This window comes from Bidens hawaiensis, unplaced genomic scaffold (genome assembly GCF_021521415.1).
Source record: "Bidens hawaiensis isolate Kalapana, Puna unplaced genomic scaffold, B.hawaiensis_p1.1 tig00005079_1, whole genome shotgun sequence".
NCBI lineage: Eukaryota > Viridiplantae > Streptophyta > Magnoliopsida > Asterales > Asteraceae > Bidens > Bidens hawaiensis.
The window spans coordinates 948,245-1,020,333 of NW_027491323.1; the positions used below are offsets into that span (position 1 = coordinate 948,245).

At 37.1% G+C, this 72,089-nt stretch overlaps 1 protein-coding gene across 1 annotated transcript; it reads right to left on the reverse strand.

Moving 5' to 3' along the window:
- Positions 1-42,111: 42,111 nt before the first annotated feature.
- On the reverse strand, positions 42,112-53,680 carry LOC143628860 (inositol-phosphate phosphatase-like). The gene is made up of 12 exons (XM_077098326.1): positions 53,550-53,680; positions 47,145-47,208; positions 47,010-47,060; positions 46,719-46,799; positions 46,530-46,633; positions 46,372-46,456; positions 46,237-46,291; positions 46,093-46,136; positions 43,191-43,264; positions 43,009-43,104; positions 42,642-42,698; positions 42,112-42,208 (listed from the first exon to the last, which is right to left on the reverse strand). Exons 1-12 carry the CDS (start codon positions 53,678-53,680, stop codon positions 42,112-42,114), a joined length of 939 nt encoding a protein of 312 aa, XP_076954441.1.
- Between the last annotated feature and the right edge of the window lie 18,409 nt (positions 53,681-72,089).

Here is a 72,089-nt window from a genome sequence, read left to right on the forward strand (position 1 = left end):
GACACACTTTGACATCCTCCTACACCCTGAAGACTTCAGACCAGAAACTGTGGCTGTTGCAAAAAGAGCTCAAGAAGAATACAGACAAGAACAGTGGAATAAAAGCCAACTTCTGATCAAGGACATGCCTGAGCCAACTGTAAGTGAAGTACTTGATGAAGATGCAGCTAGAACATAATCAATAACAGAAGATGTTTATGGAGGAACTGTCTGACACTTCAGAATCAGTTGATGAGGAGATTATTCTAGAAGGACTAGAGGTTGAATCACATCAACCTATCACTCCCACTCAATCTAAATCAAATTTGAAAAGGAAAGACACATTTGAAATTGAAACACCAAAGCCCAAAAGACAAAAATCTATAAAGAAGATGGTGTATAACATAAGGATAACCAAGCTTGAAGAAAGGAGAAGAGCTCAATCCACACGAAATGATGAACCAATGATTGAGGCTCTTCATAACCTTGAAGAAGTAATTGACTTAAATGAAGATGAGGAAGGGTTGAAAGAAACTGAGAAAGAAATTGAAGATAAAGATTATCTGATCAGCTTGGGATATGATCCACTATATCTCCAAAGACTATCAAAAGAAGATATAGCAAAAGAAGCTGAGGGGTGGAGAATAAGGAAAACGAAAAGAGAATTGCTGATGAAGGCTGGTCACAAGCCTATATTCCTTAATCTGCAGCCATTTGATAAGATTGACAGAATGTACAAAGGGGCACTAGTAGATGATATATCTGACTATGTGAAGAAGGTGTCCAAGAAGAGGGAGAGGGAAGAAAATGAGTTAAAGGAATTTAACAGCAGTAAGAAAAGGACTGAGAAGAAAGCAAGGGATGAAACAGAATATGAATCATTGAAGGCAAAACACAATGATATAAAATTTCTCCAACTGTACGGATACAGTTACAACTTCTTAATAAATCTCTCTCATGAAGAACTGAAAAGAAAAATTCAACTTGTAAAAGCCTCTCATAAAGACAAAAAAAGTCAGGAAGAATATCAAAGAGAACAAGAGCTAAAATTGAGATTGGCGAGAGAAAGAGAGGAGGCTAAGAAGAAGGAAGAAGAGGCAAAGAAGTGGTGTGAAGACCCTAAGAGGGTAGATATGTTAAAAAGGATTGTGATGGAGAAGGGAGTGACAGAAGAACAATTTCAGAACATGCTTCTTGAACAATTAATGGAAATATATAATAGAGAGAAGAAACTGTATATTGAAACACAGAGAAAATTGCAGGAAGATAAGAGGAGAGATGAAGAAGAAGTACATGCTGAAATGATAAGTGCTCTCCACAAGAAGGGAGTACAAATATCAAGGTTGTTGGTGCAAACAGAAGAAACAATTAAAAGATGGTATGTAGAAGATGGGCTCGATAAAACAAAGACAACTCAGATAGGGAGCTCGAGCAGAACCCCAAGGTTTGAGAGTGTGAGGCCTGTGCCGCCAAGGAACTTAAATTTGCCTACACATCTCTACTTCAACAAAAGATCAAAGACCTTAAGGGCTATAACTGAAGATAAGGAAGAACATCTTATCATCTTTAGGGATGATTTGAGAAATTTCACAAAGGAACAACTGACCAGGATGACTGAACTGACCTTGTATGACAATCAAATTAGAAGTCAGCCATCTGGTCAACAAAGGAATGATCTTTCTAAATTCTTAAAAGAACAGGCAGAAAGGGGATTCCCATTCCTGAAGAAAAAGAAAATAGAAATTAGAAGTCAGACAGAGAGGGAGAAGAGGAACAAGAGGATAAATGAAGTACACACATCTGAGCTCTCCCTCTTTGACTTGAAGAAACAAAGAACACAAGCAAGCAGCTCACACCACAAAAGGAAGACCTTGAAAGAGTGCTTGGCTATGAGAAAGGTTACGCACGAACCAAACTCAGAGGTACAAAAATTCGGGAGAATCACATACATAACATACAATCAACACGATGATTCCACTACCTTGAGAAATGAGTCTGGAATACCTATTGCGGTAATAAGACATGATGAAGATCTCAAATTCATGCATCCACAAGACTTACAAGATCTAATTAATGCAAGCTTTCCAAGTGATACCTCCGATTCCTCAGAGCTTGACATGCTCAAACAAAGGGCTGCCTATGTCAAGAGACTAAAGGAAAGATCTGATGCTAGGAGCAGAGGGAGAAGATAAAAGAATGGAGCAAATTGACGATTGTTTTTGTTTCTGTTTATCTTTGTAAACTTTTTAATTTTATTTTGTGTTTGATGAATGAAAACTTTAATTTGTAATGCCCAAGAGGCAGAATTCCTAATTATGTAATGAAATGACATGTTCTTGAATGATATATATTATATATCTGATACATGTGTAACTCTATGTAGGTATGTTTTGGTGCATCTGAGCTTGTTCCAATCTAGGGGGAGATTGTTGGGTCGGATTTTTGATAAAGAAGATTGGAATCTTCTCAACATCCTCAGAAAATGGCTAAGTATGGACTTCGAGCAAGCTTTGGCGATCGAGCATGGTTTTACTACTTCGAGCAAGGTCTTCAGAACCTTAAATGGTTGATTCTTCTAAGTGTTAAGGCTTCGAGTAAGCTACACTTTAACGAGCAAGAGTATTCTTCTATCGAGCATGGATTGCCAATCGAGCAAATAGCTTGATCATACAAGTTTTAACCAAGTGTTACGAGTACAGGATGATCGAGCACATGGTGACAAGCATGGATACAACAAGAAGATGTCAAGTGATCAAAGCAAGGACTTCGAGCACAGTTCAGTTCTCGAGCAAGATTTACATCCGAGTATGCTAAAGATTGCTGAATAAGTATAACTGAAGACATCAAGAAGAATGAGCTTGCTCGATGGACTAGTTTGAGCAAATCATGGACAAGTCAAGAAGAACGAAGCTTACTGGAGGAGAATATATTCTCCGAAAGAGAATATATTCTAAGTAAAATATGCTCGAAGATACTCATCGAGCATACCTAGCATAGTGAGTCTGCTAGAGCAAGATTCTTATCTTGCTCGAGGACTCAACACTTGTATTATTTTGTGTTTCATTATGTAATGATTAGGAACTTCTAGAAGGAATATCAGGGTCTATAATATAAGGTCCTATGTTTCCATTTAGAGCACGGTTTTTCACATGGCGCTATGTACGGAAAACATTTTAAAAGAATATTGTTTCCTCGTATAGCCGCCACCACCTGTGCCGTCACACGAAACCCTAGACATTCCTTACACTGTTTCATTAATGAGTTATTAAATACAGTGAATCTTTGTCTTGAAATCGTTCTTACTGATTATTCATTTACGTTTCGTGTTTATTTTTTATTCCTTCACTCCTTCGTTCCCACTTGTTGGATAGCCTGATTCCGCTGGGATATTCAACAGGCCTTTGGGTAAACAGAGTCGGTGTGTTCTTGTCAACCTTTCGATGTTTCACCCGACTCACAGTCCTGACAATTTCTTTGATGCTGGAAGTTCTGGTTCTGATTTTGGTAAAATTGATTCTGATTTACTTGGTTACCAGCTTGCTTTGGCATGTTGCACTATCTTGCAAAGTGTCCTGGTTGTTGACAGTTGTAGCAGATTGCTTTTGATTTGTCAAAACCTATTCTTTCGTTTGGTCCATTGAAGCTTGATCTTCCAGTTCTGTTGTATAATCTATTGCTTCTTACAGCCAACATGGCTGCCTGCCACTTTATGTCCATATCCTCCAAGTCATCAGCAACTATTTGTTCAAAATCTTCCTACACAATGCTTGTGTTTATCAGATTCTTGGCCACAAAGGCATGATATGACTCAGTAAACATGGAGAACAAAGCTTGGTAATCTGTTCCTTTATTTGTGTTGTTCTGCACAAATGTTGACTGACCACTTGCTGTTGAGGCCACATCATCTTCTATTAGCTGAACATTAAATCTTGGCTGACCACCACAAGTTGTATTTGTCTCAGATGGTTCTTCAACAATAGGCTGCTGGTTTTTGATTGAGAGATTTCCCATAGGAGCTACTAGAGCATTGTTCACTTGAAAACTTGGTTTATCTTCCCTAATCATGTGGTTTTCGATCATCTCATGTTCAGCAGCCTCTAGAAATGCAATTACATCATCCAACTTATAGTTGGGGAAACTTACCTTTTCCTTGATGAATTTGCTGGCTGTGTAGCACCCACTAGGCAAAGATGATAAAAGCTTCTTGTTCAGCTCGAAATCAGAGATCTGCAGGTCAGTTGTTCTTATGTCATTAACAATCACCATGAACCTTTGTAGGACTGATTATAGTCTTTCTCCATCTTTAAACTTGAACCTATCAAGCTGTTGCTTCAGTCTATCTTTCTTGGTATCTCTCAGTTCAGTATTTCCTTCAAACATATCAATAACTGCATCATACATTTCTTTAGCAGTTTTGTGATGGTTGATGGTTGTCAGTATCTCCCATGACAGACCTAACTTTAGCATAGACAGAGCCTTATCATCCCGTTTCTTCATTTTAAGCTCAACGGTGGCATTGTTGTTCGGAGCTGTTAAGGGAACATAGTTTCCATTAGTGATAGAAGTCTAAAGCTCTCGGTCGTTGTAGTTTACAGCTGCTTCGACGAGCACCTTTGATTTGATAAAATTTTCTTGTCCAAGAAATTTGGAATTTTGTTGGTAGAGACTTCTTGGTCTACCATTTCAGTAGATCTGGGTTTTGAAGTAGAAAAACAGAATAAAGCTTCAAGCTTTTTCACGAACCTTCTGTCCCGAGGCCTTCAGCGAGCTTCCAAAGCTCTGATACCACTTTTCAAGACCATGATTCGGGTGAAACCTTAGAAAAGGTTGACAAGGACGTAACGACTCTGTAACCCAAAGGCCTATTGAATATCCTGGCGGAATCAGGATATCTAACAAGTAGGAACGAAGGTGTGATATAGCGGACACGAAATGATAATAAATAGTCAATAAGAATACAATCAAAGACAAAGATTCACTGCATTTAATATATCATTTAATACACAGTGAAAGGAATGTCTAGGGTTTCGTGTATGACAGCGGCGGCAGCTGTACGAGGAAACAAATAGAATATTCTTTTTGGAATGTTTCTCGTATTGTGTGCGTCGTTATCCGTGCCCTAAATGGAAACCTAGGACTCTATTTATAGACCCTGACATTCCTTCTAGAAGTTCCTAATTATTACATAATGAAAGACAAAATAAATACAAGTGTTGAGTCCTCGAGCAAGATAACAGTCTTGCTCGAGTATACTCACTATGCTAGGTATGCTTAATGAATGTCCTCGAGCATACTTTACTTAGAATATCTTCAGTGAAGATATTCTCCTCCAGCAAGCTTCATTCCTCTTGACCAATCCTCGCTTTGCTCGAAATAATCCATCGAGCAAGCTCATTCTTCTTGATCTCTTCAGTCTTGTCCTTAGACTTATTCAGCAATCTTTAGCATGCTCGGATGTAAATCTTACTCGTGGAACTGAACTGTGCTCGAAATCCTTGCTTTGATCACATGACATCTTCTTATTGCATCTATGCTTGTCCCTATGTGCTCGACCATCATGTGCTCGTGACACTTGGTTAAAACTTATATGATCAAGCTGTTTGCTCGATTGGCAATCCATGCTCGATAGAAGAATACTCTTGCTCGTTGAAGTGTAGCTTGCTCGAAGCTTTAACACTTAGAAGAATTAACCATTTTAGGTTCTGAAGACCTTGATCGAGGTAGTAAAACCATGGTTGATCGTTTAGGCTTGCTTGAAGTCCACACTTAGCCGTTTTCTGAGGAGGTTGAGAAGATCCAATCTTCCTTATAGAAAATCCAACCCAACAATAAAGTTGTTAATCATATATTCATAGACTAGTTTGAGACCCGTGTATTACACGGTTAATTAATGAAAATTACAATATTTAAACGTTAAACAAAATACAATCAATAACACAAATATCATATACTGTTAATACAATTACAACTTTCATTAAAATTACAGGAATTACAAAACAAACATTATGCAAGTAGTTTACAAATAAGAAAAAATTTCCTTGTACCCTACATTTGTGGTTATATTGGTCAGATCACCTTGTTTATCAAGAATCAGAATCTTGAGCCCACACTTGCTTGTAACTCTTGACAAGGCGACGTATAGCTGTCCATGTGAGAACACGGGTTCTTTCAAGTACTAACCAACTATAGATAATGATTGACCTTGGCTTTTGTTTATGGTCATCGAAAACATACTGCAAGGGGAAACTGTCGTCTTTGAAATTTATATGCTATTTTGTTGTCTGCTGGAGTCAGTGGCGATCTATGGATCAAAACTGTATGTCTAATGTTAGTTTCAGAAATAATTTTCGCTTCAACTACACTAGTACCCAAAGATATAATATGTAGTCGAGTACCGCTACATAAGCCTTCTTTCTAGTTAAGATTTCTAAGGAGCATAACAGGAACACCAACTATTAATAAAAGTGAAATGATGGAGTTTTTCAAAAAAAAAAAAAACCTAATTTGATAAATATTTTTGAATCCCCTGGTTTTGGTAAATACTTTTTTCACACCCCCTGTTTTAATGAAAAACTCAATAATTTATTGATTTATATTTAGCATAATTAGTCGTTTTATCTAGAATATTCTAAAATAATTATTCAATTGTATAACAGTGACCTGACTAAATATAATTGAATTGATAAGGAATGTTTTGAAAGTTTAACTATTAATACAGTTAAATTAGGTGATAATTTAAGAAGTAGTTGCAAAACTTATTTGAATTATAATATATTTCCCTATAATTGAAAATTGTGAGAGTTGATAAGAGGTTGACAAGTGGTACATAGGAGTAGTTATTTATTAGGATAGTAAAATGCTAAAAAAGTTAAATTCATTTGCAAATTTAACAATTTTGTAACAGTCTGGTTGTAGTAGAACAGTGAAAAATGTGATAGTAATTCATATGTTATTGTTATATGAGAGTAGAATAGAATAGAAGACCCATAAAACAAAGGATAAAAACAGTGGATAATGATTTAAACCAAAATTTATATCAAAAGTGAAGTACAACTCTTTTAGTTTTGAAAATATGATGAACAAATAGTTTCAACTAAAATTTTTTTATTTTTAATAATAATGTAGTAACAAAAATTTAATAAAAAAAGTATTAATATTTAAGATAATACTTATAAACAATGGTGTCTGTGTCAATAAACTTGTTAATAAATGCATCAATGTCATAAACTTGAATCCATGTAAATCACCACCACAATTTTCGCTGGGTATAACAGATGACTTGAGAAAGAGATTGAGTTTTTTTGTCATTATTCATCTGCTTGTATTTAGTACTTGAATTCGTGTAAATAAACATGATTAATAATACTAATCTATTGTGATTAATGAATATTTTAGGAAGTTGTTACAATATTTATTTAATTTGGTATATCTCAATCTCTATAATTATTTGTGGCTTTCCAAATAATAAAATAATTCGGATTTATATATAATTAAGCTTGGTAAATAATTTGACCGGATTAAGCAAACGAATTTTTAGGGATAAACATCAAGTTAAAAGGCAAAAAAGTTAAATGTTAAAAAGAGAAAACAACCTATAAATCTTGTAAATGTTTAATATTAAAAAATATTATGTTTTAAATAATATGTTACCTCTAGGATTGTAGCTTTCCAAAATAAACATAAACGGATTTTTGGGAAATATGGTAAATATTTTGACCTGATTAACAAAATTTTAGTTTTGAATTTATGGCTTTTAATTTATTGTGTTAAATTTATCTTTTAAAATTTAGAGAAAAGTATGGTAGATAAGGACACAAAATTATAAGTTTTAACACATATATTGAAAATGAGTTAAAAATAGGAGAATGGATGAGAGAGTTACAAGTGTCACAAAGTAGTACTCTTTTATTAGAGTAGTAGATATTTAAAAGTAGAGCAACAAGTATTTGTATGAAGATATACTTGTGATTTGTTATTATGGGCGGATCAAGAAAATTTTCTTATGGAGGGAACAAAATAAATTGGGTACTATAAAGTGGGTCGGGGCCAACTGACCATGACGTACACCTTAGATTTGGGTTTTTGGATTAGAGGGGGTTCAACCAAGTAATATGATATTATTCAAATTTAACATGTTAGTATTTACACTCACAAATCAGGATATTTCTACCGGAGGGCCACACTAATTTTTGTTTAAGTTTATAAAACCAGCTATTATAAAGAATAGGATAATAAACAAAGATAAATATTTTTTTTTAATTTTCAATAAATTAGTAAACAATGTGAAATTCTAATGCAACTTTGCATACTTACACACTATCACATGTCACCGTCTTTCAAGCTAGCATTTACTAGAAAAAAAAATAAAAAAATTAGGCCTATTTTAAACTTTTACTGGGCTTTGAGCTTAAATTTACCAAAGTTAAAGTTAACAACTACGGTCCACTTTCCTCTTCATTTATCAATGGCAATTAACCTGTTCACATAAGCACCTACGCAACCATAGTTAACCAAGCTCCGGATCACCATCTTCGTTTTCATTTTCTTTCCCCCCCCCCCCCTCTCTCTCTCTCTCTCTCTCTCTCTCTTTGTTATCTCTATTAACTGGTGGAAACCAACTGATTTTTGTCTCATCGTATACTACCGCGCACCTAAAAACACGACACTCCGGCAGCCGGACGGTGGGCACCGGCCCACCGTCGTTAAGCCATAAATCCGCCCCTGTTACACCATGATACGTTAATACGTAATCTATATATTTGTTTGTAATGGATAAAAACAAAGAACATCTTGTTTAGAAATTTTTTTAGCATAACTTCTTTTACATGAAGACATATTATTATAACGATCTATGTTGTATAATTTTAGTATATGATATACATGTTAAGTTATCATTCTTTTATATAAATAGTGTTGAATAGAATAACTAAATCAAAGTTATGGTTTATTATCACTAACATGAAAAAGTATAAAGATTCTTAGATATGGAGGTTTATAGTGATTTTATATATGTATTTCCGAGGAAATATTGAAAAACCATGAAACTTGTTTAGTTTCAATCTATTCCCTAGAGTGAAGGTGATTATGAATTGATCGTTGTGATCATGGACATAATTGAGTAACCGTAATGATGGTCATGTTAATAATGAGATCTACCATCAGAGGTTTAAAAATATTTACGTAAATAATGAGATCGTCCACCAGAACTGACAAAGATATTGATCATATACGAGAACAAATTATGCAATAAATAAGTGAAATCACAAGATCACTTGAGCGGATGATACAATGTTCTCTCATAAATATATAAAAGCGTTTATGGAGAATAGATTGATTGCCTTTCATTGATAACAATAATCCCTTTATATAGGGAGAGAATACAATGATACCTATCTCTAATGAGGAAACATAATCACCCTATAATTACATAAGATAAATACCAATAATACAAATAATATATCTTCTAAATATATTCTAATAATATCGGCTAAGTCTCCCCCGCAGTTTGAACGGGCGTAGGACAGACGTTCAAGCTGGAACGAAAAAACTGAAACAATTGGCGTGACAAGCCCTTGGTGAAAATATCCGCATATTGCAATGGAGAGGGGACATGAAGAACGCGAATATCCCCAACATGAACTTTTTCCCGAACAAAGTGAATGTCAATTTCTATGTGCTTCGTTCGTTGATGTTGAACCGGGTTATCGGACATGTAAACAGCTGAAACGTTGTCGCAGTAGACCACCGTAGCCCGACGGAGCAGGAGATGTAATTCCAGCAACAAGTTGCGTAACCAAGTCGCCTCCGCAACCGCATTAGCAACACCCCTATATTCCGCCTCTGCACTAGAACGTGATATTGTAGGTTGGCGCTTGGAGGACCAAGAGATTAAATTATCCCCAAGGAAAACACAGTACCCACTAGTAGAACGACGGGAGTCTGGACAACCTCCCCAATCAGCATCTGAGTAAGCAACCAAAGAAGTGATGGTAGATTTACGTAATCGAATACCATAGTCAACAGTGCCTTGTAGATACCGCAAGATGCGTTTTAAGAACGCAAAATGGGGATCACGAGGTTCGTGCATAAACAAGCAAAGTTGCTGAACCGCATAAGAAATGTCGGGACGAGTAAACGTCAAATATTGTAAAGCGCCTGCAAGACTTCGATATAAAGTAGGATTAGCAAATAGTAACCCATCCGAAGCACTAAGCTTGGAAGACAAGTCAACAGGGGTGGTACATGGTTTACAAGAAGACATAGATGCACGAGAGAGAATGTCCTTCACATATTGCGATTGATCCAAGAAGAACCCGTCAGATTGTTGTGTGACCCTGATCCCCAAAAAATGAGATAGCGGACCCAAATCGGTCATCGAGAATTCCCGTGATAGCATACGAATGATATCCTGTAGTAGGTCATTGGTCGAGGCAGTTAACACAATATCATCAACATACAAAAGAAGATAGGCGGTTTGAGATCCCCTTGAAAAAATGAACAAAGAATTGTCGCACGTGCTGCTGAGAAAACCTTGCGATACTAAAAATGTGGCAAATCTGGTATACCAAGCCCGAGGCGCCTGTTTAAGTCCATAAAGAGACTTTTTCAACCTGCATACAAAATTAGGATAACGCCGATCCACAAATCCTGGTGGTTGATGCATAAAGACAGTCTCATTTAAGTTGCCATGCAAAAAGGCGTTCTTGACATCTAACTGATGTACTGGCCAAGAACGAGAGATAGCAATAGAGAGAACGGTGCGTATAGTTGCCGGTTTGACCACCGGACTGAAGGTATCGTCACAGTCAAGTCCCGCAGTTTGTGACTTACCATTAGCCACTAGCCGAGCTTTGTAACGCTCAAGGGACCCGTCAGATTTAAACTTATGGCGAAAAAGCCACAGGCACCGGATAACTGGCCGATCGGCCGGTCTAGGGACGAGTTCCCATGTCTCATTAACCTGTAAAGCACTAAACTCAGCCTGCATGGCAGACATCCAATTAGGGTCGGCAAAGGCTTTGGCATAAGAGGTGGGGACCGGGGAGATCGTGGTGGTAACAAAGGTACAGTGGGCTTTGGAGCGGGTGGTCATGGGGTGTGTGTTTGTAGGTTGGAGGGGTACGGTTGTGGTGGCAGGGGACGGCGTGGGGGTGGGGTTTGGATGGGACGGAGCGGTATTGGGCTGTTGTGAAGGTTTAGGACGACGAGCATATGTATATAGGACTGGGGGCTGCGGTGAGGGCTGCTGGGTGGGGCTGCTGTGGGGCTGCTGTGAGGGCTGAGTTTGTGGGTAGGCTGTGGGAGATGCTGGTGGACTGAAAATGAACCCGGGGGGTATGGCATCATCAAGGAATGAGTAGCGGGATGTTGGTGTAGAGATGGTGTAAGGGAATGTGTGCTCGTCAAAGGTGACATGACGGGAAATGTGGACCTTACCCGTGGTAGGGTCAAAACACCGATACCCACGGAAGTCAGATGGGTATCCGAGAAAAATGCACCGGACTGCCCGTGGGTGGAGTTTATGTGGTTGGTTTGCCGATGTGTTAGGGTAGCAAGCACAGCCGAACACTCGTAAGTGGTCGTAGGTAGGGTGGCGAAGGTATAAGGTGAATGTGGGAGTGTAAAAGTTTAGTCGTTTAGTTGGAAGTATATTGTGTAAATAAGCGGCGGTGTGAAGTGCTTCTACCCAAAATAAAGGTGGAAGATGGGCGTGAATGAGTAAGGAGCGTATGATGTCATTAAGTCGACGAATCATGCGTTCCGCACGGCCGTTTTGGGAAGAGGTTTGAGGGCAGGAGAAACGGAAGAGAAGACCGTGTTGGTGAGCAAAGTCTTTGAAGGCATGGTTATCGAATTCCCCCCCGAGATCACACTGAAAGGTTTTGATGTAGCGGTTAAACTGGGTGGCTATGAGGCGGTGAAATTTGGTAAATGTGGTAAAAGTTTCGGATTTATATTTTAAAGGGTACACCCACACGAAGTTGGAAAAATTGTCTATTAGGACCATGTAATATTTAAAGCCGGTTTTACTAATAATAGGAGATGTCCACAAATCACAATGTATGATATCAAAGGGAGCAAACGTAAAAGAAGTAGATTCATAAAAAGGTAAACGTTTACTATTGGCTAAATGACAAGAATTGCAAAAAGTAGAAAGCTTGTTCGAATTACATGGAAAATTAAAATTGCGAGACAAAATATCAAAAACTTGTTTGCCGGGGTGGCCAAGACGGTCATGCCAAGGCAAAGTAGCAGCGGTGATGAAGCAAGCTTGTGGTGGTAATGTTGGAGGAGTGACTGGATAGAGGTCGCCCGTACTATTGTGGCGGGAAAGGAGCCGCCCCGTTTTGAGATCCTTCAAGGAAAAACCAAAAGGATCAAATTCAATAGAAACATTGTTATCACGGGTGAATCGGCGGACAGACAATAAATTTTTAATGATATGTGGGCTATAAAGTAGGTCAGGTAGGATATAATTTCGGTTATGTATTGGTAGGTAACCAGTGCCGGAACCCGCAATTGGTAAGTACTGTCCGTTGCCGACTAATAGTTTAGTGTTAACAGGAAATAAGTCAGGGCGATGAATCATACCTTGGTTGTCAGTGACATGACGTTCAGCACCTGTATCCATGAAGGGAGTCGGGTCCGCGTATCCAAGATTAATGTTGTTCACGGCAGCACTTAAGTCAGATGGGCATAATGCATTGAAACCAGGAGGAGCTGCCATTTGTGGGCTGTAGGGTGTAGGACACGGGTACCCGGTGAAGTTGGCGGAGGGTGCCGGCTGAGGTGTATTGGGCCGCCAATTGGGCTGAGTCGGGTATGGGCAAGGTGGAGTATTCCACCAAGCCCACTGTGGGTAATATTGCTGGCCCGAAAAATTGTTAAAGGAATGAGTAGAACTGTTACCTCGGTAGCCTCTCCCGCGGGATCCTCTGCCACGATAAGGTTGATTGTTGCGTCCTCGACCACGACCACGGTACGGAGTTCCGGATTGTGGGGGCGGGATGTTGTCCCGAGGCTGTGGAGATGGATGTTGGGTATCAGCCGAGTGTTGAGGCTGAGGTGCTGCGGGGGTTAGAAGTACCGTGGACTGGTGTTGTCGTGCTGCCTGTCGAATGACTTCATCATTCAGCATAGCTACAGCCGTGTCCCAATCAACTGCTTGAGAGTTGATCAAGGAAGCGGTTGTTTCGAATTCCTTAGAGAGGCCACGAACAAGCTGTAGTACGAGACGATCTTCGGTTATTATCTGGTCTACATCAGCGAGTTGATTGGCAAGATTTTTGAGTTGCTTGCAATAATCATCAACGGAACTGCAAGCGGGAAGAGTGAGGTTAACAAACTGAGTTTCGAGGGCAGCAGCTTTGGCACGCTTGTTACTACGAAAAATCTTTTCGAGTTTCAGCCATGTTTGACGAGCCGAAGCTTCGGTGTCCAATATGCGGTGTTGATACTCATCTGAGACGCAGCTGTAAATCCATTGCGAGACCAGCGCGTCCAACTCTTTCCAGGCCGGGTAAGCAGGATCGGTGACAGCCGGAGGAGGGGTATCATCGAGATGATCGATCACCCTATAAGCAGTCGCATTAAACTTGAATAATTTGATCCAGGCTGAGTAGGTCACCTTATCGCCATCAAGGGTTCGAATTTTGGACTGAATATTGTTTACAGAATATGCAGGATGTAAAGAAGGGTTTGAGTTGGGAAGAATGAGGGGCCTATCTGGTTTAGACATGGCTGCCGAATGCTTTTGTTACAAAACTAGGGTTTTGTTGGAAGAAGAAAAGAGATAGGTATTCAGAACCGAGGCTCTGATACCATAAAAGCGTTTATGGAGAATAGATTGATTGCCTTTCATTGATAACAATAATCCCTTTATATAGGGAGAGAATACAATGATACCTATCTCTAATGAGGAAACATAATCACCCTATAATTACATAAGATAAATACCAATAATACAAATAATATATCTTCTAAATATATTCTAATAATATCGGCTAAGAATATAGTCATGTATCAAAGAAGCATGATACATATACAATCATAAACATAAAGTATATGGATCATGATTATTTTGGCATGGCCGGTTTGACCACACCGAGTCAATGATGTGAAATTTATTGAAGAACCAAAAGATTCTTCCTAATAATTATACATGTAATATTGCTCTCAATATGAATTATTTATTTACCAACCGAAAGATGGTGTGAATCCCTAAATGTTATGGAATTATATATTACATTGTTCCCAATGCAAGTAACTGCTATGTGAATGTATGTGAACCGTTGAATCATGGTGAGATGAAATCCTGACATAATAAGTATGAGAAAAGCTTCTAGAATGGGAAGTTAGCAGCAGTTGTTTGTTTTCAACTCATTCATCACGTCGCGCCTTCTCCGCCATACTCCCGGTGATTAGGGAAACGGCGAATTAAAGGTTAGGACACTATATATATTAACCACCACTCTTCGTTCACACCTTTTATTTACTTAAAAAAATGGCTTCCTCACTCTTTTCTTCTCGATCATTTGCCACGAGTTCCAGGCTCGAAAAGAGAGGTAAAATTCACCTTGCCTTTTACTCCTGGCTCTGATTGCTCCAGCGTCGCGGACTCCGCCTGTAACACCCCAACCCAGAAACAGGTTGACGTGCCACTATTAAAGATATCACATCAAAGCCACAATCCAAATTACAATAAATTAAAGCAACCTAAGTCATATTATTAAACCCAAAAATTGAATTAACTTTTAAAATCTTGAACCTCATTAGTCTCTCTCATCACTAACTTTCCCGAGTCCCGGATTACCTGTACACAAATAGGAAAAACACAACAAGGAAAATACGGCTGAGCCAAAAATTGCCCAGTAACGGAAAGAATAATAGTATAGGTAAGGACGGACAAAGGAAAAGAAAGTCTAAGAACTTTGATTTAAACTTGAAACCAACTTTTTACTGAGAAAAATACTAAACATAAACTGACGCATAATCCGATACTTGGTCGGAACAAAATCAAACACATACAGAAACATATCTGAACATATACACACATCAAACCACGTGACTACACATATCAAGAACTCAAAAGTCGTGTGAGAAGGAAACACACATGAGCCTAAACAGAACAGACTGGTACACAGCTAGCTAGTCCATGCACCAATGAAACGGTGAGCGTGGCGTACACCCATTGTTCCCTCTCCACACAACAAACGCAAACTTAGAGCTAAGATCGATCTATAAAACTCCAGGGGCCAAAGTACTACCAAAGTACTAGCTAGAGACGCCGTGAACTTTTATTACGCACTGTCTCGATAAGTGCATGCCGTTGACACCCATACGACATTTCAGACATGCTCGGGTGACAGAGTACAAAAGCTAATTTCATATAAATATGCAACAAAATGCTACTAATGGGACATGCAACAATGAGTACAAAATATATTATCTATTGCATGCTACAAAAATAAATATAAAACATACCAAATAAACCGATCTCAAACTGAAAAGTCCGTAATACAAAGTGACGGACATCGAATATAAAGTGGAATATAATTTATACTACGAGTTCACGAAAACAGAAACCGTACTACGAAGTGACGAAATATAATTAATACTATGAGTGAAAGAAAACAGAATCCATACCTTAGTTAACGATGAGCAAGCAAGTGAAGTCGAGTCACGCTAAGTTGTACTAACACCTACATTTTGATTTATTTTTTTAATCAAACTTACTAAACTTTATTGGTTGATCGATTTTTGTAACATTCGTTACTTTTCAAACCCGAAAACCTGACTCATTGTAAGACCCCGAATCCCGGGAATCCTATAGTTGGTAATCACATCCACAATTTCACAAAAATTTAAAACCAAATGATCCTTTGTATTTAAAACCAACTCAGAGTGAATAACAACGGAAAAAATTTAAGTAATAAAAATCCCAAACACGGGTACAGGTGACCAAAATCAAATGTAAATAAAATATTTGTTTTATTTGAATTCCTCGACCAGAAATGCCTTCAACCTCCCGAGTAGCATCCAGCACGTCCAAGCGATAGCATCCATTTCTTAACCTGAAAGTCAATCTAACATACACACAAAGTCATACTTTATTTCAAAGCTATAGTTATAAACAAGAGAGGATAATAATAAAATAAATAGTATAATTCACCAAATAATACATTCATCGTCGAACACACGTACACGGGCCTCTCCACCACGAGTCGAGACTCGAGTAATATATTTGACCCGGACGCGGTAAGACCTAAGCATGTGACACGAGCCTCTCCACCACGAGTCAAACCCGAGTAATATATTTGACTCGGTCACAGCTTACACATCCAAGCACGAGATACGAGCCTCTCCACCACGGGTACAACCCGAGTAATATATTTGACCCGATCTCGGCACACACATCCAAGCACGTGATACGGGCCTCTTCACCACGGGTACAACCCGAGTAATATATTTGACCCGATCACGGCTCAACATCCAACGGGACTCTTCACCACGAGATTTTAAAACCCGAGTAATATATTTGACCCGCCAAAATAATGATCACGTCACACGGGCCTCTCCACCACGGGTACAACACGAGTAATATATTTGACCCGGCCGTGAATCACCATGCACACACACATCAATAAGCCTACTCACATCATTCTTAGTCACGAGGAACTAAATATCATCACACAATCGTAGGCTATAAGGTAACACATCCTCATACATACATACATACCTCCATACATACATACATATATATATCTATTTATATATATATCATCCCATACGGGAACTAAGTAGATAGGTCTACTCATATTCAATTACTACCAAGTCTATTAACATCCTCGAGTCTAGACCATTAATAATGTATGTAACCTTAAAGGATACAAGACCATAAACGAGTTTAAAATATCCTAAAGCATATAAAATAATTCAAATATAACTTTCAAAGTGCACAATCACGAGTCAGACCATGTAAAACCATTCAAATCGTTGTAACGGGTAAAATCGTTTAAAATGGTATTTCGGTGTGTATGCTAGCCCAAAACGTAAAAAGAGTAAAAAGGGCATCATGAACTCACCTGAATCAACCGAACACCTGCAACGAGCTAGGAAATCCCTAAGTGCACAATCACAAGCAAGGGCCTGTATATTATACACAACGCGTTACTAAACTAGACCGCAAGGACACACTTGCCTAATGGGCCGCTCAAGCCCCAACAACTTGGCCCAAGGCCCAACAACTTGGCCCAAGGCCCAACACTTTGGCCCAAGGCCCAACAACTTGGCCCAAGGCCCAACACTTTACCTCAGCCCCTAAAAACCCTTCAAATAACCAAATCCACCCTACGATTATGGCCGGGGCTAACCATGATGCACAACTCACCCGCCGGTAATCAAATCAAGTCGAATGCGTGCGTAATAAAACTTAAAACCAATTGTCAAACGAATCAGCCCCAAATGGACTAAATTCCCATCTTAACCTTTTCTTACATCATAATTATGTCATTCGAGTTGATAGGGTTGCCGGTTCCTTTTTACAACTTTCAATTTAACATTTAAACGAAAATTCGCGCACCGCCGACTTGATTGACCAATCACCAACCAAAACAGCCCTGAGTATCAAAAATATAATTTTCCCACAGCCTTTAAACCCCCCTAGGGCTGTACAAACTGATTCGGTCGGTCATCCGATCGTTTAACGCATAAAACTCAACAATTGCCAATCCTACACCCGATAAACCTAAGTTTTCGAACTAAAATCGTTTGACCGACCTAAACACCTCCATTGGCCATGGGATTTTAGTATGATGTAAGTGACATGCCTAGTAAGATTTTGGTGCAAAAACCCTAATCAAAACAGCCCCAGAATTTCTCAATTGGACAGCCACCCTACAAGCCTACAACAAGTCGTTTAACGATCAATATGCGATGTATAAGGATGGTTTAAGGTGTAAAAGACTAGAGGGGACATGGGACTAACCTTGAATTAGTTTTTTACACCTTAAATGTTGGCTGGAAAAAGAAAATCGGATGGTTTGGGGAACCTGCTGCTGCCGATCGGACATACTAGGAGGGGCTAGGGTTTTGATTTTGATTATAATATAAAATGTTACATTCTGGCCCTTCCACTTTATTAAGAGTTGAACTTGCACGAAAAGTTAAGCAAGATACGTTTACGGGGTGGAAAGGAGCTCTCGGAAGAATGCCGGATCAAGCCCGAAGGTGCACGCAATCACTACAAGGCTAAATCTTTTATCGGAATTTACGGACGTTACACTCATTTTAAATTTCGGTTTTTGTTTAGTAATATATATATATATATATATATATATATATATATATATATATATATAATATTGATTTACATTGTACGTATTTATTTGTCATTGCTTACGAAGTTGAGTTCGTTAAACCGATCCGTTTGGTAGTTTCGATATAGTTTGTTACTTGTTCATCATTTATATTATATTCACGACAATTTACCATCATCGTTCGTTTGTTTTATACTACTTTCGATCAACTATTAAAACTCCGGGTTATAACGTTTAGTGAATCGCAAACTATTGGGTAGAATATGGAAATAATCCTAATTATATAAATACTTTTAACAAATTCATAACATTCAAAAGTTCAAGGTCCTCTTTGTAAATATAACTTAATAATTGTTTTAATATAACTTCAAAGTACAGGGGCCCTTAGTGTAAATTTATTATAATTTATAACAAAGTGCCCAACCCCTTAGCCCATCCCCCTCGTTTTACCGATGGGAGCTCCGGCCGCCGGAAAACGGCGCCGGCAGCCACGTAAATCACGTAATTCCCGGTCGTTAACTTGTTTAATGCATTGAAACGGCTTTATAACTTAATATTAATCACGTAGAAATCAACTAAAACGTATAATTTCGTTTAAACTCGTGTAATTCCATCCCGTAACAATCACCGGGAAATCGGCATAACTAATAAACACGAAATAACAATGGCCCGTTGCAATTATACCTATAAATATAGACCTAACCTCCTGCACAGCTCGCTCATTCCTCTCTCTCGCTCTCAAATTCTTTAAAATAACCATAATTCGAAGCTTAACGTTTCTGTTTCCGGCAAGGTGGTTCTCGGCCAAATCAGTATATCTACAGGTAATCGTAATATGCATAAGAATGGTTTTTAAACAACAATCAAAACCCCTCAACTTACTTCTTCGCACATGGAGCAGCTTCTTCAATTAAAACTCTATGGTTTCAATGAAGAAGATGATCCTTATGTTGTTATAGATAATTGTTTTCAAACATTAAATGAATGTCATTGATAGCTCAACCGGTTAAAACTTTATCTTGCTAAACACAATACCCGGGTTCGAAACACAGGTCAACCGTTTTATAGTTTTTTATTAATAATAATTAATATATCCTTTAAACTTATAGTATATTTAAACAATAAAAACCACACCTCTAACAAATATAACATGAAGACCCGGGTTAGACCACTATTTTATTTATTTATTTATTTATTTATATATCAACTTTATTAATTTGATAATTCTTTATTAACTAAATAAATAATTAAATATCAAAATAAATCAATTAAAATTATTCTTAAACTAAATAAATTTTTTATAAGTTATAATTTATCACTTCCAACTAAAAACCCAACTCCATATTTCGTTCAACCATTAAAATTAAATTATATTCCCGTTACTTTAATTCGTTAAAATTGAAGCTTATAAAATCTGTTATGTTAGATTTAATTCATTTAGATTTTAAAGCGTTAATATTAATTCGTCGTTAAACTTTAATTTATTAACTTTAATTCATTTGCTTTAATTTGTTATACTTAGATTCCATAGCTTTTGTTTTCGTTAAACTTTAACCCGTTAGAATTATAATTGGTTTTTAACTTGTTAGCATAAATATTCTTCGAGAACATGATCATCATTCAAATCCGTACATTGTAAAAACTATAATATTAAATTAATCCATGCCTTAAAATAATAAACGCGTCATCTTTAACTAAATAATTAAACCGTACAATTCCGTTAGTTAGTCTTTAAATTTTTGTATTTATTCTCATTTATAGTTCGAGAAGTTCAATCGTGTTGGATTCTTTAATGCATGTTCGGTTGCTTCGATTTCGTTAGCACGCTTTTTCTTTTTATTTCAAGTTGATCTTCAATTTCGAAGTGAGTTTTTCACCACCCCTTTTTAATGTTTTATTGTTTTGGGGTAGCATATGTATCCGCATTAAAATTCATGTATTGTTACTTCTATTACAAAACTACAATTCATATATGGACTTGTGTGTTACTTGTATTACTTGCACGAATATTACTTACACGTTGGGAAGCCTTATTAAGTATGATCATACGCCCCCCTTTGCATTCCGGTCCATTTGTATCGAGTGGAAAAGGGCTTCATTATCTGAGTACGTTTATTGTTATCATCTGGAAAGGACCTTACTTGCGCGATTACCCGAGTACGTTGGTTGTTACCAATTGGAAAGGACTTACTTGCTCGTTTATCACTTATCCATGAATTGTATGGTTTTTACGTACGTACTTAAACTGTGGAAACTCACTGGCTATTTATAGCTGACTTTATTTTGTACATATGTTATAGGTGTAAAGATACGAGGATGAAAGTTAGAAGACACATAGCATGCCTATAGGATATTCAAAGAACAACTTATCATTTGTTTATTTATTTGTTACAACTTGTATTATTTGATAAACTTGTGTTACATGAAGATTGAAACGAAATAATGATATTATGGTCACCTAATAGTGTCACGTGTGTTTGAGCAATCTGTACGTCACACTCAGGCGTTTCCGCTTTAGCCAGGGTGTTGCAATTTTCCAGCGACAAGGCTTTTATAAGCTCTACTATGTCATATTCTATGGCGTAAAGATTCTTCGTAAATCAATTGATCTAATACTAATATGTATAATAAGCACTCATCATTCAAGCTTATTTCCTTAATGCTTTATTAAGAATTAACAATAAATAATTGGTTTATGAATTAACAATAATAGAGTATGGTACTTGATGTGTATAAAACATTATTTCTAATTTGAAGCTTATCAAGAACAAAAAGATACATATACATATAGCTGTATGTATTAACATAAGTGTATGCATAATATAAAACTCTAATTTTTATCATCATATTCTTTATCTCAAACAATCAAACCTAAGTTTTTAGTTACAGCTTATACAATATTCATAGTACTCATAACATATTCATACAAGCCATGTTAAATCTTATGTTTGAATGTGTTGGGACTTATATTTTAGACCGACGCATCGAATTATTATTATTATGGGTGAAAAATAATTAATATTTTTGGTCTCAACCAAGGGTGGATGGCTTGAAGACCAAGTCATGCTAGACTAGTATAAATAAATGTATTTGTTAATTTGTCCAGCATGAATGTATTGTGTATTGTGTGAGATCTGGGGTTTTATCTCTTAGAGAGAGCCGCCGCCTCCAGGATGAGCTCTCCTGGAGGTGGCTGATTTTTATTGTATGTATGTGTGTATGTATGAGTGCTCTGTATGACAATCTTTTGACTAATGAAATCATACTACCACTTCTTTATTTGTGTTTCGATTACATATATTTGTTCATCCAGTCTATTGTTCATTGTAATCGATTCAGGCTCTCTTCCAAACACCACTCATCTGTCCAAAACACCTTTCAAGAGTGAATACAATTCGATCCTAGCTCAGATCCGAGCTCCACCGTTAATAACGACCATTATTCACGCTTCTGCACCTGGGCTCGGGTCTTGTCAGAATGCTACGTATATAAAACATACTCACAACTTATAATAATTATTATCATTAGCCTTGTTAACAAAGTTTCATATTACACTTTAGTCGCCGGAACACCAGATCACCGCAGCGCTAGTTAAAGATTTAAGCAAGGGATTGTTAGTATTACCTCAACCATCATACAGAACAAGTCGGTGGGTGGTAAAACACGTCATTGGCAAGCGGCGTAACTTAAGAACTCCGGCAGCAACCGTTAGCTGTGGCGGCGGTTTCACTCGGAAAACAAAAGAAACGACGAGGGCAGGGTGAATAGATGTCCCACCGTGACCGTGACTGCGCATGAAAACAAGACGTATTGCTAACTGATATCGAAACTTGAACGTAAACATGATCTTTAAAATAATGAAACAACTCGCGGCGGTACCTACTTGTGATCCGGAACTGATTTGGTGATGTCTATCAGGAAGAAAGTCCGACCTCTTGATGTGCGCTTGATGGTAAAACAGAGTTGCAGCGGAGGGTGAGATCGTAGCCGCGGTAGCTGCTACAGGAGGTGGTTCAAGTCAGAAAGAATTTGAGTCTTGAATTGTAAAGCCACACCTTTTTCCCGACCTCAAATGTTCGTTTCCGTATCTTAGCATCATGCACCCTCTTTAATTTCTCTTTATAATTCGAAGCACATTCATACGCCTCATCGCGGATTTTCTCCAATTCGTTCAACTTCAATTTCCTCAACTCACCGGCTTCATTGTAATCCATGTTAACATTCTTAATAGCCCATAATGCCCGGTGAGCTAACTCCATTGGCAAATGACAACCCTTCCCATACACCAACCGATAAGGAGTGGTACCAATCGGCGTCTTGTAAGCAGTTCGATACGCCCATAATACATCATCCAACTTAATCGACCAATATTTTCTATCGACCCGAACCGTATTCATTAAAAGTTTTAGAAGTGGTAAGGCGCTGCAATTCGGTGATTGACACCATAACGTTTTAACAATTTGTCAAATGCAAAGTTTTTGAAATGTGATCCACCATTGCTTATAATGACTCTTGGAATCCCAAATCTTGAGAAAATGTTGGATTGTACAAACTTGCATACCACGGAATGATCGTTGGTTCTAATTGCAATTGCTTCAACCCACTTTGACATATAGTCAACTGCAACAAGAATATATAAGTACCCATATGAGTCTGGAAACGGGCCCATAAAGTCTATGCGCCGTACATCAAAAATATCAACGACCAAAATGGGTTGTAAAGGCATTTCGTTTCTTTTTGATATACCCCGCATTCTTTGACAATTCAAGCAATGCCGAGCATATTCATTAGTATCTTTAAAAATCGTTGGCCAATAAAACCCTCACGTAAGTACCTCATACCCCGTTTTAGAGCCACTAAAATGGCTCCCACATGCCGACGAATGAGTGTGTTTTAAAATATCTTGCATTTCACTCTCGGGTACACATCTTCTAAGAATTTGATTTGCTCCAACTTTGAAAAGATCTGGTTCATCCCAAATGTATTGCTTGACTTGAGCCATGAATTGTTGTCTCTATTTCTTTGACCAGTATTCCGGAATCGCCCCCGTGGCCAAATAATTGACATAGTGAGCATACCACCGTGCACATTTTTTGTATATTATTTATATATTTGTTTACTTTGTGTTTCGGTTTTAGTATTTGTGTGGATGGGAGGAGGATGAAACACTTGTTAATAGTATTATGGGTCATTAAAAGAGGTGGCGTTTTTTGTTTATATTTTCTCAAAACCATACATTGGGGACAATATATCCCAAGTGTGGGGATGGGGAAATTTTTTGTTAAAAAAATAACAGAAATAAAAATAATATATATATATATATATATATATATATATATAAATTTGAAAGAAAACCGGAAAGTGGTAAGATGGCGGGGTTAAGTTTTGGTCCCTTTTCATGGTCATAATTCCCTTAAAGTCAAGTTTGCTTAGTTGTTTTAAAAATGAGGTTGAGTAGTATTTTAGTCAAGGTTAGCATGCTTTTAGTATGATAACCCGCATAACATGTCCATATTCACTTGAGTATTGGGAAAATGAAGAGCGGTGATGGATTGGTTATTATCCATTAGAACTTGTGCTAATCAATGCATTTCGAGACCTTAGCTTGGCATAAGTGCAAAAGTGATAGAGGCAATTAGGTTTAAGCCTCATTTGGATGAGCGTGAGTGTGGGTTTTGGTGGTTGGACCTCATACATTACACATATGAGCGTGGGCAATGAGAGGGGCAGGGGGTTGGTTCCCTTAGAAAACTTTATTAGACCTATTCTTTTTATTCGATAAACCCCGATGTTATTTTGCGAGACGGTCTAGCTTAGTAGGTATTTATTTGTATTTGTATTTGTTTTGATATTAATCGATAGAGAGTAGTTGATATCATGCTTGTTTGCAAGTTTAAGTTAAAAAAATGAAAAAAAATATATGAAAAAAAAAAAGAAAAAGTTGGGATTCAATGTCCAAAGTAGTGTGTATCGAGTTTGTGATGCAAGTTAGTAATGTATATAGTCGTTTACTTTATTGTTTATTTAGTTTTGACTTAATAAGCCGGATCGGATCTCCTGAGTCACTTTCAATATTCCCATTCCATACCTTTACACCTAGCCCCGTTATAACCCATTTTAAGACCTTTTGATTTGCATTTGTGTCAAAGCATGCATAGGTGGGGATTTGACATTGGTACAAGCATATGCGAGGAGAATTAGTTATGAATGAATATATGTGAACGATCACCGACAAGAGGGTTAACGTTTGATGGTGTGTTATGTGTGGGTAAAAACCAAAAGCATGTTAAGGTTGACTAGAATTCTATGTTTTAAATATAATATTAAGTGATACTAATGCAAACCTATAATAACGAGGGAATAGGGTATGACTTGGGATCTTGACTGAGCCGGGCTTGTTGGTATGTTTGGTGATTGTAGTTTGAAAGCAATTGTTGTTTGAAGCGTTGCTTGAGGGCATGCAACGGTTAAGTGTGAGGATGTGACGAGTCACTCGTCAGGAGGCTGTTAATCGAGTTAAAGGATGTAAGTATTTTTGTTAAACCAAATTAATTTTGTGGAATTAGTTGACTACTGTTACTCGTGTGATTGCAGGTTCGAGGAGGTAAAAGACGACATTACGAGAGCCTGGGCAAAAACGGCAAAGAAAGCGGAGCGGAAACGAGAAATATATGAAGAAAATAAAAAAATGAAAAAAACCCACTGTGGTCCACGGTGTTGACCGTGGGCCACGGTTAACCGGGAACAAAAGTATCAGAACCCACCGTACCGTAGGCTGAATCTGGACCGTGGAGTGGACCGTGGCCCACGGTCCAAGCTGTAATTGCCACTTTTCTTCTTCTTATTAAGCCGTTTTGGCTGGTCTTTGGACTTATCTTTCAATTGGGACTGATTATGGGAGAATTCTGGAGACAAAATCATTATCTTGGGTGTTGGTAATCATTATTTTATGCTTTTGATTCATGTGATTAAGACAAATAATGTTATGATGATCCATCAAACCATGAGTGGCTAACTCCATTGGTGATCATCTTGGATGTAAGGTTCATTGATACACTATGTCATGCTTGGATTTCTAGAATAATGACTTTGTAATGTTTGTGTGGTTATTATGGTGTTTGATTCATTAACTGTAAATTGTTGCTTGTATTTGATCATAACCTAAACCATACGTTCTTAGTGCCATAGGCAGGGTTGAATATTAGTTAATTGATTATCGGGTAACAACCTTGCGTTATATTAATCTAAGTACTTAGTTCCCTTTTATCACAAACATGAACTATGTCTATGTGGTTCTTTCTAGTAAGCATGAATATTAGTGTTGATTGAAACCTGAAATCTAAGATGATCGCTTTCGTTTAATCAGTTTACAAACCTTAATAGTTGTTTTGAAAGTGTTTTATTTCAATTTAGTTAATCTAAAAACCAACCAATCAAAGCTGAATTTACTTTTTATGCAATTTTAGTTTAATTTTATTTTCCGATAAGCTACTAGTAAACACACATTCCACAAACTCTTTGGTTCGACACCCACTTACTTCTATTTATTTAGTTGTAATTGGTTTATTTTTGAGTGAGTCTTCGAACACACGTCATGAGGAGGTTATCACTTTTATTAAGCTGGCCAAGATTGCCATTTTTAGTAAATATGTCATAATATATATTTTAATACACGAGTTAAACTTATCATTTTAGTAAACAAATCAACTCATGATTTTTAGAATGCAAAATAATAATAATAACAAACAAATAAATACTTACCTCATTATAACATTAAATCACCCGTCCATCGGACGGGTATAAAACTAGTTGAGAAAAGGATATACATATTCTAACATGATACCATTTAGTGTTTTAAAATCGATGCATCGTCTAAATGGCTATCAATTTCACAACATGAAGTTTGTGTGATTCGTGGCTTAGCTAATGACATAGCAAGCACAATATTCTAGATTTTCATATTTATTTTGGTAAATCATTATTAATAGATGGATTGATTTTGTTGAGACGATCATCAAACGTCTACAATTGGTTGCAACGTCAATGATCATGAGAGCAAAAGTTCATGTTTTATTTGGGTATTTATCATTTCATATGCATTCACATCGAGCCAACAAGTTATGATACTTCCTCCCCATTGCAATTGGTTTTTGGTCCGTAACCAAGTATCTCTCCTCTAATATTTCATGTGTGTTATATATTGAAATTATCCACCACAAGAGACAAAGATGAGACCACAAAGAAAGTTGGGAATTTATTTCGGTATTATATATTATCTATGATTAAAGAGTTAGAGCCATTAATGAGATATTTGTTTATGGCTCATTAGTTTTCACTTTAGTGAAGCAACATTCCCAACATTAGGGGAGATATAAAGCAGTTGGAAGACGAAATTAGTTTGAATGAATAACCATTGATACTCAAATTAAATTATATGGACAAAAAGTTCAAAGAGTAATTCATCAACGAATCAATTACTAGATGATTCACTGACCAAAACAAAGTGTCTAGCTAAGACACCTATTACAGCTGCTAATGCTCCAATTAATATTATTGTCCAATAAGGACAATCACATATTGATAATGAGTCTACCGTACGCATGAAGCAACTAATCGGTTCCAAAGGTAAAATTTCCTCGAAATTGGAGCAAGTAATAAAGATGGTTAAGTCGAGGCACAATAAAAAGGTCTCTAGAAAGATATTAGACATGATGGTTCTTGATGAACCTTAGGTACCTCAAAACAAAGAGCTCTCAATAAAATATGTTGTATCATGTCTGCAAAGATATTTGCAATCGATATAAAATCGACGTCGTTATACTTTTGTATATACTGTAGCGCTAAAAATGATGAAATGATGAGGATCAAGATATAAGATCTGCCTATGAATGAAAACATATAAATGATTGGCCAAAATTGAAAGACGCAAGAATGGTAGATGATCTGTTGTAAAACACACACATTTTCTGCACCTTTTATCCATGTTTTTATTTTATATTATATGTATTTTAATTTGTTTTATATAGGTTTTACATAGTTTCAATCATATTGTAGGTTATGGGTTACAAGGAAGAAAAACCGAGCTTCTTGAGCAGTTTAAAGGCCTTTTACGCATACGTTTTCAAGTAAAACTCAAAGCCCGGCCCATTACATGTTGAAAAAGCCCAAGTCTTACAATAATATGAAGATATAAAAAAAAAAAAAAACTTTAGCTGCCCATTCAGGTTGCGATCGGAGGTCAGCAGTCAAGGAACAAAAGAAAAAACTTTTTGTGCTAGGGTTCTTGAGGTGGTGGCGGCTTAGGAAGGAAGAAGAGGTAAGGAACAAGGCTCGGGATCATTCACCATTGTTTTTCACAGCCAAGAGCAGCCCCGGAATCATCCGTATCCTTTCATCTTTTTCATTGTTCATCAAACTTTATTTTCTTGATCAATTGTTAATTTGTTTTGCAATTGTGTTAGAGATTGACTTGTTTATGATTGCTATTGATTGTTGCACGATTGTTAAGATGATTAGGATGAGATTAATAATGTTTTTAATGAGTATTCATGGCTGTCCAATTATGATTCTTGGCTAAACTTGTTAGTTCTACCTAGGAATGATGATTAATGTTAGTGTTTGATAAGTTTTATGGATTGTTTGATTGATAGATGTTAATTGTTATTGTAAAGTTTGATTTAGACATGAAATAGGTTGTGTTTAAAGGCTGGAAATTTTGGTTGTTCATTGCTTAAACCCCTTGTGTCGGTTAATTAGTTTTGTATTGATTGATCGGTGCATTGTTTGATTCTAGACTTTGTGTTTAGGGTTTGTTTGCGGTAGGTACAACCGTAGGGTTTTGTTGCTTGAATTTGGGGTTAAAAGTAAAGCGGTTAGGCACCTTCTTAGAGACCGAGAGGTGATAAGAAGTTAGGGTTGTCTCATTGCCTTTGCATGCTAGAATAAGGATTGCGCATGAGCGAGTTCGTTTCTTGTCAGGTTTAGTTGTTTTGAGTGACTAGTTGATCTATTTTGGTTTAAGTTGAATTGTTCCTCTATCCTTGGTTGTGTAGTATTCATTGCCATTACGGTAGAGTGTTGGTGAGACCGAGAGGTGAGTCAACATTAGAACACGTTAACAATTGTTTCCCGGGTTGGTCGTTTTAGCCGATTAAGAGTAGTTAAGGTTTTTTGAGTGAGACCGAGAGGTAATCCAGTGAGCCTGAGCGATCCTTAGTTGTGTCATCTTTAGGGACCGGTGTTTAGATATCATTCAATCCATTAGCTTGTTAGGCCCACAGTTTGATACAGACGTAGGTAGACGTTTTTCTCCATCTGAAGTTAACACAGTTAGTTCTCCGTTAAGTTTTCTACCTTAGAAAACTTTTGTCAGTCAGTCTAGTTAGTCCAGTTAAGTAATTAAAAATCAAAAATCAATTAAATATTATTCTTAGGTAGGTCTTGTCTAGGGTTAGTGATCATTAGCGTCTTACGTGTCCACGTGTTCGATACTCGGACTTCCTAGGTCTATACTACTTGCGATCGGTACACTTGCCGGTTGTGTGTGGTTTTAGGATTTTCGTTTTAATATTAAAGCTTAGTTGTGAGGGTCATTCTTTTAGGCATATCCGACGCACATCAGTAGAGTTAAAATTCTCAAATGAAATGGAAAGTTTTCGGACCAGGAGTCCATACAACTGAAGTTGTAAAATATGTTAGATACAAGCATGTCTTTCATACAAATCTCTTGAAAATCAAATTAAGTTATATAAGAAAAAATTATAGCATAAGGATTTTGCAAAGACCTAAAATGATTAATTTTGAGTAGATATGCTCTCTAGTGGTGGATGCAATGGCTTTCCAATACCCTAATGGTCTGATAATACAAAGAAAGAATTGATTAGCGTCTAATAATATTGTGATTCAGAGTTTACAAGAAAGAAAGTCTTAAATGGATTTGAATTATCAAATCATGTAAAAAGTAAGTTCTCGAGAACACGTGACTGTTATGTATAGAGTCACATTCAAATATGTTACTATTATTGAATATGTTGAACATAAAGGGAACTCTTGAAGAGTCCTCTAAGGTAGTTGAATACTTGAAAGATTAATTGATACATCTTAATGATGTAATTCTTGTGAATCAATAGCATAATAGAAAATAATGTACGCGATTGTGACAATCCTCGATTTCGGGTCAAATTGTATTTATTTTGTATTTGTTTTTATGTTGTAAACCTACCCGATTTATATCCCGAACATTTCAAATATATAAAATATTAGATTTTATGTTACTAAAGCATTCCCGCTTGTCTAATTTGAAAAACCCCTTTTACGGATTTGAAAACGGACTTAAAACGCTCAAGATACATCAAAAACAAACTTCCGGACGCGAACCGACGTGCTGACCAACAGCAGATCAGCAGCAGACCAGCAGCCCATTTTTTTATTTTTTATTTTTTTTTGTTGTTTTGTGACTTGTCTTGACCCCTCTTGCATGCAAACCTTGATATCACACCCCATGCTTGACCATTTCAACCCACTCTATATATACACCCATATCCCCTTCATTAATTTTTGCTCATTCATCTCTTTCTCTTCCAATTCTCAAGCATTCAAAGGTGTTCTTTGTAACATCCCGAAATTTCCAAGTAATATTAATTATATACTTAATATTAGAGAGAAAGTTTACCCGGGTTATTAGGAAATAAATAATAGAATATGAGTTGGTATGGGTCGGGCTAGTGTTGGGTAATGGATGTGGGTTGTGGACTTGGATTAATTAAGATGGGTTAAATAAGAATGGGATTTCAGGGATATAAATACCCCCAAAATCCCAAAAATATCTTCATTTTACATCTATTTCTTCACACACTCAAAACACACATATTCTAACCGATCAAGATTCGAAGCCGAGACCCGAGATTTTGTTGATAGATCTGAGTTGGTAAGGTAAGAACAAATCCAACAAAGCTAATATTACTGAAAATGGTTAGGATTGGATGGGTTAACCGGACCCGAAACCCAAAACTGCCCAAATCGGACCCCTAAAACGTCGATTTTAGGCCGATTTGATGGTTGGGATTTGTAGGCGCCGATCATACGATTCCGTGGGTACCAAAATCGAGTTATTTGGCTAAGAAACGAAGGATTTATGGGCAAACAGATCTGCAGCGCGATAACTTCGCCTGCAAGATTAAGTTCGCCTGATGAACTTCGCCTTCAAGCGTAACTTCGCCTTCAAGCGTAACTTCGCCTAAGGATAACTTCGCCTACGGCCAAGTTCGCCTAAGGTTTAACTTCGCCTGAAGCCAAGTTCGCCCGAGGGTTAACTTCGCCTAAAGCCAAGTTTGATTAGAAAATAAATTATAAAGCGATAAGTTAAAGTAAGCTAATACTAGGCCACCAGATTAGATCAGACGAGTATTGATACGTGTAACTTGTACAGTCAGCCGAGCTCAGATAGAGAAGGGATTTACAGCTATCAGAAAAAGAAGCAGAATTCAGGTGAGTTTCTAGCCTCTTTTCCTTGTTATGTTTTCGGGGCTGTGTGCATACTCGATGTGAAGTGTGAATATACTTACCTTAAGTGGTAAGTGTATGCTATAGATGTTATACGAGGTATATATTTTATAATGCTTGTCGGTACGTGAACGATCTTCGGATATTGCACGTACCGCCAAGGATAGTAAATTCCAAGTGGTTGATAGTGTGTACGAATGTTATGATGTGACTGGTTTATTACGTAAATACCGAACTGATATGAAGTGTGATATAGGCAGGTAGAGGTAGAGTGTGTTAAAAGTGGCAAGAGTCTAGCAAGGGTGTTAGTGGCATAACGTGAGCGCGTGATAGGGAAAGCCTGTACGTGCCATCGTTATTATGTGTGTATGATTGTTGATGTGACATGCTTATTATGTAAATGATATGAAGTGTGTTGTAGACAAGTAGAGGTAGAACGTGTTAGAAGTGGCAAGAGTCTAGTAAGAGTGTTAGTGGCATAACGATAGTACGTGGTAGGGTAAGCCTATACGTGCCTTCGTTATTAAAGTGGCAAAGTGGCATAACGTTTTACGTTATTAAAGTGGCAAAGTGGCATAACGTTATACGTTATTAAAGTGGCAAAGTGGCATAACGTTTTACGTTATTAAAGTGGCAAAGTGGCATAACGTTATACGTTATTAAAGTGGCAAAGTGGCATAACGTTATACGTTATTAAGTGGCAAAGTGGCATAACGTTATACGTTATTAAAGTGGCAAAGTGGCAAGGTGGTAGGTGTAAATAAGAGGCTAAGTGGTAAGTTAAGCAGGTTAGATGCGAAAGTGTGAATACACTTACCTTAAGTGGTAAGTGTATAGATGTTATACAAGTAGCTATTATGTAATGCTTGTTGGTACGTGAACGGTCTTCGGATATTGCACGTATCGTCAAGGAGAGTGATTGTCAAGTGGTTGTTAGTGTGTATGTATTCTATGATGCGATTGCTTATTATGTAAATATTATATTGGTATAAAGAGTGCTGTTGACAAGTAGTGGTAGAGTGTGATAGAAGTGGCAGAGTCTAGTAAGAGTGTTAGTGGCATGACGATAGTACGTGGTAGGGTAAGCCTATACGTGACTTCGTTATTAAGGTGGCATCAAGTGGCATATAGTGGCATAAGTGGCTAAGCTGTAGGGGTAATTAAGAGGCTAAGCTATAGGGGTAATTAAGTGGTTAAACAGTGGCATGTTAGACAGTGGACTATGTGTCTTCGGATACATATATATTGTATGAAGTGGTTGTATGATAAGTTGCTTGATTAACTAGAACTCACTCAGCGTAGCTGACTTTTAGTATGCACGCAGGTGAGCTGATTATAGAGTTAGCATGAGGATGACACACGGCATGGATTGAACGGCTGGCATCTGAAGAAAGAAGTAAAGATGTTTTAAATATAAAGTTTTGTGTTATGGTATCAAAGAAAAGATTTAATGTTTTGTAACAAATGATTGATGTTTTATATCCCGCGAAAAGTTTTAATAAACTCTGATTTGAAGAACTGTGTTTATGAGTAAATCCGACGTTAAAGTAGGGCTACCGGGTTCGGGGCCTTACAAGTTGGTATCAGAGCATAAGTTCGAGAGATTTAAGCATCCTACATGCTTAGATTCGAACAGAGAATGGGATTTAAGTAAGAAAAGAAAGAAGATGCCAGTTCAAGAATGCCATGTGTCGCTCAAGCAAAGATCAGTAAAGGTAAGGTGTATGATTAAATGATATATGTTAATGAGAAAGAAAAGATACGTGAACGATAGGGATAGGAATAATTGATTGTTTGATTTGACTAACTGCTTAAGTAGAACCAGCACAAATAGACTCATAAAGGGAAGTGTATAGGACACGGAAAGCAACGTGATCAGCTAGTCACAGCTGGCCACTGTTATTACCTGTTAGCCTTGCTATCCTTGTACTAAATAGTTCCTTGAGTGGGGATGTTTGTGTTGTCCCTTTTAGAATACTGATGGCTGGAGCTGGAGAATTTGTGGGAACTGGGGGTCGCACTGGACGTCGTGGCAGGCCTCGTCTTGTCCGGCAACCCTCGGTAGAAGAAGCTTCCCACACCGAAGATGAAGGGAGCGCCGCTGGAGGAGACCAGAACAACAACGAAGAAGTTCAACTTAGCCCTGCAGTTCAAGCAGCCATTGTTCAAGCTGTAGTTGCTGCTGTGAAGAACCTGAATCCCGAAGGATCTGCTGGAAGCCGTGAACGAACCGTTGAAGGGGCAGGTGGTAATAATAGAAAGGATGACGAGAGGGAAAGGGATGACTCGAGTGAGGTAAAGTCTGTGAAAGATGATGATAGGAAGAGGGGCCGAGGCGGTTGCAACTATAAGTCCTTCAAAGGTTGTGACCCGCCTAAGCTGACTGGTTTAGGAGACGCAATCGCTACTCTTCAATGGATAACCGCCATGGATAAGGTTATCCGCATTAGCGAGTGCCGTCCTGACCAAGCAGTGGGTTATGCCACTCAGTCATTTGAAGATGAGGCCATGTACTGGTGGTAAACGGTCGAACAAAGGAAGACCCGAGAGGAGATTAAGGCCATGAGGTGGGATGACCTTAAGGAGTTAGTGATGAAAAGGTTCTGTGCTGATGCTGAGGTTGAGAGGGCCGAGATGAAATTTCTGAATCTAAAGGCGGACAAGATGACACATCGTGAGTACACCACTGAATTCAACCGCATGTCTAGGTTGGTACCTGACATGGTGAACACCGAGGCGAAACGGATCAAGTGCTACGTTAGAGGACTTCCCCAGAAGGTCCGCATGTTGGTCAGGGCCAACAAACCTGTTACCTTTGAGTCTGCGGTTGAGTTGGCGGAGATGGTCTATGATGATCTGGCGGCGGATGATGTGGAAGTGGAAGATGAGGAAAAAGGGAAGGGAACTAAAAGAGCTAGGGATGTCGTGGAGCGTGCAGGGAGAAAGACACAGGAGATGGCAGGAAGGGAAGCATGTAAGGTGTGCGGGAAGATGCACTTGGGGGAATGCAAGGCTGGTCCAAATCAGTGCTACCGATGTGGGAGGAAGGGGCACATCTCCCGTGAATGCACCGAGGACCAGAAGTGTTACAAGTGTGGTAAGTCAGGTCACATAGCTAGGGAGTGTGGAGAAGCCGTGGCAGTGGGGGAAGGAAGAGGAAACGCGTGAAAGGATGGTCTATTAGCTGCTGAGGAGGTTGCAGGAGAATAAGTGGCATGTCACAGTTGTTTTATGTTTAGTAGTTAAAGAGTGTTTTATGTTACAGTTGAACCTATGTTTGTTTAGCAAGCTTGAATGTTTTCCTTTTATGTTATGAAGTACTTGTGACTTCTTGTGCTTTTGTATGAACGATCTATGAATTTAACTTGAATGCATGTTGGTTATAATAAATAGTTGTGTGATGGTAAAACGTCGCCTTAGGAGTTAGCGTTATTATATAAAACAAGGTTCCACGGGAAGGCGATACGAGACTTGGTACATCGAGGGCTTCATGGACAAGCTACCGTAATAGCTAAAACACATGATCACCGCTCGATAACTACAAGTCAGGAGTAAGAGGGATAACTCAGAAAGCGAAGGCGATTCAATAAAACGTGTAAATATAAGAAGTTTTCCTTTTATGGGGAATAAGTTAGGTTTCGGGGACGAAACCTCTTTAAGGAGGGAAGACTTGTAACATCCCGAAATTTCCAAGTAATATTAATTATATTACTTAATATTAGAGAGAAAGTTTACCCGGGATATTAGGAAATAAATAATAGAATATGAGTTGGTATGGGTCGGGCTAGTGTTGGGTAATGGATGTGGGTTGTGGACTTGGATTAATTAAGATGGGTTAAATAAGAATGGGATTTCAGGGATATAAATACCCCCAAAATCCCAAAAATATCTTCATTTTACATCTATTTCTTCACACACTCAAAACACACATATTCTAACCGATCAAGATTCGAAGCCGAGACCCGAGATTTTGTTGATAGATCTGAGTTGGTAAGGTAAGAACAAATCCAACAAAGCTAATATTACTGAAAATGGTTAGGATTGGATGGGTTAACCGGACCCGAAACCCAAAACTGCCCAAATCGGACCCCTAAAATGTCGATTTTAGGCCGATTTGATGGTTGGGATTTGTAGGCGCCGATCATACGATTCCGTGGGTACCAAAATCGAGTTATTTGGCTAAGAAACGAAGGATTTATGGGCAAACAGATCTGCAGCGCGATAACTTCGCCTGCAAGATTAAGTTCGCCTGATGAACTTCGCCTTCAAGCGTAACTTCGCCTTCAAGCGTAACTTCGCCTAAGGATAACTTCGCCTACGGCCAAGTTCGCCTAAGGTTTAACTTCGCCTGAAGCCAAGTTCGCCCGAGGGTTAACTTCGCCTAAAGCCAAGTTTGATTAGAAAATAAATTATAAAGCGATAAGTTAAAGTAAGCTAATACTAGGCCACCAGATTAGATCAGACGAGTATTGATACGTGTAACTTGTACAGTCAGCCGAGCTCAGATAGAGAAGGGATTTACAGCTATCAGAAAAAGAAGCAGAATTCAGGTGAGTTTCTAGCCCCTTTTCCTTGTTATGTTTTCGGGGCTGTGTGCATACTCGATGTGAAGTGTGAATATACTTACCTTAAGTGGTAAGTGTATGCTATAGATGTTATACGAGGTATATATTTTATAATGCTTGTCGGTACGTGAACGATCTTCGGATATTGCACGTACCGCCAAGGATAGTAAATTCCAAGTGGTTGATAGTGTGTACGAATGTTATGATGTGACTGGTTTATTACGTAAATACCGAACTGATATGAAGTGTGATATAGGCAGGTAGAGGTAGAGTGTGTTAAAAGTGGCAAGAGTCTAGCAAGGGTGTTAGTGGCATAACGTGAGCGCGTGATAGGGAAAGCCTGTACGTGCCATCGTTATTATGTGTGTATGATTGTTGATGTGACATGCTTATTATGTAAATGATATGAAGTGTGTTGTAGACAAGTAGAGGTAGAACGTGTTAGAAGTGGCAAGAGTCTAGTAAGAGTGTTAGTGGCATAACGATAGTACGTGGTAGGGTAAGCCTATACGTGCCTTCGTTATTAAAGTGGCAAAGTGGCATAACGTTTTACGTTATTAAAGTGGCAAAGTGGCATAACGTTATACGTTATTAAAGTGGCAAAGTGGCATAACGTTTTACGTTATTAAAGTGGCAAAGTGGCATAACGTTATACGTTATTAAGTGGCAAAGTGGCATAACGTTATACGTTATTAAAGTGGCAAAGTGGCATAACGTTATACGTTATTAAGTGGCAAAGTGGCATAACGTTATACGTTATTAAAGTGGCAAAGTGGCAAGGTGGTAGGTGTAAATAAGAGGCTAAGTGGTAAGTTAAGCAGGTTAGATGCGAAAGTGTGAATACACTTACCTTAAGTGGTAAGTGTATAGATTTTATACAAGTAGCTATTATGTAATGCTTGTTGGTACGTGAACGGTCTTCGGATATTGCACGTATCGTCAAGGAGAGTGATTGTCAAGTGGTTGTTAGTGTGTATGTATTCTATGATGCGATTGCTTATTATGTAAATATTATATTGGTATAAAGAGTGCTGTTGACAAGTAGTGGTAGAGTGTGATAGAAGTGACAGAGTCTAGTAAGAGTGTTAGTGGCATGACGATAGTACGTGGTAGGGTAAGCCTATACGTGACTTCGTTATTAAGGTGGCATCAAGTGGCATATAGTGGCATAAGTGGCTAAGCTGTAGGGGTAATTAAGAGGCTAAGCTATAGGGGTAATTAAGTGGTTAAACAGTGGCATGTTAGACAGTGGACTATGTGTCTTCGGATACGTATATATTGTATGAAGTGGTTGTATGATAAGTTGCTTGATTAACTAGAACTCACTCAGCGTAGCTGACTTTTAGTATGCACGCAGGTGAGCTGATTATAGAGTTAGCATGAGGATGACACACGGCATGGATTGAATGGCTGGCATCTGAAGAAAGAAGTAAAGATGTTTTAAATATAAAGTTTTGTGTTATGGTATCAAAGAAAAGATTTAATGTTTTGTAACAAATGATTGATGTTTTATATCCCGCGAAAAGTTTTAATAAACTCTGATTTGAAGAACTGTGTTTATGAGTAAATCCGACGTTAAAGTAGGGCTACCGGGTTCGGGGCCTTACATTCTTCATATTTTTTTTTGGCAGTTTGACGTTCCAAAGTCAAACTAACCATAGTCTTACATTATAATCAACTTGTTAACACTTATTTATACTTGAAGATTGTTATACAACATATATATAATAGCAACCTTTGTACCTTCGGTGGGCATTTCTCCGGTCTCGGTCGGTTGTCCGGCCCATAAGACAAAGCTACATGAAGGACTCGTAGTAGTCCTTGATTATATATATTTTCCGCATCTAACTATCAAACTAGTTATACTTGTTTAACTTCTGCTCATCTTAGTTTTATTTTACATTTTGAGTTCCATGGTTATGGGTTTGTAGAGACTAGCCTCGGTTATTCCGTAAATAGCTCCAAACCGGAAGCCGAACTCTTGTTTACTAGTTTGTTTAAATAGTTGTATAAACATGTTTTATGTAAGATTTGAGTTTCTAAAATCATTTTAATTAGTTCCATGGTTATAGGTTTGTAGAATCTAACCTCGGTCTTATCCCGAAACAAGATCCGAACCGGAAACCGAACTTTCGTTTAAAGACTTTGTTGTTGACTTTTTGTATGTAAAACTTTGGTATTATTATTTATAAATTATTTTACAAGTTCTATGATGTTTGGACATGTGGTAACCATTCTTGGCCTTATTCCAAGATAAAAACACCGAACCAAACCGAACTAAACCAAGTTTACTCGCTTAAGACACACAAGTGTGTTTTTAACCATTAAAGCTTATATATTTCTTTAAAAATACTTTATAAACTGATTTTAATTATTTTCACAAAGTACTCGGAATGTTGAATCCAACTTGATCCTATAACAAAGTTTAGACCGACTAAACCGAACACTCAATTAACGGACGTTGTTAGTTCTAAAACAATAGAACTACATACTTGGTTAAGTCTCTTTAAGATTTATTGAGTTATCTCATACATTTATTATTTTGGGAAAGTTGACTTTGGGTTTGGTCAAGTCACCAAGACCCGAACCGACCACCCGAACACTCATTAAAACCCGTTTTAGTATCTATATTATAAAGGGACTTGTTTTTTTGCATTTTTACCCACCTTATTACTTAACATAGGTTGAGTAAAATTAAGGGCTAGATACTTTAACCCGGTTTCGAGCAAACTTACATTTTTAAAGGACTATTATTATAATTTCTTAAATATTTACATTTTAAACCTTAAACTTTAAATTGTTTATATTTCTTAACATTTATTTTCATTTATAGACTTCCAAGACAACTTTTCTAATACAAGACTTCTTCTCCTTTAGGCTTCGTTCGTTAAACTCATCATTCCGGTTAATCTCCAAATCATCAAATCTTTCAAGTTTATTACTTGAATGTGAGTACTTTCATCCCCCGTTTTCACTCTTTTATATTTTGGGGGTGACATTGCAAACTTATTCAAATCCAAATGATTTATACTTGAGTCTTAAACCACAAACTTTATTGTATACTTCACTTAAATAAATGCTCGATTTGGTGATTATATGCTTATATGCTTAAGTGCTAATGTGTTTACCGCTTTTGGATGGTTGATTCATAAATCCGAGTATATCTGGCATCCCCTTATAGAAAGATGTCGTTAATGTATTCTTATTAACGATTTCATACAAAATCCGAGTATATTTGGCATCCCCTTATAGAAAGGTGTCGTTAATGTATTCTTATTAACGATTTCATTTATCTAAATTGTTGCTATTATTTATTGTTTTGTATACAAGTTGTGGAATTTCATATTATATATCTATTGTTCAAAAACTATGAAATTGCTCACCAACCTTTGTGTTGACAAAATCTATTTATGCAATGTTACAGGTTTGACTTTAGGTTGACTCGAGGACTTGAAGAAAAAAAAAACCGTTATCGAGACTATTAGGATATTAGCAAAACGAACAATATATTATTTACTATGATTTGAATTCGGTTATTGTATGAACAAGTTATGTGACCCTTTGTGTTTTTATAAATTTAAATGAGTTGATTAAATATTGTCACTTAATAGTGTCATGTGCGATGAACAATCGGTTGCGCCCCGACGTTTCCGTCATGGTCGGGGTGTGACAGCGATGAATATAATATCTCAATAAACAAAGAAATGGTACAATATGGATTGTTTGATATGTTGTACAAAAATTGATGTGTTAAATGAGGAAAGTTTATGTAGCAAAAATGGTAGAAGAGTGAACGCACATGCATAATTTTTCAAGATGAAAAGAAATTCGTGATGAATTGAAAAATGCATGGAGTTATGCTTGTTACATACGGACTAAAATAGTCAGATTGAACATGGTGCAAATCAAGAACCATTTTGAGAAAGAGGGAGATAATTTGGATGTAATTAGTCATACTTTTATCAAATTTGCACTCTTAAAAGTTCATATAATTACAGTTTACAGTGATGATGTACACATCATCGAGAGAAACTACCGAGCTTTTAGAGAGAATTTTTGAACGATCTTGACACTTATGATTATTGCTCGACCACAGTTCGAGTATATGTGTAATTATATGTTTATCAATCCATTTAAATTATCTAGAAGTTGTTGAGACATTTTACCATGGATAAATCTAATCCTTTAAATATGTTAAAGGTTGTCCAACAATGGACACTATATCATTTCTTCTCACTGGTTGAACTATTATTGTTCGGAAGTACCATATAATTAAATGCGTATGTGCATCGACATGTCCTCTAGTTATACATTATTTACATTTATTGGCATGTGTCTAGCTAGGAGATATCGGAATGGGTTAAAATATATATTTCAAGTATGAAAGATATGCATTTATATTTTACTAACCCATCAAAACAAGTTTTGTTAGTCTTGTCATGCAAATAAACACAACAGGGTATCAATACAATAGTGTATGGTTACGAGATGGCACAATAGAAGTTTTCACGTGAAGATCATGCAACATTGTTCAACTTAACAATTCGCATTTCAAGAGAAAAAAAACACAAATGGTTGAGTATAAAAGTTTTGAAGCTTTCATAGAAGATCGATATTTACCATTTTAACAGATATATAAATCAGGAGGAAACAATACGCACTGCTCTTTTTCCCTTAGCTATGGTTTTGTCCCACTGAGTTTTCCTAGCAAGGTTTTTAACAAGGTAGCATCTCCAAGCGTATGAAGTTGATAACCAAGGGGAAGTATTATGAATAATAATCATTGTGGTTATCAATACCTAATATAGATTAGACTTCTTCTCCAAGTTATCTGTTCCTATATATGCGTTTCATTGTACCTCATTATAATACACATTATTAATGAAATCTCTTCCTTTCTCCTTACATCTCATTGTCATATTGTTTTGGCTATTAGGCTCGTTTTACAACAGTAAACATATCTATCACCATCATCGTACTTGATATTTGCTCCCTAACTTAAATTAATTGCAGGTTCACAACTTTCATTTAGTTATACCATTAACACTAACCTTTTATTATAGTGACCGTTAAGTCCACTAATTACATAATTAACCCTAAAAATTTGTAATATGATAACCTTCATGTTTCGTTAAGTTATTCAAACAACTCATAACTTTTTTTAATATGGTACGAACTAACACTGTAACGAACCGGACCAATGTTGACCGAGTTCCCGTCACAACACAGACTTAAAGCAACTAGTTATTAATAAAAAGAGTGTTGCCATGGGTTCTCATACTTTATTTTTCCATTAATAAACAAAAGGTTATAATAGTAATTTTAAATTAATTTAACAGGTTATTATGTTAATAAACATCAACTTCATGGTTGTGTTACGTTGTTAGGGACTAAATTTAATCACATGCATCATCCGTGTAAATAACTCTTATATGTTTGTTTAACTAATTCTTATAAAAGAGTTAATTACATATATGATACATGTGATTTATTTACAAGAAGGGTACGTGAATTTTAACTTTTAAAACTTATCTATTGGGTATATCCTGCCTAAAACCCATTGGGTTGCCATCAAATTTTGGCAAAATATAACTAATAGATTACAAATAATGATTACCATAAAATAAAATGTCTCAAATAATTGCTATAACAAGTTTTAACAAATAATATATTTAAAATATTTAAAGTATACTATATATAAATATAGAAAAAGTTATGTCGGGTACATCGGCTTTATAATCAGGTAAATGGGTTAGTGTTATCGGGTAATCGGGTCAGGTAATTGGGTATATTACAAATCCCAAACCCACGAAAAATTTCAAAACTAATCCCAAACCCGTCCCAAACCCTAATGGGTCGGGTATTACCCGTCCCATTTATGTCGGGTTTCGGGTTTTCCCATCGGGTTCGGGTTTCATTACCATCCCTATGTATGATGCGAATCAAAACCTAGTGTATTTACGTAATTAACTCACATATAGTAATACTTATTAACACAATCTTAACCAGGTCGATCCTTGAGTCAATTTTCTTTATGCTCCAACATGAATAACCCGAAAACAAAAAAATACCTTCAAAAAATTAATAGCTAAAAAAAAACATGTCATACAGGCTCATCGGAAATTAGCTTCGCATGAAACCTTTTAAATCATTTTTCACGGAACAAAAATAATAAAAAAATAATTATTATTAAAATAATATGATTATTTTAAAACAATACGTAAAACAATAGCTATGGGCCATTATCCAACCAGTTGAAACAACCATTTTGCCACTTCTCCAACCCTCTTTATGTCTCGCATCTTACCTAACGTAAACAGACCGTTTGCCTTTCACATGAAAGATACAGATGATGATGCATCATTCATTGTGGATTGGTTGAGTTGGCGGACCGGCTAAAACAGTTCGGTTTTACTGTTTGAATCTTTATTTTATTTTATTTTAATTTTTTTTTCAGAATCGTTAGTTTGTGTTAAATTTTTAAAGATGATAATTCATGGATATTGTATGCACATACATAATTGCATATTCCAAAAATGAGGAAAATATTATAATGCACCACTGGTTCGATTTACAATTTCGGTCTCGAGTTCCAAACCTTGAACTGAACTGTAACGGCAATTTATGAAAACTATTTATTAGCATGAAAAGAATGCAACATGAGCATTATATAATTTTCTAATGCACACAACTCCTCTCAGTTTGATTTTTTTGAGATCAATTAAGTGATAGTTGTTTAAGGCTTTGCTTTAAGCTGAGTGTTGCAATGCCTCAACAAATGCATCTTTTACCAGCGGGTTTGAAGCTGCAATCCGTTGAGCGGTTATGTCAAACTCATTGCCAGATCTGCCAAAAAACAAGACCTGACATATTCAATAGAGTAAAAAGGAGAGGATTTACATGTTCATACGAATGCGTGCTCAGTATTCAAACAGGATTCCAAGAACCGAATTTGAATTTTGAATTCGGTTTTTGACTTTTCATATCGGGTTTGCAACCAACTCAAATTCGAATTTTGGCTTTGGAACCAGATTCAAAGTTATGATTTTCAAACAGACCCCAATATCCGATATACACGCACACGCACATACTTTTTTTATTTAATTTCTCTTAAAATTTGGTTTGATTCGAATCAGCCCGAATTCAAAAATTATTTCTGATTTGAATTCACTTTCAAAAGGTTCAAATTCAAAGAACCTCGATTTGAATAACCCGAAAACTGATTCGATGAACTCCCCTTTCATAAGATTGAACATTCTCATTATTATTATATTCTTACGGATCAAAAACGACTCCACCAGCTTCTTTAATAATCACAGCCGCCGCTGCAACGTCCCTAGAGACAAGGCCATAGCAAAATAAGAGGATAAATGGTAGATATTGCAAAACGGGTAAATTACCCGAAATAGAGCGCCAAATATATTACAGGTAATTTTTTATGTATAATTAGAGGGTCAAATATAATATAAAACGTATACTATTTTCATAGTTACCCGACATTTTATAAATTGACCTATGACCTTAAGTATCAAATTCGAAAGTACAATTTCAGCCACTTTCGGTCCATTTAACCAATATATATATATATATATATATATATATATATATATATATTTTAAACAGAAACAGAAAAGAGAATTTCATACCAGGGACCACCAAATCCGACAAGATAAAACAGATCAATCCGTCCACATGCGACTCCACAAAGACCCAATGCACAAGAGCCCCCCATCCTGATTGATCTTAACTGAATATATATTTAACAAACATGAGACCAGAAGTCATTTGTTACTGATTTTAAAGTCAAACAAAAGGGAACTGTCCCAACTTTACCTTGTAAAGTAGGCTATTGATTCCATTCGTGGTCGCATCCAATGTGGCTTTATCGCGCTTGGGTACATCCTGCACTTTTGCGTTTATCAATGTTAATGCATCGTTATAGCAAGGCTATGACATATAATGTAGAGGGTTCAAATTCGCCCCATTTATTCTGAATGGATAGATTTTGTTTTAGTAATCGTGAGAACCAGTCACCAAAAAACTCATGGGCCCTGTCGATATCTAGATAGCAAATGGGCAGAGCCAGCCCACTCGTTAAGTTAGGTAAAGCTAAGGCTCAGCGCCTCGTTTAAAAATTTTGTACTTCTACATATAGAAGTAGATGCTAATAAAAATGCAATTCATCATTAATCAAAAAACAATGCAGTGGTCCAGTGGTTAAGGTACTTTCTTCGCACTCTTAATTTGGACATTTCATACGAGGTTTCGATCCTTACATTAGTTTTTTTTTTTTCCTTTTTTCTTCTTTCATTTTTCTGCATATATCTCTCTTGCGCAGCACCCAGCATAAATTATCCATTTGGCATTTGTTCTCATTTTTCATCAAGTTATTTGTATGTATAGCTTGAATGTAACTTACATATAAATCAGTCATTTTTCAAAATTAAGACCCTAAATTCTATAACTTATAGACGGAACACAATAATCACTCAATACATAACAAGAAGCTGGTAGCTATTATACATAAAAAGAAAGTTTTTTTTTTTTTCAGTAATGCAATACTACACCCCTTGTTTTATTAAAAGCTTACTATTGCTGTCTCAAATCGAAAATAAGTTTAGATTTTTTAACAATTAATCTTAAAAGAGGGCCCCTAAAATAATTGGGCCACCCATACAAATGGGACCAGGTAGACTGCGACTTGAACTACGCAGGTGGCTTCCGACGGTTAAAAGGCAAACCATTAAACTTGAGACCTCTACTAGAAGGAATCACAAGCTTAACAGATCAGTAAAGCATAGTTAAGTCACCTACAGTTTCATTTTAATATTTACAAAATCCTAAATATTCTACTTAGAAAATATTATTATTGTAACAAACTAATAATGTAGAATTTTTAATTATAGGTAATCCAAAAATTATTTATAAAAAATAAAAATAGACAAAAATGTGTTTGCAGCAGCTAAACTGCCACTATTACCGTCAAATTATGGACCACCAAACTTTAGAAAAACTAATTCTAAATGGTTGTTTAGTAAGGAATTAGATTAAAAATGAGAACAGGTGAGTCTTTCTATGTTGAGAAAATTATCACTCGATCACAAGTGTAAAACGAAGCAACTGATCTTGATTAAAATCAAAGATGAAGAGCGAGATGTGACAGGAGTTCATTCTTACTCAACCATGACGATCATTGGTTGTATGGATACTAGACAACTACAAATTGTACCTCTCATTTATACAAACAGGCAAGCCACTTAAAAAGGAAACCAGTTCCAAAATAACTTCTGGCGTTAACGATAGTAAGCTGGAAGAGTTATTGCAATTGCATGAGGACATTTTTCATGTTTCGAAGGCATTACCACCAAAAAGGGAGTGTGATCATAAAATTTCCTTACAAAATGAAGCACTACTAGTCGAATCAAAAACATTGTTGGTACCCTGAAGCACAAAAGGATGTAATGAAACGCATGACCCAAAAGTGTTATTAGACACAATCATCTAGAACATAAGCAACATGTTTGCTTCTCTTGCCGTTTTAGTAAAGAAAAAAGATGGGACTTGGCACCTTTGCATCACCTACAGAAATCTTAACAATGCAACTATTAAAGACGGTTTCTAATTCCATTGATTGAGTTACAGGGAGAGCTGGGAGAAACTGCAATGTTTTAAAAATTGAATTTGAAAACTGGATATCACCAAATTAGAATGCATTCTGCTGATATTTATAAGACTGCTTTAAATCTCCAGGGCCACTACGAGTTCATGGTACTGCCATTTAATGGAAACTTAAGCCATTAGTCCTCAATTATTGTGTAAACATCAATTGTTTGGAGAAGACGTCAAAATGCAGGGTACTACCCGCACATATTCATCTGATATTTGGGGTCACAACAAAGCCTTTAACTGACCTCCTTTCGGCCACCGTGTTTGTATAACAGTGGGACGCTTACGGGCCACTTCATTATTAGGACAGGTCAACAGAGCCTAAAACATTTACTTGATAGAAAGGAAACTACACCATTGCAACATACATGGTTGTCAAATTTATTAGAATATAATTACAAGATAGTCTATGAAAAGAGGGGTGAGTGATAACAATGTAACTGATGATACAAAGGCGGCTCATGTTAATACTCGTATGTGAAATAAGGAGGCCATCAAATTATTTAGAAAATCATTACATCGAGATCAAATAGTATGATTTATCAAACATATGGCTAATTGCCTAATTTACACAACATTAAGAGATCATTCACTGTAGGCACTTGAAGAACTTGCTAGGAGCTAGTCGGGAGGTGGGGGTACCGACTAGCAATAATACAGATTAATCAGATCGGAATTTTATATGTTTTCACAAATATATGTACCTATACAAAGTTTTTCAAAATTTTACATATACTTTTTCAAAAAGTATAATCTACTTCAAAAATTTTGACCAAATATAAGCTATTTTGACAATTTTTTACCGGCTTTGACCAACTACCACTTATTGTCACTAATTAGTTTAATTTAATCATTAACTCACCGAATACCGACTACCTTGGCCCATTCCTAATCATGTGCATCCTACTTTTCAAGTATCCCTGAATATGTGTTTTGGCTTTCACCATCAAATATCAAATTTTCATGATTTAGACTTCATATGCCCCTAACAACTGGACCGTGCTTTTGCTAATGATATACAAAAGAAACAATTACTGGGATGCTAAAAGCAAGTTAAAAGTTACCTCCATGGTTAGGAGACACGTCACCAATTCAGACTGAGAAGGTACTGCAATATACGGTAAGAAAGCAAACAACCATGAGAAGCCCTGAGCAAGAGCATACTATAAACCAAATCCAAATGCATGAAAATTAGGATCTACAATTACCTTTAATAGGATCTCCATTAAGAAATGCACCATTTCCATCTGTGGCAGTGAAAAGCTACAATTCATCTCACATATCCGTTACTTATCTTTAACAAATGTTTACTATTTACATTACTGCGGTTTAGTAAGTGTCACCTCATTCATGATTGGATTGTAAACAACTCCAACTGCTGGGACCTTTTTAATGGTAAGACCTATAGATGCACACACAAAGGGGAACCTGCAAATGGCATGTTAATCAGATTTCTGACTAAAGTTAGAACCAAAATGTAGCGATTTCAACTAAAAAGTACCCATGCACAAAATTGATTGTTCCATCGACCGGATCAACGATCCAAGTCGGTTCATCTGTCAGTTCACTTACACCATCAGCAGCAGTGGTTTCTTCTCCAACGAACTACGATTAATAGCAGGTTGAACAAGCCGTTAAGAACTTACATTCACTAAACTAAACGGCCAAGTAAATGACATTTAGAATTAACCTTGTGGGTTGGGAAATGCTGCTTTAGATGATTGAATATGATATCTTCACAAGCTTTGTCGGTTTCTGTGACTAAATCCACCTGCACAGTGAATCAATTGGATATAGATGAGTTTGAAATATTATATGTATATAATTTTGAAAAGTTACATATAGAATTCCAATCCGATTAATCGGCAGTCAGTCAGTAGTGTTTTTACCATTGATCCTACATGAGCTAGGGTTTAAGAAACCTAACCTAAAATAGATAGAAATGAAAATAATAACACTGGAAAGTGGAGATAATACCTACCGATCCTTTATTCTCCACATGCTTAGTCTGGTAAAATGCTTTCCGAATGACCTAAAAAAACCACAAATTGAAATTGAAATCAAACACCAGATATATTATATATACACCTGATTGATTCAATTGAAGCTAACCAACCTCTCCGGCTTTCTTAGCCGCATCAATGGCCACCGTCAGAAACTCACTCAGCGAATCTACAAATAATAATAATAATAATAATAATAATAATAATAATTATTATTATTATTATTATTATTATTATTATTATTATTATTATTATTATTATTACTGATTCAGCTTAAGAACATGCTCGTACCGTTTTCCGCCATCGATGGGTGAAAGATGACTGATGTAGTCAAAATAAGACTCGGTTATAAGTCAAACGATAATAATAACAGTGAGTTGTGTTAAAATTGGAAAATTGGTTTTTATTGGTCCCAACTATTTCATTTTTGTCTGGTCCCAACTTTCATTTTGGCTGGCAACGGTCCCAACTTTAATATTCGTTTCTTCCACCAGTCCGCGACTGACGGAGCACTAACTCCGTTATGTTTTTGCTTACGTGTCAATCTGAGTTGTCAAAAAACATCTTACGTGGCAGCCACCATTGATTATTGTATATAATAATACAGGTTCATCCATAATTCTGCAAACCCTAGAAATCCAATTGATTAATCCAATCCATGTTTGTTAAAATTAAGTTAGGGTTTTTGATTAGTGGATTAAAATGATTCAAAACCATGTTTTAATTACCTCGAATGATGCCGAGAAAGGGGTGAACGAAGTTGGCCGAAGCTCCGAGCTTGGAGGAAGGATTACGGGGTTAAAGAGGATATATCAGTGAGATTTGAGAGGATGAGCAAGTTTAGCTTGGTGTGTGGGTCCTATTTATACTAGTAATTGCGATGAAATTCATTAATCAGTGTTAATTGCTTATGGCCGATTTTCCGGTGAAGGTTACGGGAATTAGTTCGACGGTTAAGGCATTAAAATATAATTAGAATGTTAATTATTGTTGTTTATTGCCGTCTAACTACGTTATTCTAAATTAGCGGGTCAAGAACGGCTGAAATGGGGGTGTTTTTCGGTGGTCGGAGCCTCGCGCCGTTGCCGGCGGCGGCTCGCCGGGAATACGGGCTACAGGGGGGGTTGGGTTATTTTCTATTAATTTAATATATTTCAAATTTATAATTTCTGTTTAGACCCTAAAGTTTGAGGTTATATTAAGTATTAATCAATAATCCACGATGGCTGCCACGTAAGATGTTTTTTGACAACTCAGATTGACACGTAAGCAAAAACATAACGGAGTTAGTGCTCTGTCAGTCGCGGACTGGTGGAAGAAACGAATATTAAAGTTGGGACCGTTGCCAGCCAAAATGAAAGTTGGGACCAGCGCCGACAAAAATGAAATAGTTGGGACCAATAAAAACCAATTTTCCGTTAAAATTAGCTTGATTCAAGTCCAAACGTTGATGGAAAATAAGAATGACAATTTGATTTTATTTATTTATTTAATTATAAAACATCGTATTTTAGGAGTTGTAAAATTTTAAAAATATTGAACCTTGAAGCAGCTTTGGCGACTTATCGTTTGTGCTTAGATGGGTTGTATATTATGAGGAAACGTAGATGACAATTAGTTCATCGAACAGTATATTTCAGGATTATATAAAACATAACTAAAAAGTTATAAGAAAAAAAATAAAACTCCAAGAATTGTGAACGTGCCATAAAATATTATAGCTAAACTTCATGGGGGTTAAATGTAAGGTTTGTAAAGAAATCATAAAAGTGTAACTTATCTATCTTCCTTGTGTTGTGTTCCTCGGTCTAATTTAACGAGGGAAATGAAAGGAGCTGAGGAAGTCAGGAAACGTGTTTCACGTTTTTAAGAAAGAAATAGAGAGAGAAGGAAAGAACATTTATGCTTATTTTCTTGCATTCAAATCGAAGAGATTTAGACAAAAAGGATTATGAACAAATAGTATCTGAGCTACATCATTTCCTTAGATTAGTTAGTTTTGAGTGTGGATTTTGTGCTATTGAGTCCAACTCTAATATTTATTAGTAGACTACGCAGAATTCTAGCCCATGAGAATATTCCATCACTAGAAATGATTAGGAGTTGCATAGGAGACTAACTATAGATCTTGTTGTTCTTAATTATTTGTTAGCTAGCACATCTTTAGAATCCAGTTTCGTACGTTTTTTAGCACCCGAGATTCGTTGACCGTCATTAGAATACCTAACCTAGGTGGTTCCCTTTCCCATATCTGAGCTTCCCGAGGGTTTCTGTTGCCCTCGTTTAAGTTTCTATTAGTGTTTTTAGTTGTCTTTCTTATTTAGTTTAATTTGGTAAATCTTAAAAATCAAATCAAATATAGTTTGTTGGTTGAGTCTTAGTGAAGGTTCATGTAGAAAACTAGAAAGAGGGGGGTAGGGGAGGGGGTGGTTGTTGATTGGTTTTTCTTTGATTTTAATCCAATTTTAGTGAGCTAATGACTTTGTTAAATCTTTTCACAACTTATAAAAATAAGCACAAAGTAAAGAATTTAAGGGTTATAGATGGCACAACCAGATTTATAAAGGTTCAACTAAATGTTAACTAATTCACCCTTTGTCCTCTACCTATTCCACCGATCGACAGTTTTATTCACTAGTCTTCTCCCTAAAATGGTAGGGATCACCAATATAATCGTCTCATTCTTCGAAGGAAGTGATCACCTTCTTCACCAAGTACCTATCTTTACAATTTCTTCTTATTCTTAAAATGCCAATATAGTGAGTCTTCACCTAACAACTAATTAACTCTATATTAAAATAGAGTTCCTAGCCCAACACAAAATAATACTATGTCAATACAATGTGTTCCCCCCTCAAATCATCAACTAAATGATGAATCCTCACTTGTAAAAATACTTGAACAACATCTATTACTGACCCCTCAAACTACAAGTAAGATGGTTGGATGATAGCTTAGAAAAGCTCTTATTTTTTTGCTCTACACTTTAATCTCTTCTCTTGATAATTGAATCTTGATTAGACTTGAATATCAAAAGAGATTAACCTTGAAGTGTATATGTAAATTTTGTAAAGCAAATGGGAAAAGACTTGGTTTGAATAAGTCTTCTATTTATAATCAAGCATGTGAGATGCAAGGATTCTTGGTTGGGCGTCCAACGGGTGAGCGACCGTGGTGTAACATTTCAGGTTTTCCGTATTTGTTTTGTTTTTGTTTTATCATTGTACGAACCTTATTCTGATCCTAATCTTCAATAATATTTCGCATTTATAAGTATTTAAGCTCTCTTATGTTCACTTTAGGCCCTCCATGTTTTACATATTGTTTATTCCTTAATTACTTCATATAAGATTCAATAAATGATCAAATAACATACTTTAAGGACTAATCTTGTAAAAAAATTGAAACACTCCCTCCTGGTTGCAGGAGCGCCGCGCGACGGCGGGCTATAGGCTGGTCGCGCAGCGCGGTGACTACCCTGCACAGAATCCTTAATCGATTTTGTTTCCTAGCTCGTTTTTGGTATTAAAATCATGTATTTTAGGCATAAATGAGTAAATTAAGGACCAAGAAATTGTTATTTACCAAATTACATGCCTACAATCATTTCTTACTGATCAAGATCATATCTTTCAGTTTATTTCAGTGATTTTCTCATTAAAGCCATATATACTTTCTTAAACGAGTGATATGTCCATAATTGGTTCGTTTTTTGCTATTCCTATATAAACAAACCATAATCACATGCCACAAAACTTTACACTAACCCTAAGAGCCTTTGCATGCGCGTTTTTTGTTACCCTCTGTCCATCATAATGTCTCTCGGTTTTTGCTATTTTGTTGAAGAAACGCTCATAAACCGTTTGACTTTGCATGCGCGTGGACCATTGACTCACCATATCTCTTGATTCTTTCACTTTCCGGGTAAGTTGTAAACTGATTTTTCGTTCATTAACATTCCCTAGTCAATAACCTTCAATCGATTTCTGAGATCGAAGGGTATTGACTGGTCAATTTCTTTAAAATCCGATAAAGGGCAAAACAGTCAACAATTTTGACTTTACATTTTCTCATACTTATGATTGGATTCAACATTCGGCCCAGAAGACTTTTCTTCTCATAATGAAATTTTAAGGCTTCTGGCCAAAACCCGAATTCCGACTCGCTGTTTGGATTCTGGTTAGATTCGACTCGTTTAAATATTAAATTAACATACTTGAGTTCTACTCATCTGTTTGGATTGATTCCAGCGGCATTAAGTTAGTTTTTTTACTTATACTTTCATATCTCTAAGTTTTAGGTTCTGTTGGTTTTCATCATTTGGCGCGTTAATCAGACGACTTCTTAATTTATTTGTATTTTTAATACTTACTTGCTTATTAGTTAAGGTGAGTCTATGTCATTCCCCAATTTTACTTATTTTTAAATGTTTTGGGGACGTATGCGTACTATAGTATTTCGTATTAGATATATCTTAACATTAGCAAATGTGATATTGTGTATGATTTACCGAACATACTTGCTATTTGATTACTTGTTTACTTTACGCATTCAGAGAGGTCCAACATATTCTCATTATAGTATGATCATATGACCGTCATGTTTAACCAGAGCCCGATTCGCTTGGAAATGGTCTCTTAACACTTTACTTGCTCATGGTTTGGTTTTATTTACCGCTTTATTTACGTTTTGCTACATTTCATATTATATCATAAACTTGCAAAACTAGTGACATGCTCACTCAACATTATTATTGACAAATATATTCTATTTTATACGCATGTGCAGGTTACCGTTTGAATTGAAGACTTGAAGTTATGGACACCTAGTCGAGACCTTAGGATTATTTAAAGACAATTTGTTTTGAGTTTTATTTGGATTATTTTTATTATCATTATGGATTATTTGTTATATTTGGATTATATTTGCTATTTATGGATATTGGGTTTTGAAATGGAATAAATTAATTATTAGATATTGTCACATTTATTGTATGATAGTTACCTTAAGCTATGAGCAATCATGCTCACGCCCCGGCATTTCCGCCTTAGGTTGGGGTGTGACAGATTGGTATCAGAACCGAAGGTTTTAAGATATGTGGTTAGAAATTGTCCTAGTCAAATGCTAGGAACCATATACGTGCTTATCTGAACTGCCTTATGTGTTTACTAATTGTTTATAGCTTATTTAGGGTAATTATTATTTGTATATTTTATTTTAGGTAATTATTTATTATATCTTTTATTTTAGTTAATTATTGCACACACCAAATCTGAGGCTATGCCTTACTTTCAAAAATATTTTCTAAAATATTTTCAAAACTTAGTAGATTTTTTTTCTATATTTGGGAAATTCCTTAAGAATTCTCAAGATTTATTTTTACTCTCTCTCCTTAGGGCATGGGAGTATGGCATATTCGGTAGTAACTGTAAGGGGTGCGAGAACTGTGAGTCGGGCTTCGGCAAAACGGTTCCGAGAACCCAAGATAAGACGATATTCCTTACCTGGAGGATAACCTAACCATAGTACTCGAGCCCTTAGGCCAAAGCAGAACAATATGTCATACGACCGGACCCTAAGTGAATCAAACGTAACCGATCAAACTGTTGCATTCCTTTTATAAACCGATTTCACGGTGGTTCGTGGCTAAATTCGGAAACTTTCCAAAATTGTGTTTTTTTAATTATTTTAAATGTTTAGTTGAGCGGAAAACCCATGACAACCCATGGACACTACAACTATTCATTTCACAACTTGATTTGATTCGATATTTGGTTGGAGATATCACCGTGGCGGTTCACAAGATACTCCAACTACTTCTTTTTGATTTCGTTTATTCGATATTTAGTGGGGTCAGTTAAAATGCCATGTAACGCTCATGGGCCGACCCACTCCATTGATTAGATAATTCGTTAATTAGTTGGGTAAGTTAAAATGCCATGTAACGCTTATGGGCCGACCAACTCAAATTGTTAATCGTTATTTAATTGGGCCAATAAAATGCCATGGAATGCTCATGGGAAGCCCAATTGTCAATACTTAAGTCCCGTTATGTAATTGAGGTCATTTAACTACCATGGAACGCTCATGGGAGGCCCAATTCACGAAGCCTAGTTATGTAATTTTAGTTGGGCCATTCAAATTGCCATGGAAAGCTCATGGGAGACCAACTCACTTGATTTGATTTGTTATTTATTTTGGGTTTTTGAGCTACCATGGGAAGCCCATGGAAAGTCCAACCCAATAACATTTTACATTTAAACTCATGGGAGGCTAACTCACTTGACTTGATTTGTTATTTATTTTGGGTTTTTGAGCTACCATGGGAAGCCCATGGAAAGCCCAGCCCAATAACATTTTACATTTAAACTTGAAATAAACATTTTATTTAATTAATATTCCCAAAAGTTAATCACATTATCTTATTCACCTAATTCACGAGCCGCTCCACAACAACCTGCACCGCCTGCTCCTAGAGCTGCTAATAACCCTCAAGCTCAAACCGGTGTTCCAAATACCTGTGCTTGCTACAATTGTGGAGATCCTGGTCATCTCCGCAATATGTGCCCTTTGCTAGCCTGTGCCCATCAAGCCCATGTGATGCCTCCACCATATTATGCTCATCAAGCCCAAGTTGTGCCTGCACCATACTACACTAGCCATGCGTATCAAATCCAAACTTACCAACCCCCGATCCTTCAAAGCGTTGCACCTTATACCTATGCTCCACAAGTTCCACAACTCATGGCTCCGCTAAATGCAACTGCTCAAGTCCCTGCTATCCAAGCCCCTCCAACTAATCAAGCTGCTCCAACCCCAAAAAGTTCGAATGGTCGTGCCTTCATGATGAATGTGAATCAAGCCCAAATTTCAAGTGATGTGGTGAACGGTATTAAAAACCATTCTGCTTCTGTGTTGTTTGATACAGGTGCCGATAAGAGTTTTATCTTTCTAGACTTTACATATATTATTGATAAGCCTTGGGATAGGTTGTCTAAGCCTTTTACCGTAGAATTAGCAAATGGGAATTCGATTACTATTGATTCGATTATTTGGGATTGTGTCATAGTTCTTAATAAGGCCAAGTTCCGTATAGATTTTATTCTAATGCAAATGGGTAGTTTTGATGTCATAGTTGGGATGGATTGGCTAACTCTTAACCATGTCGAGGTCGTTTGTTTTGAGAAATTCCTCCGTATACCTCTTAAAGATGGTCGCGTTCTTAAAGTATTCGGTAGTACGCCAGCTTCTAAGCTTAATTTTATGTCGTGCTTTCAAGCTCAACGTTATTTGCGTAAGATGTACGATGCCTTTTTGGCGCTTGTGGTGGAGAAGGATAAAGATAAGAAGAAGATTCAAGATATTCCGATTGTGCGTGATTTTCCCAACGTCTTTCCTGATGATGTTGTTGGACTTCCTCCTGACCTCGTACATGGAGTGAATCCTGTTGCTAAAGCACCCTATCATCTTGCACTGTTTGAAATGCAAGAGCTTTCGAGCCAATTACAAGAACTCTCCGGTAAGGGTTTCATTCGCCCGAGTTCTTCTCCTTGGGTCACACATGTTTTATTTGTGAAGAAGATGGATGGATCGTTTCACATGTGCATCGATTATCGCGAACTCAACAAGCTCACCGTCAAGAATCGCTACCCGCTCCCTTGTATCGATGATCTTTTGGATCAACTTCAACGAGCCGCATGCTTCTCGAAGATCGATCTCCGTTCGGGTTATCATCAACTTCGAGTTAATGAAGATGACAGTCCCAAGACCGCCTTCCGTACTCGATATGGGCATTACGAATTTTTTGTTATTCCTTTTGGGCTAATCAATGCACCCGTGGTTTTCATGGACCTCATAAACCGTGTGTGTAAACTCTACCTGGACAAATTCATAATTGTTTTCATCGATGATATTTTGATCTACTTGAAATCCGAAAACGATCACAAAGAGCATCTACATGCTATCCTTGACCTCCTACGGAAGGAATAATTGTATGCCAAGTTTTTGAAGTGTGGGTTTTGGCTTAAAGAAGTTCATTTTTTGGGCCATATTGTTAACGGCAAAGGTATCCATGTCAATCCAGCAAAGATTGAAGACGTCAAGAATTGGAAGACACTGACTTCTCCCACAGAAGTTCGTTCTTTCCTTGGTTTGGTGGGATATTTCCGCCGTTTCATTTGTAATTTATTGAAGATTGCATTACCCCTCATCGCTTTAACACGTAAGGGTAAACCTTATGAGTAGGGGTCAAAGCAAGAAGAAGCATTTAAAACACTTAAGGACATGCTTTGCAGTGCTCCTATTCTTTCTCTTCCCGAAGGTAGTGAAGATTTCATCGTATTCTGTGATGCTTCTAACCAAAGTCTCGGTTGTGTTCTCATGCAACGAGGCAAGGTTATCATGTAGGCTTTGAGACAACTCAAGGTTCACGAAAAGAATTATACGACGCATGATTTCGAGCTTCATTATTAGTGTTCTTCATTATTATTGTTTTGTTTGTTTGTTCTTGTCCGTTATTGTTTAAATCACGAGACTTTTGGTCTTGACAAGTGGTATCAGAGCTGGTTGAGCTCATTTGAAAAACGTTTGAGCTACTAAAGTTGGTTTCCGACACTAGATCTTTGTAATTTGAGTTGAATTTTTTGTAGAAAGACGATGATGACGTCAGCTGAGCACTACTCCATTTATCAGTGACGTAACTACAACTGATATTGTTCATTTTGTTCTATATATGTAGAAATTGAAGGTTTAAAAGTGTTATAATCCTAAATCTATGTCATTTTACTAATTATTTGCTTTTGATCTTGATTTAAATCCATTTTTAACACATGATTGTTCCAGATCTAACTTAGTTCTGTTAGATCTTGAAGTTTTTGTTTAATATTTGGTATTTTGAAAATTTTCAAGTAATTTTGGGTTTGTTTATGTTTTTATATTAAAATAAAAAACACAAAAATATTGTTTAAATTTCCATAGAATCTTTCAAAAATCGAAAAAAAATGGATCTAGATCACCAGGTTTTTACTAACAAAATTCCAAGGTTGCTTGGGCAGTCAAACTTCATTAAATAGAAGGTTATGTTTCAAGTTGCCGTATGCTACAATGATCCAGATGTTTGGCAATCCATAAGAGAAGCTCCTTATGAGCCCGATGAAGGTGCACCACAAAATCAAGCTGCTGAAATAGCTATGAGAAGAAGAGATGAAAAGGCATTGCCAATGTTATAGTTGGGTCTCGCATGAGAAAGTTGAACAGTTTGTCTTAGCTAAAGCAATGTATGATGCTGTGATAGACATGCTTGAAGGAAATGTTGAATTGAAATAGATCAAAAGGGGAGACTTAAGCGGCAAATTGACAGGTTTAAGTTTTTAAACCTGGTGAAGATTAAGTTTTGTGTTGAAAAGATTTGTTACGATTGTAAATGAAATCAGAACCACGTAATTGATAATCACTAACAATGAATTGAACAAGAAGTTGCTATCTTCTTTATTTACTGAGTGGTATACTGCCATTAAGTTTATCAAAGCGAAAGTGAACTTTCCAGATATGAAATTGGATGTTGTGATAGCTTTTCCTTCAAGCAGCTGAAAATTGAAGTGATAGAGAACAATATGATTAGGGAAGGCAAACCAAGCTTTCCTATTGCAAATGCTTTACTAGCTTCAATGGGCAGTTTGAGTGTGGGTTCCAATCAACAAATTCCTATTATTGAAGAACTAGCTGAATTTGAAAGCCCTAAGATATATCCAGTTGCACAAATGTTGTATCAACTGCCACAAATTCAAGCCAATCTAGGTTTAATGTGCTAATGATAGGAAATGTAGAACCATCTCCTACACCAAGTGTCCAAGCACAAGCAAGTTCTTCACAACAAAGTCCTGAATACCAAGCATTATTCTCAATGCTCATAGAGACTTATAATGCATTTGTTGCTAGAAATATGATTCACACAAGTGTTATCCTAGTGGATCTTGAGCAAATTGATATTTATGATTTGGAAGATACGTACATCAAATGGTAGGCTGCCACGCTTTCCTTAAGGACCAAAAGGTTTTATAACAGAACTGGCAATTAAGTTTTGCAAGTCTAAGTGATAAGATTGGGTTTGATAAATCCAAGGTTTTGTGAAACAATTATCTACAGCAAGTCCACTTTGCAAGGAAGTGCAACCTTCCAAGCCAATTCAACAATCAGACCCAAGCCTTTGACAAGCAGAGCTAAATGAACCATAATCAATTCTACAACAACCAAAACCAAAATTTTAATAACCAAAGAAACCAAACCTATCAACAAAATCAGAATCCATATCCTCAAGCCAGACAAAACAATCTCCAAAACAACAATTTCCCGCCTCAATAAAACCACTATCAACAAGTTCCTCAACAACCATAAACAATGTTGTTCCACAAAGAAATCAAGCACCACCAAATTAACCAAGAAACAATCAGAACCAAGTCAACAATGTCAATCAGCAACCTCAAAGGAACCAAGGAAATGCAGCTGTTACTCCTGAACACTAACAAGATAGAGATTTTGACTGGAGTAACCATGTAAGAAGCCATTTCTAGAGAAAATGCTGCCTTTATGGCTAATATCAAGAATGAAGCTGAATCTTCTTCATCTGAGGTATCTACTGAACCTTCACTTTCTAATTTATACTTACCAATTGATAACTTCAAAAAGGAAAATGGTAGTATGAAAGCTGAGATTTATAGAAAGTAAAAAATCATTGAGGTGTATGAAGAGAGTGAAAAGAACTATGAGAAACAAATCAAAAGTGCTGAAGATGATTGTATTGAAGGTTTAAGGCTTCAATATAGATAAAAGGTTGAGATTGATGCTTTGAAGAAGATGTTTACAGAGAAAAAGATGAAATGTACTGAACCGGAAATTCAAGTTGATTTCTTGAAGAATTTTGTTTCTACTTGTAATATCATTGGTAAGATGAAGGAGGTAAAACTAGAAGACAAACACAAATCAGTTCCTCCACCTTTCATTGATAATTACTCATCGAAAATTGATAAAGGACAAAGAGAAACTTAGTTGAAGCAATTTAAAACTGTTTTTGAAGACAAATAAGAATTTGTAAAGCAATAAGAAAATGTGGTAGTTGATAAAGAAGGTGAGTTTGCTTTATCAGAACAAACTTTGGTGAGACCAAGACAGATTTTAGTAATGAAGAAAAAGTTTCAATAAGTCTGAAGAAATGAAGAGTGAGGCAGCATCAACTGAAATAGATCATGATGGTAAAAGTTCATCAAGTTTTTGCAGCTGAAAATGGTCTCTTCATAGCAACTCAAGCTCAAAGAAGAAATCATCAAACCAGCCACCAAAGAAGAAACAATTTTATGATAATTTTACCCAGTTTATTCCAACAATGAAGTATTTGATATATGTGGTGATCCTCAATTGATACTAAAGAAGGACGCATCATTTCCTGAACGGTATGCCAAAAGTAGTGGCAAATTCATGCCACCACAAAATATCAATTTCAAAAAGGGTAGCAAGCCTCAACATGAAGAAAACGTAAACTTCTCAGCTCCTATTCAAGTTGATTATAAGAAGTTGTTTGGGCATCAGAAAACAATTGGTGTGAAGATGCCAAGACCAAATGAGAAATTTAAGAAAGGATCAGGGTCGAGCTCAAGTAGTGAAGATTTGGGTTATTATAGGAGAGTCTGGTGCAGGCATTGTGATGCCTACAGACATCGTACTGATTCTTGTTGGTACAAAAATAATTGAAAACCTGCGGATTTTCCTAATTCAAAGGTATTTGGTCAAGATTTTGTCTTTACAAGAAAAATATAATGCTTATCTTGATAAGGGAAAAGAAGAAGTCAGGAAGTTTGAAGCATCAAATGAGAAATTTAAGAAAGGATCAGGGTAGAGCTCAAGTAGTGAAGATTTGGGTTATTATAGAAGAGTCTGGTGCAGGCATTGTGATGCCTACAGACATCATACTGATTCTTGCTGGTACAAAAATAATTCAAAACCTGCGGATTTTCCTGATTCAAAGGTATTTGGTCAAGATTTTGTCTTTACAAGAAAAATATAATGCTTATCTTGATAAGGGAAAAGAAGAAGTCAGGAAGTTTGAAGCATCAAATGGCAAGGAACCTGAAAAATATGTATTTAAGAAGCCAGATTTCAAATAAATGAAGAAGGGAGAAAAAGTTAAGCCCAATGTGAATGAAAAAGCTAAAAATAAGAAGATTGTTGAGAAGAAACCATAAAATGAAGTCGATAATTTAAGAGTGTCAAAAAGAAGAAAGAAAATGATGACAGAAATTATGATAATTATTTGATGAGTTGTGTTAAAGAACCAGCGAGGTTCAATTGGTTGAAAAAGAAGACACATAAGGAAAGAATGGATGAGATTGTGAATGGTGATGAGAATCTAAGCCTACTTCTGAATTTATCAAAAGAATGGAAAATAATGTTGTAAAGTTTGAGATTGTGGACCCAGAGGACTCAATCATACTTTCAAATTAGAAGAAACAAGCCTCATTAGCTTGTGTTTCTCTCCATCACTAATCATTTATATTTTATGTGCAAGAACAGTCCATGAAAATTGAAGATGTATTGTACATGGATAGTGGATGTTCCAGGCACATAACATGTGACAAGAGGTCATTAGTGAATTATGAAGAAAAATACAAAGGTCCATTGCCTTTAGTAGTGATGAGAAGGGGGAAAGATTGTTGGCAAATGGATTCTTACAAATGGAAGAGTGTCCTTTGCTAATTTTTACTATGTTGAAGGATTACAATACAAATTGTTGAGTATTTCACAAGTCTGTGGCAAGGGTTACAAAGTGGGATTTGATGATAACAGTTGTTACATTTTAAAGCCAGAGTTTGTGATACCTCTTGAGATGATCATAATGATAGCACCAAGGAATGGGAATTATTTGAATTAAATATGAAAGAAGTCATTTCCAAGGGTGGTGCATGTTTTGTTTCCAAAGCTTCAGAGAATGAATCAATATTATAGCATAGGAAATTGTGTCATATGAACTTTAAGAACAAGAACAAATTGGTAAGGTGTGAGCATGCAATTGGTTGATCTACCAAGTAGTTTTTGATTGATGACAAATGTTCCTCATGTTTGAAAGGGAAACAATACAAATAACACCACAAGACAAAGCTTGTTAACTCCACTGATCAAGTGCTTGAAATGCTTCACATGGATCTTTTTGGTCCTATAAGTGTTCCAAGTATTGACAAGAAGCTTTATTGTCTCATGATCATTGATCATTATTCATGATTTACTTGGGTGTATTTTCTTGCAAGCAAAGATGAAACTGCTGGGCTTATCAAGAGTGTGTTACAGGAATTGAAACCAACTAGAAAAGAAGTAAAAAATGGGGCATAATTCAAGAATGGGGTCATGTATGAGTTTTGCAATGAAAAGGTGGCTTTTACAACAATTTGGTGCCCCTAGAATCCCTAAAGAGAATGGTGTTTCTAAAAGAAGGAATAGAACCCTTATTGAAGCACATGATTGCTGATGCTAACCTACCTGTCTCTTTTTGGGCTGAAGCCATTAACACAGCTTGCGATGCTCAAAGGATTGCTTTGTATTGAATAACAAGTCGGTGTCTTTCAATACACCACAAGCACCTTACACAAGTTCTCTGAAATTATTAAACCCTAAGCCGAAGATGTATTTATAAACTATACATCTTTGCCTGCTTACATAATAAGCGAAGTTAAGCAAATTCACTTAAACCATAAATTCACTAATCACTAAGCCGTTTAAACATAAAACACAAAACCCAAAACAAAACTTATTGTTTATTACAAACAAGACTAACAATAAACCTATAAAGTACTAACACAATAAAATACACCAACAGACTCCCCCTTGGCAGTAGCTTCATTTGTTTCTTATTTTTCTTCAGTCTACAATCCAACACCATGTTCAAGCAAAGCTTCCAGCATGCACTCCATGTTTCACACAGACTAAAACAACTCTTTGAAACTTCTTCCCCTCTGACTTCCATGCCGGAATATAAAAAATCTTGATATAATTGAGTACCTGAAAATTAGATTTAGAAAGATTCACCAAGTGCATTGGATTATACACCCTCAACAACTCCTGATCGTCTTCATCCTCCATCACCGCTTCAGTCGTTTCACTATCAATACCCCATAATGTCTTATTCTTTAAAACATCTTGAGGCATTTGGCTTCAACGGTATCTTCTTCAAACATCGAACGGGTTTGTATTTTACCATCATCCATGGTATCCCATTTGACCTTACACCTCTATCAACATCTTCAACAAATTTTCCCTTATGAGGCTTAAGCAGAGTAAAATTCTTGTCCTTCACAACTTTTTCCAAAGTATCTTCTTAGCCTAGTCTGCAAAGTTATCTTTTCCCCGATTGATCAAGTTCATTCTCGCCAAATCCTTTACCTCACACTTAGGTAAATTATTAAATGACTTTAAAAACCTTGGAAAGTACTGAATCTGATCATATCGTTTCAACACAAGCAACTTCAGGTTGTCATCATAAATCCAACTGATAATACCTTTCTTTGATTCACAAAACCCCTTGATATTATATGACTTCTTAAATGAGGGAGGAACCGCCGGTTTCTATCTTTTCACAAACCATTCAGCACACCCTTCTTTCCAATTGGGTTGCTCTTCCTAATCAGACTCCTCACTCTCTTCCTCAACAAACTTAGAAATCTTATTCAAATCCAATGATTCACCACCATCAATGTTAATCCAAATTTGTTAATGAATAGGAGAAGGCATAACATGCTCTCTTCCTCATTGGCAATTTCTCCTTCTTCCAAAGACTCATTTATAACAATCTTCTCTCCTATCTCTCTTATCTCTCCCTCTTTTAACTCATCATCAACTTCAGGCATATCATGAACATCATCTAAGTCTTGAAGTGCACCAATATCTTCAACAACTATCACCGACTCATCACCAGCAACACCAGAACCTGGTTCACCTGAATCCCCCTGAGTTGTAGCTTGAGTAACAAGAACTTGTGAAGTGTTTGGCATCTCACCACCTATACCTTTCAATGCATTAGGATCAACGTCAGTATCATCACGTATAACACCCTTCAATGCGCCTTCTTTACAGCTACTGTAACATTTCGGGTTTTACTGTATTCGTTTCTTTTCGTTTTATCGTTGTGCGAACATTTTTCGGATTTTAATTTTTAATTATATGAAGTATTTATGAGTATTTAAGTTTCTCACGTTCACTTTATACCCTTTATACTTTACTTGATGTTCATTCCTTGTTTTATGCATAAAAGGTTCATTATTTGGCCAATTATCAAACTATAAGGACTATAAGTGTCAAAAATCAAAACCTTACACCCTTGGTGCCGAGGCGCCACGCGACGGCAGCTACACCTTGTGGCCGTGCGGTGCTATGAGGCAGTTTTGCAGATCCATTGCTTGATATTCATTTCTAACTCGTTTTTAGTATGTAAATCGCTTATTTTTAGCATAAATCGAGTAAATTAAAGTCCAAGAAATGGAATTTAACTAAAATACATGTCCATATTCATTACTTATTGATCAAGCACTAAATTTACTGATATTATATTGATTTAGTCATTAGTTTCATATTCGGTTGCTTAAACGAGCATATTAACCATAATTGGTTCGTTTTAGTAAATCCTATATAAACATCTCATTCTAACATGCCACAAACTTTACCCTAACCCTAAGTTAGAATCTCCAACTTTCATCCTCCTCTGTCCCTCATAAAACTCTTCGGTTTTTGCATTTTTGCATTTTTGCTGAAGATATAAGCATACACGTTTGACTTTGCTTATTCCTCAACCTTTGACTCTTCGTTTTGGTTGATCCTTTCACTTTATGGGTAAGTTGTAAACCGAATAAGTGTTCATACATATTCCCTATTCAATAAGCTTCAATCTATTTATGAGATTGAAGGGTGTTGACTGGTCAATTTCATTAACACCTGTTAAAGGACACAATAGTAAACAAGTTTGACTTTATGTTTTCTCATACTTCTGTTCAAAACCGACAAACGATCCAGAATACTTTTATTCTCGTAATGAAATTTTAAGGCTACTGATCAAAACCCGACTTCCGACTCGCTGTTCGGATTCTGGTCAGTACCGACTCGTCTAAATATTAAATTTAACATAACTGGAGTTATACTCATCCGTTTGGATTGATTCCAGTGGCAACGAGTTCGTTTTTACTTATAGTTTTTTTATCTCAAATTTTCAGGTTCTATTGGTTTATCTCGTTTGGCGCGTTAACAGAAGATCGTTTATTTTATTCTTATTTTAATTACATGCCTATTAATTAAGGTGAGTTTTGTCATTCCCCTATTTTACCATGTTTTCAAACGTTTTGGGGATGTATGCGTACTTATTAGTATTTTATATTATATACATATCTTAAACTAGCAAACATGATGTTGTGTGTGATTAATCGAACATACTTGCTACATGATTACTTTTTTACTTTTACGTATTCGGAGAGGGTCCAACATATTCTCATTATAGTATGAACATACGACCGCCTTAGTTACCGGTGCCTGATTAGCTTGGCAATGGTCAACTGACACTTTACTTGCTCGTGGTTTGGTTATACTTAACGTAATTATTTACATTTTGCTTATTTTTCATATTATTATATATCATTGCAAAACTGGTGATATATCTCACTCCACTTTATATTGACAACTCTATTTTATTTTCTACGCATATGCAGGTGTTCGCTTGAGTTGAAGATTGAAGTTATGGACACCTAGACGAGACTTTAGCGTTTATTAAAAGACAATTTATTTTTAAGTTATTGTTTGGATTATTGTTTGTTTTTGGGATTATTTGTCTTATTTGGATGATGCGTGCTTTAAAATGAAATAAATTACTTATTAGATATTGTCACCTTTATTGTATGATAGTTACCTTGAGCTGTGAACAATCATGCTGACGCCATCGACATTTCCGCCTTAGGTTGGGGTGTGACAGATTCGTATCAGAGCCGAAGGTTTAAGATAGGTCACTAGAAATTGTCCTAGACATATGATTAGGACCTTATGCGTGCTTATCTGAACTGTCTTATGTGCTTATTAATTGTTTATAGCTTATTTAGGGTAATTATTTTATTGTATCTTTGATTTTATTTTAGTTATTACACACACATAAATTATGGGGCTATGCCTTACTTTCATAAAATATTTTCTAAATCTTTTAAAAATTTAGTAGATTGCCTTTCTATTTTGAGAAATTCCTTAAGAATTCCCGGGTTTGTTTTTACCCTTAGGGCATGGGAGTCTGGCATGTTCGGTTAGTAGCTGTAGGGGGCAAGAGCAATGTGAGTTGGGCCTTGGCAAAACGGTTCCAAGAACCAAAGGTAAGACGCTATTCTTTACCTTGAGGATAACCCGACCACAGTACTCGAGCCTCTAGGCCAGAGCAAAACAAGATGTCATATGACCGGACCCCTAAGCGGTCAAATGTAACCGATCCAACGGTTGCATTCCTTTTATAAAAACCGAATTAACGGTGGTTTGTGGCTAAATTCGGAAACCTTTCCAAAATTGTTTTTTTAATTATTTTAAATGCTTAGTTGGGTGGAAAACCTATGACAACCATGGACACTCCAACTATCCATTTCACAACCCGTTCAGATTCGATATTTGGTTGAAAGTATCACCGTGGTGGCTCACGAGATACTCCAACTACTCATTTTTGGATTCATTTATTCGATATTTAGTGGGGCCAGTTAAAATGCCATGTAACGCTCATGGGCCTACCCACTCCATTTATTTGATAATTCGTTAATTAGTTGGGCTAGTTAAAATGCCATCTAACGCTCATTGGCCGACCAACACAAATTGCTTATCACTCGTTATTTAATTGGGCCATTAAAATGCCATGGAATGCTCATGGGAAGCCCAATTCTCAATACTTAAGTCTCGTTATGTAATTGAGGTCGTTTAACTACCATGGAACGCTCATGGGAGGCCCAATTCACAAAAATTTATATTGCATCATTTAATTGGGCCATTAAACTGCCATGGATCTCTAATAGGAGGCCCAATTTACCAAGTTTACATTAAGTTATTTAGTTGGGCCATTCAAATTGCCATCTAAAGCTCATGGGAGGCCAACTCATCTATTATGATTTGTTATTTAAATTGGGTTCTCAAGCTACCATGGGAAGCCCAACCCAATAACATTTTACATTTGAATTGGAAATAAACATTTTTATTTACTTAATTATCCCAAAAGTTATTCACATTATTTTAAATCGCGACTTTCTCTCAAGTTATGACAAGTCACTAGCACAAATTTATCACATTTTTTTGTTGTCCCACATCGTCTCGTTTACACAACTTACCCGATCCTCATAGAATTTCACTTTTGGTCCACGCAGAATGTCTTCCATGCTTCATCATCGTAACAATCATCGCCCATCGGCTGCTCATGATCGTCGTTTGGCTGCTCGAATCACGAAGGAATTTACTGCTGCATTACCCAAGGTTGTGTCCCAACTACAAAGTATTAACTTTAATGGATCCGCTACTTCGGCTGTACCGAACAACTACCACTACAAAAACTTTACGAGTGCTAAACCACCTCCTTTTCTTGGCGAGGAGAATGCTACTAAGCTCCCCCACTGGTTTGATAGGATGGAGAATATCTTTATCCACTATGAATGTTCAGACGACAAACGGACTAGGTTTGCCTCGAGCATTTTCGAGGATCAAGCTCTCACTTGGTGGAACTCTTTTAAGGCCCTCCAAGGTGTTGAAGAGGTTTTAGCTCTGCCTTGGGATGAACTCAAGGATGCTATGAAGAGAGAGTTTTGTCCCGAGCATGAACTGCAAAGGCTCGAAAAAGAGTTTTGGGAGCTGAAACAAATTGGTGGTGACAACTCAACCTACTCAAACCATTTTAAGAAACTGAGCCTGTTGGTACCCCACCTTGTGACCCCTTTGTCCCGCGGTATCCGTAAGTATATCCGAGGACTACCCACTATCTTTCGTGATGCGGTGGTCAGTTGAGATCCTCTCACGATCTAGGTACCTTGCTACTTCATTGACTGATGACCATGTTCGCGATGGTACCTTATCCCGTAAGGATTCTAAACCTGCTACCGAGAAAACAAAGGCCGAATCCTCTACGGATTCCAAAGTCGATCCTAAACCTACCCAAAACAATAACTCCAACTGCTACCACAAGAATAACAACAACAATAATCAAAGGCACAAAACCCATCACCAAAACTATGTCGTGAACCAAGCCAATAATCAACCACAAAACCAAAATGCACCCAACAAGAAACCGTATGGCGGACCACACCCATTGTGCTTGATTTGTAACCACCATCATCCTGCTTCAACCACTTTCCGTCTTTGCACTCTTTGTAACTGCTATGGTCACCTTGCCAACAGTTTCCGTGTACCGCCTAATGCACGAGCCGCTCCACAACAATCTGCACCGTCTGCCCCTAGACCTACTAATACCCCCTTGCTCAAACCGGTGTACCTAATACATGTGCTTGCTACAATTGTGGAGATCCAAGTCATATCCACAATATATGCCCTCTACTAGCCCATGCCTTCAAGCCCAAGTTATGCCTCCACCATACTATGCTCATTAAGCCCAAGTTGTGCATGCACCGTACTACACTAGCCAAGCCTACCAAGCCCAAACTTACCAACCCCCGATCCTTCAAAGTTTTGCACCTCACCCTATGCTCCTCAAGTTCCGCAACTCATGGCTGCTCCACACGCAACTGCTCAAGCCCCTGCTATCCAAGCCCCTCCAACTAATCAAGCTGCTCTAACCCCTCAAGGTTCAAATGGTCGTGCCTTCGTGATGAATGTGAATCAAGCTTAAAGTTCAAGCGATGTGGTGAATGGTACGTTTCTTGTTAATAACCATTCTTCTTCGGTGTTGTTTGATACTGGTGCCGATAAGAGTTTTATCTCTTTAGACTTTGCGTTTAGTATTGATAAGCCTCGGGATAGGTTGTCTAATCCTTTTACCGTAGAAGTAGCAAATGGGAACTCGATTACTATCGATTCGATTATTTGGGATTGTGTCATAATTATTAATAAGGTTAAGCTCCGTATCGATCTTATTCCGATGTAAATGGGTAGTTTTGATGTCATAGTTGGGATGGATTGGCTAACTCGTAACCATGTCAAGGTCGTTTGTTTTGAGAAATTTCTTCGTATACCTCTCAAAGATGGTCGCGCTCTTAAAGTATTCGGTAGTATGCCTGCTTCTAAGCTTAATCTTATGGCGTGCCTTCAAATCAACGTTAGTTGCGTATGAAGTACGATGCCTTTTTGGCGCTTGTGTTGGAGAAGGATAAAGATAAGAAGAAGATTCAAGATATTCTGATTGTGCGCGATTTTCCCGACGTCTTTCATGATGACGTTGTTGGATTACCTCCTATTCGTCAAGTCGAGTTTCATATTGACCTCGTACCTGGAGCGAATCCCGTTGCTAAAGCCCCCTATCGCCTTTCACCGTCTGAAATGCAAGAGATTTCGAGCCAATTACAAGAATTCTCCGATAAGGGTTTCATTCGCCCGAGTTCTTCTCCTTGGGGAGGGCCTGTTTTGTTTGTGAAGAAGAAGGATGGTTCGTTTTGCATGTGCATCTATTATCTCGAACTAAACAAGCTCACCGTTAAGAACCGTTACCCGCTCCCTCGTATCGGTGATCTTTTTGATCAATTTCAAGGAGCCGCATGCTTCTTGAAGATCGATCTTCGTATGCGTTATCATCAACTTCGCGTTAATGAAGATGACATCCACAAGACCGCATTCCATACTCGATATAGGCATTACGAGTTTTGTGTTATGCATTTTGGGCTAACAAATGCACCCGCGGTTTTCATGGGCCTTATGAACCATGTGTGTAAACCCTACTTGGACAAATTCATAATTGTTTTCATAGATGACATTTTGATTGGTAGCTCGTGATTTATATAGTTAACAATTGCGGTAGGCGAGTCTGCTTTCCCTTAATTAACCCAGCTCTATCTATACTCCTTTAAGGGCGCAAAAGCCTAAGTCTCAAATCGGACTAGTGTCGATCTTTTAGTGTTATGATGCCACTGATGAAAGATGCGGTTGCTTGCCCAAGGTAGTGTATAGTACTTTCATGAAAAGAGGAATGGTGGATCACTAGTGCCTGGTGCAAAGGCTCTTTCATTCGCGTCTGTCTAGGGCTCTTAGTGAACTACCGTATTGTTTCAGTGAAGAGATGAAACCCATCCAAGAAGGCAGCTACGACCTTAGGATTTATCTCTCTTTGCTGCCAAAACCAGCTACTTATTGATGAAAAACCGAGAAATAGATCAATCAAATCAGATCATACGCAGAGAGGGAAACAGCTCCTCTAATACACCTAAATGACTGCTCGATGATTAAGGAGGGAGTATAGTTGAATCAGTCAAGTCAACATGGTAAGGGTATAATAGTACATTTTAGGGAAAGAGAGGTTTCTCTAGCTTGAATGCTAGCTAGCTGTGCGGGTGAAATCAGATAGTCCAAGGAAGACCTCGATCTTGGGTAATAGATAGGGAGGGGAGGGAGGGGAGGAACCTCTTCTGTAATACAATCAGTTGTGCACAAAGATGTTCCTACCACTATTGAGAGGGATACCACACTTAAGCTTAAGCGAGACCTTACCACCTATTGCCTTGAACAAACCTTCCTAGTGAGTGGGGGTATATGTTTAGTAAGCTTCTTCCTTTCACAGAACCATTCTCTCATTTACTCGGCGAATTGAGATCGTCTATTAATATCCCACACAGTATTCGTCTTATCCATTCTCCTTCTTTCAAATATGGTTGGTCATGCCCAAAACAATCTATGAGCCTGACGACTCTCTACAGCAAAGGTCAATAGGTATTTTCACTTCCAGAAGCAAAGTAGCTAACAGGTAAGGAATGGTACCCGAAAGAGTGTGCTCGGACTCCCTTTCGATTGAGAAATACCTCCTTTGAACTGTTTCGCTTGAGAGATATGCCAGTCGGGTGTGAGAAACATAAACTAAAACTAGGAACTATATCACTATTATTATTACTATTATACTAAATGAGATTTCCTGGACCACGTTGATGGTACCAGCTTGAGTGAAGGAATGGTGGAGTAGAAAGAAGAAGGCATCGTTCAACCAATCAGATCAGTCACCAGGGAAAAACGTTGCAAGTCCTGATCTAAGATGTTGCTTGGTGAAGGTGGCTTGCTTCTCTGTTCACGGGGAATGAATGTAAACCAATTGTTGACAGAGATGATTAGCTTGGGAAGCTAGACTTTCTTCTCTACTCATTTTGGAGCTAACCTGACTTCTATTTCTTCTCAGTTCTCTAGGGATGGTAGGGATTGCTTGAGCTTACCCATCACTTCGTCATTAGATTTAGGATTCCTTAAAGAGTAGAAGGTGAGTGCTTACTGTTTTGGTTAAAAATCGGATCAAGGATCAATGAACCAAATTCGTAAATGAGGATTGGTGCTAATATGAATTAATGCAATCAAAGTAACAATTGTAAATGATGAACAAAGAGATTTATACGAGGAAAAGCCCTTGGTAACTAGTATCCCGCCGACACAAAAACCTCGGGTAGTGAAAACTATCACTACCAAGTATATTAAACTCAAAATAATTACAAGTGATGGAATCGAGGCTGATCGTGATTATAGTATGTTTTTGCTAAGAGTTCTAAGTGTGCTTGTGTGTTCTCTTTGATCAGCCAAGGTTAAGTATATAAATACAAAAATAATAATGTAAACTAACTAATTCCTACAAATCCGGCCACGTTTATTTACTTTTTCTTCATGACCGTTCATGAACATGGACGAGCTTGATGGACTTGGTAAAATATGCTCTCCATAAAAGTAGGAATTCTAGTAAGCACGTGTTTTATCTGCAAAAAATAGATTAGAATATAACTGAAATTGACTGTTTATGATCCTTGAACCACTAAGGATCCTTAGTCCTGCTAACAGTCGCCAACGATACTTGATTTTTGAGGATCAAAAATCCTGGTCCCAACAATTGCCCCCAAACATGATAGGTGTGAGTGGGGTACAGCTGTCATGGTTATCCCAATGCATATTTGAATTGGACCGGTAGCGATAATGTGACGTGACCATCGCCTGCAAATGTATCATTATCCCTAATAAATAGGTTTCCAACCCTTATAACTCCTCCTTTATCATACCCAACATCCTATTCCGGCGATCATAATCCTCAGGTATTCCTCTTTCTTCCTCTTGCTTTCCTCATCCTTTCATCACAATGCCCAAAAAAAATCAGAAAGCTTCCTTTAGTTTGAATCCTAAGGACATAGGTCCCGTACTTCAAAGCCAACAGCTTCTTAAAGATCCGGTTTCCGAGATTTGCAAATTCACCAATGAAGAAATCCAGAGAATCTCCAAATGTTTCCCCGAAGGAACAGTGTTCAGAGCGTATGACTCTCGATTAAAGAGCGACTGCGCCTCTTCTGACTGGGTCTGCTTTCCTGCACTCCCATTTCTTCTTGGATTCTCATATCCGTTTCCCTACCTTACATCTACTTTCTTCTCTTTCAACGGCCTCAGCTATATCCAAGCCATGCCGATGATGTGGAGGACTTTGCATACGCTTGAGAGATTGATTGTAGAACAGGATTTAGATTTCAGTCTTCCAGCCCTTTCTCACCTTTACAGCCTCGTCGCCGATGGTTCCAACAGGTTTCTCTTCAAAAGCAAACCCTTTCAGCCTTTACCGATCAACAAGACTACTTATAACGATCAAAGCTGGAAGAACCAGTTCTTTTTCGTTTTAAGAGATAGTATTCCAAACGAGAATTTGCTTCTAACTCGCTAGATCCTGAAGGATAGGGTAATGGATCCTGAGGATAGAGGATCCTGATATTATTGTTTAGCTAACTGTGGGTTTGTTGTTTCTTGTGCAGTGTCTAATTTCTCAGATCTTGCCATGGACCCGGACAGTGTTGAGAAGGAAAAGGTGTTCCTGTCGCTGGATCCTTTTGACAGGACCTTCAAGACAGTTGCTGAAGAGGTAAGCGATTCAGACGAGAAGACCGCCAGTTCCTCAGAAACGATGTCAAGTAAGTTAGAATCTATCCCTCAATTGTAAGTTTAGTAAATAAGAAAAAATAATCGATAATAAATAACTTATCTTTTCTCTGGCAGGTGCAGAGAAGTCCTCATCCAAGCCTTACAGGAGTTTGTTAGGTCAGTTCCAACTGGAAGATGTCGACAGTCTCATTTCCTCCCGTTCCTCCGAGAAGAAACCCATGAAAAGTTCTAGCCTCGCACCGCCGAAGACCATGACTATCCGTTCCAAGGCCAGCATGAAAAGAAAACGAGATCCTGACGTGGAGATCCACAGTGCCCAGCATGTCTTTGATCAGCTCTCAGAGGTAAGGATCCTTTATCCTTAGTCATAAACTTTTCAGTTGTATTTTTTAACATGTAAATTTCTTGCAGGCTATGGCCAATTTCAAGGTTTTATACGACGAAAACGTGGCCAGCACAGAGAAGGAACTCGCCAAGTATCGTGCCGGGATACCCTTAAAGGACAAGCTGATCATGGAGCTGCAGACTGAGAAGGGTACCTTGGAGGATAAGCTGGCTCTCGCTGACATCTGGGCTCAAGAGCAAGTGGTCGAAGTCACTGAACAAGCCAAAGTGTGGGCTAGCAAAGCGGTATTGACGGCCAGAATCAAGATCGCTGAGAAGGCCGAGGATACTGCTTTTGACAGGTCTAACTGGAATGTAGCTTTGTGGAAGAAGACACTGGCTGGGTTTGGTGACGAACGTGAGGATGCTGGAGGCGACAAGGGAGATGAGGATGCTGGGACGAGTGGAAAAAAAGAGGATGCTCTGGAGGTCAAGGGTGCTGGTGAAGGTGATGGGGGTGAAGCGAAGGAGTAGGTGATGACAATGGGCGATAAAGGATATGAAGACAAGGCCGAAGCCCATTTTTAATGAAGTTTAAAATGGTTTTTGTTGATGGTTTTATGTGCACAATAGTATTTTTAATCCTTAGGATCAATGAT

Excerpts from the sequence above, each read along its gene's own strand:
- LOC143628860 (XM_077098326.1), bottom strand. The coding sequence starts at position 53,680 with ATGGTGCAGGCACAACTTGGGCTTGATGAGCATAATATGGTGGAGGCA. Across the intron at positions 46,634-46,718 it reads AGCATTTCCCAACCCACAAG|TTCGTTGGAGAAGAAACCAC; the intron begins GTTAATTCTAAA and ends TATTAATCGTAG. Across the intron at positions 43,105-43,190 it reads AGCCTACTTTACAAGGTAAA|ATCAATCAGGATGGGGGGCT; the intron begins GTTGGGACAGTT and ends TATTCAGTTAAG.